We start from the raw sequence: 67,626 nt of genomic DNA, 5'->3' as shown, positions 1-67,626 counted from the left end.
GCCAAAGCACTCATGTAATGTCACTACTAAGTTCTTGATATCAATTCCACCTTCCTCGCTGTTGTATTTTCTTCCCAAGATGATTCTGCACATGATATCGTTGGTAAGAGTCATAAGCAGTTTCCTTAGATTTACTGATGAAGAAGATGAACATGCTTCTTCTAGCTTCTTTGTTATTACTTTTATCTCTTCTTCTCTTAGCTTCTCAAAGGACCGAACCATTTTGTTGTTGAACAGATGCATCATGCACAAACTCTGCAAGTATCGCAAGTTTATATAGTACCATATATATATATCCATTGTAAAGATGAAACTAGACGTCTAACGTACTAAGCACTTCTTTTATCGAAAAAAGAAAAAAAAAATAAACATAAATAATTAGAACTTTTCTGTAAAGTTTACATATTCGCAATATGTCTAACCCGCTATTCAATAAATCTTATATGAACCATTAACTTACTGAAAATTATCACAATAAACTCATATACAGTATGTCCATAAAATATACACAAAATAAATAATATCCCCTCTGTTTTACTTCAAATATCAAATTTATATTAGTTTTCAAATGTTGTGAAAAAAAAAAAAATAGAGTAATAGAGAGTTATTTTGCAATGGATGGAGTAGTAGTTCCCAAAAATACATCAAATTAAAGCTCATATAAACTTATCACAAAACCTAATAGTATAAATTATGGTTGGCACTTGGCAAGCTAGTCTAATAAAGAAGTCTATACGGAATAATTTATTCAAGAAAAAGGTACCTTCATGTTCTTCCAATCTTCTCCGGACGGGGCAAAGATTATATCACGCCCACCTTTCATATATATGCCAATAGCTTTTAAATCCTGGCGGTTTGCAAATTTGAGGTCGTGTGTTTTCACGATGTCATGAGTAACTTCTGGACAAGAGACAACGAGAACAGGGACACGTCCTAAATGAAGGAGCATGAGTGGTCCATACCGGAGGCTGAGAGAATGAAGAGACCGGTGAGTGTTGGGACCGAGCTGGTGGAGGTTTCCGATCACCGGAAGCGACCACCATGGAGATGGTGGTAACTTACGCTTAGTGGGGGTGATTCGTTCAAGGAGTGGTTTTAAGAAGAGAAGGGACAAGAAGGTGGCTAAGCACAAAGAGACTAATATCATTTCCATTATTTATGTTTTGTTAGCACATAGCAGTTGTGTGATTTGAGCATCTCTCTACTTTGTGTTTAATAAGGGACACAACCCTTTCTTTGTATTTTTTTATTTTTTTGACTCATTAATAATAATTCAAGACATAAATGGATCAATGTGTCTCCACCGGTAAAGAGAGTGACGGTGTCTCTCATCGACTTCAGTCAACCCTCATCGTTCTCTGGTGTAGATTTCACGATTGATAATATATCTGTATTTTGTCTATCTTTAGTATTTGTCAAGTGTCCACTGTGCTTTTGTGAAACGTGTGGATGTTTTGATCTCACCCTTTTTCTCTCTAAAAGGCAGTATGTATACAGAGTCAACAAACTTTTATATTTTTTTGGCAAGAAGCTTACAAAGTCAATAATGCGGTTATAGCGCACGTCATCAACCTTCTCATTCAGATGACCCGCTACATAAAGTTCACGCTATACCTTGACTATTTACAATGGTTCACCGTTCACGTTCGCTCAACATTTTTCTCCAATCACAGTTTGCCATGTGACAACATTGATCTTATTTGTTTCCTATCCACACGTTGAATCAATCTAATTGATATCACAGTTGTCGTAGTATAAGTATTTATGTAGAATTAGTGTTATTTAATGTTTATATTCATATCCAAACAACAAGTTTAGTTGATTTTTTCTATTATTCTTATAACCAAATACAATTAAAATATTTTTAATATCCATATAAATAATGTTCTATAATTAATATAGATATTTAGAAGATTTATTTCAGATTAAAAAAATATTATTCTCCTATCATCTCTTTTTGATTTTAAATTTTAAATGTAGTGAATCATCATATAATACATAAAATGAATAAAAGTTGTATTTTTCCTGCATAGGTTGTGATTTGAATTTTTGAAAACAAACATATATTACTCAATTAATATAAAAAGTGTTTGTTCAACATACATATATAGTAAATTTACTATATATAGTAAATTATAAAATTTTATAAAGTTTATAATCTATAACTGATATATCTAAACTTAATAAAAAGTTTAAAATTATAAATATTTAAACATATTAAATCACCAAAATTACAGAACAAGTTATATTACATGACAGGTTATATGGCATTACAAGATTGAATTAATAATACTAAAAAATAAACTATTAGTAATATGATATTTCAATACGGGTTAAACCTTCATTTAAATGTTTTGGCAACACCAATATAAAATATGTAGAATCAAACTAATTTAATTAAGATTGTAGTAAACAATAGATTCTATATAATATTTAAAATTTTTAAAACTTTATTCAAATCTCAAACCAATAGCCCCTACTAATAAATGGAGAAAGACATTTAAAAAAAACCATGATAGATGATGATTCTCACTTCTATCCTTTTATGATTGGTCTATTGGTGGAGTATATGCATGGATATTGTGGACACATTTTTCAAAAATTTCGGCAAAGCTCTAAATATGTTTGGAAAATGATAATTAAAATCATGAAACTAGTCAATTTTGGCAACAACAAATAAAAAAGGTAACTGAAAATGGAAAAATACCTTGAACGTTTTATCACCTTTACGCTTTGGCTGTTGAAGAAATATAAATACTATGAGTCCAACGACATTGGTCACACAAATTTGGAGTGTCTAAATCATGTGATCTAAAATCAGATGACAGTGAGAACATAAAAATCTATATCATTCAAGAATTGGTAGACAGAAAGAACCAGTGGCGAATTTAGGAGAAATTTTTACACGGGGGCACAGATTAATACATAATTTAAGAAATTTTTTTTAGCAATATTAATACGAAGCCAAAACATAAAAATGATAGACAGTTGTAGATGGGAGGCATCAAACCCTTCTCCTTCGACATCGTATGTGGCACTTTTGACCAAAAGTGCTAAGATATGTTATACAAAATAGGTCAAACTGAACAATTATTAAGAATGAGTGTGGGGCATTTACCCCACCTCTTTTACATCTAGATCAGCTCCTCAAAAGAACTAACACTAATTCTATATAGTTATACTACAAAAAGTAATATTTGAATTAGATTTGAGAGTAAGAACTAAACACTAGTCCTACATGTTTGGATTTGAATCAGATTCGGGTTTGGATTTTTAAGTTTTAAGATTTAAAAATCTTTTGGATATTTTAAAATTTTGGATTCGAATTCGAATTGGGTCCGATTTTGTGGGAGGCTTGGCTGAATTAGAGAGAATACATGATGATGTTATAAACTTATAACTACTAATATATTAATTTTTTAATCTTAGTTAGTAAGCAATTTAATAAGGATTAATCAAAATGATGAAAAAAAAAGATTAATCCAAATAAATACAATTATACAAACCACAACTTGTTAAATCATATATATTTTTATTGCATAGCTGACTTTGTAAACTTGTTTGGGCTTTAAGAAAGGCCCAGATCCTTCCAGATACTTTATTTGACTAAAAACGGCCTTATATAAAAAACATCACTCTGGCTTTTTCTTGAAGAAACAAGAGAAATCACAAAGTTCCTTTTTTTTTTTTTTTTTTTTTTTTTTTGTTGTTGTTTCTTCTTCTACCTTGAGATTTCGAATCCTCAGAAGAAGAAAGAAAAAATGGATTTCGAGCTTCGATCGGCGAAGGAGAAGCTTGAAAGAGAGCAGAGAGAGAGGAAGCAAAGGGCGAAACTGAAACTCGATCGAGAGAAGAAAGCTAAGGAAGCTGCGATTAGGCAACGCGAAGCTATTGAAGCTTCTCAGAGAGCTAAAAGGCTTGACGCCATCGAAGCCCAGATTAAGGTCTCTATCTCTAGTCTTACTACGACTTTTCAATTTCTCGATTTGGGAATTTTAGTTTCTCCCTACGTTTTTTTGGATTCCTTGTAAAAAAAAAGTTGGGATTTTTGTAGGGTTTGTTTCTTGTTCGATCCCGTGGTGATAATCTTAGAACAGTGTGATTCTAATCTACTTCACCTGATTCGTATTTGTTAGCAAATGGGTTTTGGTTCATTTCTGTAATTATTGTAGATTTTGATGCATACAACATTGGGTTGGCTCTCTTTGATCATTTGCTTTTCTTGTACTGTGTTTAGGCTGATCAACATATGCAAGAGAGTTTAATCTCTGGAGATGGGATAGTGTTTGAACGAGTCTTTCAAGCTGTGCCTTTTCAAGGAAATGGAGATAAGATTAAGCTGCCACCATCGTGTTTTACAGAGCTATCTGATCAAGGAGCTTTCGATAAAGGTCCTTTGTACTTTGAGCTCTCTGTAGCTGACCACTCGGATAATAAAAAGACAACACACTCTGGTGTTCTTGAGTTTACTGCTGAAGATGGTACTGTTGGGCTTCCTCCACATTTGTGGAGCAACTTGTTCTCGTCACATGATTCAGTAGATGTTCCTTTGGTGGATATACGTTATATCCGGCTTCCTAAAGGCAGTTACGCTAAGCTTCAACCGGACAACCTTGGTTTCTCGGATTTGCCTAACCATAAAGCTATCCTTGAAACCATTCTTCGCCAACATGCTACACTTTCTATTGATGATGTTCTCTCGGTGAACTATGGACAGGTCTCGTACAAGCTTCAGGTTCTCGAGTTAAAACCAGCATCAAGCATCTCTGTTCTGGAGACTGATATTGAGGTTGATATAGTTAGTCCAGATATAGTTTCAGATCAACCGAATCAGCGTGTGTTAAGGCCGCTTCAGTTTGGGAAATCTGAATCAGGAACAGTGGAAGAAGGAGAATATGATTACTATAAGTTTGCGATTGATGAGGGTACTGTAGAAAAATTATTGGCAGGAAACATCAAAGTTATTGTAAAGCTTGATGTGGAAAAAGATGGAGCCGATACTGATCTATATGTATCAAAACACCCAGTTTTATTCCCTTCTCTTCATCAACACGAGTGGTCTTCACATGATGTGGGTTCAAAGACCTTGATCCTGGGATCAAAGGAGAGAGCGCTGAGCTCAGGGACTTACAGTATAGGTGTTTATGGCTTCAAAGGAATAGTCAAGTACCAGGTTTCTGTACTAACCCAAGAAAGCATCGATGGAGCTAAGGTTGGGGAACGGGCTGTATCATTTTCGTCAGATGTCGATACAGTAGAGTGCAGGAACTGTAAGCATTCAATTCCAAGCAGGAGTATAGCGTTGCACGAGGCATACTGTAGCAGAAACAACGTTGTTTGTAACTATAATGGATGCGGAATCGTTCTCAGAGTTGAAGAGGCGAAAAACCATTTGCACTGTGAAAAATGTGGACAAGCACTGCAGCCAACAGAGATGGAGAAACACGTGAAAGTCTTTCATGAACCACTCACTTGTGGCTGTGGGGTAGTGCTTGAGAAAGAACAGATGGTGCGTTTTTGAAAAAAACAGTTGCAATCGTTGTTCTCATTACCTTGCTGTGCTCGAAAATGGTTAAAATTAACATGCGATTGTGATTTTGTTGCAGGTTCAACATCAAGCAAGAGATTGTCCTCTACGTTTAATCGCGTGTAGGTTCTGCGGAGATATGGTGGAAGCGGGAAACTCTGCAGCTGATACTAGAGACAGGATGAGAGGAATGTCAGAACATGAGAGTACCTGTGGTTCAAGAACAGCACCATGTGATTCTTGCGGTCGATCTGTGATGCTGAAAGACATGGACATTCACCAGATTGCTGTTCATGGCAAGAGTAGCTAATTCGGTCCTCCTATTGATATGGATAAGAACTGACTGTAAGTGATGTTGAAAGTATCAAAAGCATCAAACCCATTTGTATTTATGGATATAACAATTTAATTCTTGAAAGTCACTATCCGAAACAAAAGATTTATATTTCGCGTATGGATTTTGTAGAGCCCCCGGTGAGACCTCAAATGTCCAACTTTTGACTTACTATAATCGTCGAAAATTTATACAACGACCCCAAAAAAAAAAAAAACAATGATGCTTAATGTGCAAGTATTATTACAATGGGGTCATGAGTGTAGTCACGACAATGATTGAGAGTGATTGTTTAATAGTAGAAAGTTTTCTGAATACACAAAATTATCATAGGGGAGACCAAGTTGCTTGGGTGAGAGAGAGAGTTTGTTTAGAGCATGTGCAACGGCGTGCACTTGGGCCGTCCTTCGTGTATTTGTGATTTTAAATAAATCAAAAAAGGCCCATATTCGAAGAAACGATTCTTATTTTGGGACGTTTTACGTCCGTCGACTTGGCCACGTGGTTGTTTGTGATTGGAAGAATCGAGAGAGGAGAGGAGTACTGGTGAGAGAGAGGAAATTATAAGCTACGATTCAATGCGAGTCAAAATTTTGTCTACGAATCTGCCGCAGCTTCTTCTTCCTGATTTCTCGAATCATCTCTCAGATTAAGAAGGTATTGTAATTGTTCATCCTTCTTCTTCAGATTTCTGTTTCCTTGCCCTAAATTCTCTGCTTGATTTCGTGATTTTTGCCTTTTTGAGTTCTTAATGTCTACTTTGGGCTTTTACATGTGTAGATTTCAGTTGGTATACACTTCTGTGGATTTTTATTTTTGTCGATGATAGAAACGAAACGAGCTAGTGTATATTTTGGTTAAGTATAACTTCGCAATTGTCCTGTGAATTTTGTTTGAACTTCGTGTTTTTGGAATTTTTGAGCTTGAGTTATTTGAATTACAAGCTTCAGTTTTAAGGAGCTGCAGGTTTTCTGAAAGTTTCAGAAGACATTAAGTAAACAGAGATGAAGTCATTACAGTTGTTCAGTGAGTTCTCTGAAGAAGAAACTGAAAGAGACAAGTGCAAGTTCTCCATAATTTGTCTCAAGGCTGTTCATTTAAAACTGTGGAAGCGTTGTATATCAAGCTTGATAAATAACTCATCTCAAGACTGGTGTTGGTAACTGAAAAGGAGTCCAAAAGAGGATGAAAAAAAATGCAGAGATTTAAGCTGCATTTAGAAGACAACTATTGTGGATTGGTTAGTTGTCTTGGTTGCATTATGAGAAGTCTACATAAGTGTCTACTCATGGAAGTCATTTGCAGGTCAGTCAGTGAATGATCTTAAAGATTAATAAGGTCTTGACTCAAGACTGCAAATCGAATGATGCAATGGCCAAATTCGTTTTGGTGGGTGCTGCATACAAGAAGAGTACTGCAGATTGTTATTACAGCTTGAAAGAGACATCATGGGTTCTAGATTTGATGTGAGAGCTGTTGCAAAGATGTGTCTCAGGGATATCGCAAGGTTTGTTGATAAGAGACATGTTAATGGTTGCTAGTAGTGAGTTTTCAAGCTGCTAGTGTGTTCTGTTTTTAACAAGATGGTTGAGCAGGGGTTTTGTTCTAGTTACAGTTGTTTAAACAGGTTAAACAAGAGTGTTTTTTCTCATTAGAACATAGGTTGATACAAAGAGTGTTTATGAGTGAGTGATGAGTGAGTGATGAGTGAGACACTTGTAATTTGTATCTATGTTTCTTCTTCTAGTGGATTCCGAGCAAGAGTCTCAGCGAGATGTAGGTGGTGTCACATTGACACTACTGAACTCGTTAAATGTGTGTGTGCTCCCATCTTCTTCTCTACTCTCTTCTCTAATCTCTCTATGCTCTGTTTTTGCTGCAACAAACAATACAAATAGACACCAATGCTCATACTAAAAATAAGAACCTTTCAAAATAATACTATTAAATTTGAAGGACCAAAAATTGTCCTACACCAATGCCCATGCTCTTATGATTTCTATTTTCTTCTTCTTAAGTCAACAACAACTTCTGTGGCTGAAAATAAGAGTAAGGGAGGAAGAGATTTTGTACTTTGCAAGTTACCAAAATAAGTTTGAAACAAAAAAAATAACATCAAAAGCAATTCACATACCACACCTCAAAAAGAATATTACAATAATATACTATAAAATGTCCCTTCAATTCTTGGGTTATCTTCCCACCACGTATTAATTATTTAATAGTACTAGCTAATGCAAATTATATATGATATTTTCTGGATTAGTGTAAGTGGATTCAGATATTTCTTCTGGAAAGCAGTAAACAAATAATTATTATGGCTGGGAAGCATATTTAAAAGAGTTGTGAGAGCTGAAAATATATTCCATTGTTAACCTTTAACACCAATATGGCAATATACAGTACAAAACAGAAAACATTCTTTGACATTAGTTTCAAGTTTATTCTCTTCGACCCAACTTTTACACAACAACGTGTGAAACGACGAAGGACGCAAAAGATTGGGTTTTTTTACAAACATCCAACTCTTTTAACCTGTGTCTACTCTATGTATCAAATTACTAGATCTCATCATTATTTTTTATTTTATTATGGTTACGTGGAAATAACAAACGCGGTTTTGGACAACTATACAACACACCAAAGAAGTTTACGAAGACGAATCTAAAATATAAACGGCTCTATTTACATTATCTTGAACATATCATGTAAGTTTGTTTTCTATCTAAAGTTTACATCAGAATAAGTATTATTATCCTAATTCAATAAGTTCATAAAGCACAATAACATCAAATGTTGGTTGGTTAAGGAAGCTTTGCCCATCTAATGATAGATCCGTCGATTCAACACCATTTTTTAATGGTTTAATTTGATGAAATCGACTATACAACTATTGTTAAACTGGCCTATTTCAACTACTAGCATAAAGAACAATCAAATATAGAAAAATTTAACATAAATCCATGAAGAAAATAATTCTGAATAAACATTCTTTTGATGGATCACTACTCTCTCATACTAGTTTTGAGATCTCTGTAGTTTAGAGATATATGAGATTATATTGGGATCCTCAAAAGTTCTTGATAAGTTTAGAACAAAACTATATAGGAAAAAAAGAATATGTGAATAAACCTTTTAAACCAGAAAATCATACTAAACTACTCTATATGTTTTTGTGTCATGAAGGCATTGTATTTTACAGTTTAAGAGGGGTGGTGTCAAAGGAACAACATTTATCGGCATCAGCCATTTATAATTCTATCTCTTTATTTTTATTTTTGTCAAAGATCTAGCTATCGTTTGTAATACTAATCATATTAACAATATTTATAGAAGAGCATGCAAAGTAAAGAAACTGCGGACATAAAGTTTAAGGTCATCTAAACTAAACGTTTGAGATTATCTAAAAGAATATTCTGGACATATGGTAATAATATATATATATATATATATATAAGAAATATATGACCTTTTTTAGGATTAATACGCATGAAAACACCAGTCATAAAAAAGTTTTAATTTATGTAAATTCGTAACATATGATTTCCCATGACTCCATGACAATAGCGTAAAGCGAATGTGTGAGTTTGTTTGTTTGTTTTTTTCCCTTTAACTTTTTACTAATATTTTTTTGTCGAAATCAAAGTGGTGGTTTCAGGTTGGCTGTAAAAATTTTGTGCAATTTTAACTAAAAACATTTTGTTTGGCTGTAAACTGTAATTTGACAAAAAAACAATTTTGTTTCTTCCATTAACTATAATGGATTAAGATCGTAATATATTATGGAGAAAAGATAAAATATAAAAAGATAAAATTTAAAACATGAATATACGTTATTACTAACATTTCAATTATTCTTTAAATAAAAGTTTTTTAAGTTTTAATTCACGCTATTGCGTGGCACTTATCTAGTATTACATCTGTATATATATATATATAATGTTAAATATTCTATCAGTATAAATTCTTAAGCTCAAATATAATCATTCAAATTTTTGAGTATAAATCTATATAGACATTAAACTTATTTTAGTAAGTGATATATAAAATATTTAGTATATAGTTTATCCAATATACAATGCGTGTTAAAGTTTAAAATAAAATATAAGTATTTTATTTATAAGTGAAAACTTTTAAAAAAAGAAAATATAAGTCCTTTATTATGATAGTATAGATATTAAAATAGAATATGAGATTCAAATTCAATATAAAAATAATTAAAAAGGATAAAATTTGAAAATATAAAAATAATTTTTAAAAATAATACATTTTTAAATTTGATAATTTTTTAATCTAAAAATAAATTTCAACGTTAAACATTCTGTTTGAAAATCACGTTAACTATATGTGTCATCGTAAAACCATTTTAATTTACTTCTACATCGATGAGAGTGAAAATTTTAATAACAAAAACAATATGTGCATCATATAAGATAATATGTATTTTGGTTAGTTGTTGAAATTTCAGAAAAAATAATATGTAAAAAAATCAAATAACATATTTCTGAAAAGAAAAAAATATTATTCTTCTATATTTCACAATCTTATAAGTAATGATTATGTCATAGTCTCATAAATAATAAAATATACTAATATTTTCATCAGTTTTCATCAAGTAATCAAAAATTCATTCCTACAGACTCATTTTTTCTATTTTTTTTTCTGGTTTCTCGTGTTACTACATGCATTAAAATCTTTAAAATAGAATATGTAGAACTATACTAATAAATATTCTCATCTCATATTCAAAAATGTATTCTTTTAAGTTCATTTTTTCTTAGATATATATATCTTATTATATACATGAATTTTTTTTATTATAATTAGGTTACTAGTTAGAAATTAGTTTTAATATTTTTTATATATAAATAATAATTTGTTATATAGGTTTAGAATTTTTACATTTTATAATTTTAAAATATTTTAGTTAATTTAGAATTTACACATGTCAACATCTTATCAATACAATTGACACATGTCAATTGAGTAACTTTAAGCCAATTTTTATAGAATAAGATATAATAATATATTTTTAACACAAAATTACTATAAACTGCTCTACTTACATTTTCTTGACTCTTGAGCATAATATATTCAGTTCAGATTTGGATATCTGGAATAGAAGGGTTTATGACTCTATGGATCCATTCAAGAATTTTAGAATTTTGGTTTGGTTTGAGATATTTTCAGTTCAGTTCTAGGTAGTACCTGAATATTAATTTAAAGAAAATGGTTAAATTTAAATAAAATTTGGTGCAATTTTGACATATATAACTAAGAACTTGGGAGTATTTTTTATTGACATTTTTTATTTAAATTGTAATTTTGGATAATTGCTTTATATTAATTCTCAATATAATTAATATTTTAGATATATAATTCTAGTTCAGTTCAATTCCTTTTTCTTTATTGATTTTGGTTTGATTTTTCGGTTTCCAGTAATTTGTCGAGTCCTACATGATATTATATTATGTAAGTTTTTTTTTTTTTACCTATGTAAGTTGGTTTTATATTACAAAATACCTAAAAATCCATATATTGACAAGAAAACCACCATATTAAATACGGATAATGCATACTTAAATCCAAATTTATATGTTGGCAAAAAGTAGATTCGGACCCACTTCTACAATTTAAACTAGAATAAAAAACTTCGTCACCTTCACAAATTTTCAATTATCCACCCAAAAAAACAATTTAAAATTAGCAAAAAAAAATCAAATATAGTGGTTGTGATATATCACGAACATGTTCACACTAGCATGTATGAAAAAAAGAAAAGGAAATAACCGTTTTATTTTATTTGGAGGGTCCATTAACTTTACATTATACACGTATTTAACACATATTACCTTTATTCAAAATCAAGAAACCAAATGTAATCATAGCCACTAGTTTTACGCACCGGACCGGACTATGGACAAATCAAATGAAAACGTTCCTTACCAGACCAATTCCAAAAAAGAAAGAAAAAAAAAAACTCACTCCCCCATCTACTATTGTTTTTCTTGTCATCATCTTCTTTCTTTTGGCCTTTGGGGTCACGGTTTTGATTTACTCTTTAGTCACTGTCATAGCCAAAGAAGAGCATCTTCATAAATACACTGAAGGCTCACGTTTTGCCATGTCCTCCTTAACAAGTTTTTTTTCTTCTTCTCTCTTTACACCTTCACCGTCACGGATCCATTTAAACAATAAATTCGCAGTAATCTTTTTTAGTCGAATGAATCTTTGAACATATTTCCTAAAAACCCGGCAAAGAAAAAAACTGCTTTTTCTTCTTCTTCTTCTTCGTCCTCTGTCACTGTTCTGTCTTCGACGGTTTGGTCTGAAATCATTTACTTACAAGAACAAGAAAGCTTTGTCTTTTAGCTCTTTTAGAAGGTAACTGAAGTGTGAATCTGGTCTTTTTCTTTAATTTACCAAAAGCTAGATTCTTGTTTCTGTTTTGGGATGCTCTCTGTGTGACTGTGACAGATTGGTTCGTGTTTCTGTTTTGGGATGCTCTCTCTGTAAAAACAAAAAACAGAGCAAGTTGCGATTGATTTGTGTTTTTTTTTTTTGGATATTTCTGACCTCAACTTGCAAAGTCTGAATCTGTGTCGTTCTTTTGATTTACAGGAGAAGAAAATAGTATCTTCTTTCACAGTCGCATGGCTACAATAAACGATATTGGAGTAGCAGCAGCAATCAATATAGTGACAGCATTCGCTTTTCTCTTAGCTTTTGCTATATTCAGGATTCAACCAGTAAATGACAGAGTCTATTTCCCTAAATGGTATCTCAAGGGCTTAAGAAGTAGCTCTATACAAACAGGTGGCTTTGGAAGCAAATTTATCAACTTGGACTTCAGGTCCTATATCCGATTCCTTAACTGGATGCCTGAAGCTTTAAAAATGCCAGAACCTGAGCTCGTTGATCACGCTGGACTTGATTCTGTTGTCTACTTGAGGATCTACTTACTCGGGTATATATACATACTATATGTATCTCCCCAAGCCCTCTTGTTTTTTTCTTCTGGTTTTAAAGACTTCTGAGCCATGTGGAAAAATTTTGCAGGCTCAAGATCTTTTTCCCAATAGCTTGTGTTGCTTTTACAACAATGGTGCCTGTTAATTGGACAAACAAGGGACTGGATCGGTTAAGGCATTCTAATATAAGTTTCAGTGATATTGATAAACTCTCTCTATCAAATATACCGAATGGGTCACCTAGGTAAGAGATGCTACTCCAAGTTTGGTGGCTTTTTTTTTTTTCCTTCGTTCTATATGTTTTACTCATTGGATCCTCATCTTCTGTAGATTTTGGATGCATTTGTGTGTAGCTTACGCCATCACCTTTTGGACATGCTTTATCCTGAAAAGAGAGTACCAGAATATAGCATTAATGAGGCTACAGTTTCTTGCAAATGACCAAAGGAGACCTAACCAGTTCACTGTAATGAAACTTTGAATCTTTCGATGCTCTTTTGAGTTTTATTTGTGATTAAATAAGCTGAAAACCTGTTTTTTTTTCTTACTGATGTTAGGTGCTTGTAAGAAACATTCCTACAGATCCTCATGAATCAATCTGTGAACTTGTTGAACATTTCTTCAAGGTCAATCATCCAGACCACTACCTCACTTTCCAGGTAAAGTCATCTTCAGGTTTTCTGATATGTCCATCCTTGACTCGATTTTTCAGTTGATCATTCTTGATCTGCTTTAACTCAGGCAGTCCATGATGCAACCAAACTCTCAGAACTGGTTCTGACGAGGAAACAAATGCAGAATCTGCTCGATTACAATATAAACAAACACATGAGAAATTTAAATAACAGGCCAGTTATTAAGGTAAACTCACATTTGCAAATCACATACGCTTACGTTTCTCTTCTGTTGTTATCTTAAGACTCATCTCCATGTCTGCAAGTAGATGGGATTTCTTGGCTGTTTTGGTGAAGAAGTTGATGGAATCAAGTTCTACACATCTGCCGTTGAGGGTCTAACCAGAGAAGTAAAGCGTTGAACTTAACTACTCTGTGCTATTGTTTTTTATTCCCCAACCTCATTAGCAACATTTAATTAAACTTTCTTTGGATGTTTCAGATCTCTGAGGAGAAACAGAGATTAAGGACCGGCACAAATTCCATAGTTCCAGCAGCTTTTGTATCTTTCAAGAGCCGTTGGGGAGCAGCGGTTTGTGCTCAAACTCAACAGACAAGAAACCCAACAGAGTGGCTAACCGAGTGGGCTGCAGAGCCACGTGACATCTACTATGACAATCTGGCATTGCCATATGTTGACCTTAAGATAAGGAGGCTCATAGTCGGCGTAGCATACTTCTTCCTAACCTTCTTCTTCATGATACCAATAGCATTTGTACAGTCACTCGCCAACATTGAAGGCATAGAGAAGGCTTTTCCTTTCTTGAAGCCCCTTATAGAAGTGTATGTCTCTGTCTATCTCCCTGAATATATCAACCTGATAACCCCACTGCCCGGTTGATTGAATTTTTTTACGTTGCTTGGTCTTTGTGTACAGGAAATTGTTAAAGTCAATCATCCAAGGTTTCCTTCCTGGAATAGCTTTGAAGATCTTCCTCCTTTTCCTCCCAAGAATACTGATGCAAATGTCCAAATTCGAAGGTTTTGTTAGCACATCCTCATTAGAAAGAAGAGCCGCATCTAGATTCTACATGTTCCAGTTCATTAATGTTTTCCTTGGAAGCATAGTCACCGGGACTGCGTTTCAACAGCTCAACAGCTTCCTTAACCAATCTGCAAACGAGTACGTTCTTTTAGACCTCCCCTTGCCTGGATTCACCGGGAAATCTCATATCATTCTGACTTATTATTTTCTGCAGTATTCCAAAGACAATTGGCGTCTCGATTCCAATGAAAGCGACCTTCTTTATAACATACATAATGGTGGATGGGTGGGCAGGTGTTGCTGGGGAGATACTGAGGTTGAAGCCGCTCATAATCTATCATCTAAAGAACTCCTTCCTCGTCCGAACTGAGAAAGATAGGGAAGAAGCAACTGATCCTGGAACTATAGGATTCAACACCGGTGAGCCTCAAATACAGCTCTACTTTCTTCTCGGTCTCGTTTATGCAACAGTTAGCCCCATCCTTCTTCCCTTTATCCTCGTCTTCTTCGGCCTGGCTTACGTAGTGTACCGTCATCAGGTGAGATAACTGAATCTTCTGCATCCATTTCCTCCAACGTTCGAGCATCGTTTAGTAACAATGAAGGCTTCGTTGCAGGTAATAAATGTGTATAACCAAAAGTATGAGAGTGCAGGGAAGTTCTGGCCTGATGTTCACAGGCGTGTTGTGACCGCACTGATCGTGTCACAGCTTCTCTTGATGGGTCTTCTAAGCACTAAACACGCTTCTAAGTCCACTCCTTTGCTTCTTGTGCTTCCGTTGCTGACCATTGGGTTCCACATACACTGCAAATGTCGTTACCAACCTGCTTTTGTCACATATCCATTGCAGGTTAGTTAAAACTTAAGAGACAAAAATAACTGGGTATGTCTAGTAGCTTTTGAGTAAAATGTTTAAGCTTACCTTTTCGATGTTCCGAGCAAAAGCAGGAAGCTATGATCAAAGATACACTGGAACGCACACGTGAGCCAAATCTAAACCTCAAGGAATTTCTTCGAGATGCCTATGCCCACCCGGAGTTCAGGGTTGGAGAAAATTATGACCAAGAGATGGGCTTGGAGAAGGCGAGGTCTGATAAGTCACCAGATTTAGTGGCTACCAAGCGTGGCTCATGGAGGAACACTTCTTTGCCTAGCAAACATAGCTACACAAATTCACCCTGATAGTTGCTTTGTTATACCTTCAATGGTGATTCTTTGATGTCTTAAAGAAGTTTTCCCTTCATTGGAAAAATGTATATAAAATCTTCAGGTCAATACCATCTACGATTACATTGATTTCACTCGAATATGTTCTACATTGGAGGTGGGATGATAGCTATAAATCCTCAGGTCAGTGCCATCTATGATTACATTGATTTCACTCGAAAATGTTCTTCCCGTAAGTGTCTAGAAGTGGCTGAAGTGTTTTACGTCCATCAGCACGAGCAAGAAGTCGACGCAGCCTGCCTTTAACACCATCGTTTGGGGTAAATTTCCTATCGAGCATGCTCTGAAGAAGCAGAACTGCATCTTTAACCTTGTTCTCTTCAAGGAAGCCAGATATAATAGTGTTGAACGAAACAGAATCAGGTGAGCAACCCTTTGGCTCTAATTCAAAGAACAATGCTCTGGCTTCTGATAGCATCTTATGTTTGCAGAGGGCATCAATAATTATGGTGTACGTTACGACATCTGCCACCAATCTTATGTTTGGGATTTCACCAAAGAGTCTCTTTGCGTCCTCCAGTTTCCCATGTTTTATCAGACCACTGATTAGAGCATTGAACTGATATATGTCAGGAGAATGACCAGACTTCCATATTGCATTGAAGATTCCTTGCGCGGCATCTACATCCCCAGCTAGGCAAGAAGCATGTATAAATGAAGTGTATGTATAATTATCTGGTTTCAGCCCCTCACATGTCATTCGTCTGAAAATGTCAATGGCTTCTTCTAGTTTCCCATACTTGCAATAGCCACCAATCATAATATTGTACGTAATGACATCAGGCACCAAACCCTTGTCTGGGATCTCATCAAAAAGTCTCTTTGCGTCAGCCACTTTTCCATTTTTCATCATACCATCGATGAGAGCACCGAAATGGTTTATGTTTGGAGTATGACCAGTTGCATAAAAGATTTCTTGAGCGAAGTCCCAGTTTCCTGCCTGGCTTAAACCATGTATTAGTGTCGTGTATGAAGCATCGCACAGTCTCTTCCCCTCACGTTCCATTCGTCTTAACAGTCTTCTTGCTCCTTCTAAATATTCTTTTTTAACCAAACAGTCAATGAGAACACCGTACTGTTGTATGCTTGGAGAGCAATCAGACTTGCATATTGCATCGACGACTTCTTTAGCGACTTCTGAATCTCCAGCTTGGTTAACAACGTGGATTAATGCTGCGTATGTATAAGTATCTGCTTTCAATCCTTTACAATCCATTTCTCTTATAAGCTGGACAGCTTCCTCAATTTTTCCATTCTTGCAATAGCCACTGATCATTATATTGTAAGTAACAACATCAAGCCTAACGACGCGATGCCTCATCAATTTGAACAATTCAGTTGCGTCCGTAAGCTTACACCCTTTAAACAGACCATCCAACAGAGAGTGATATGTTTCTACGATGGGCTCCGGACCTCGATTGATCATTAAGTCATATATATCAATCGCTTCATTCACCTTACTGACTTTGCAAAGGCGATGTATCAAAATATTGTAAGTGTAAACATCAGGTGATACACCTTTGCTCACCATTTCCTTGATCATCTCTGTAGCATCGTCCCACAAACCCGCTTTGCATAAACCAGAGATGAAAGAGTTGTAAATGAACAGATCAGGAGAGATCCCTTGAGCAATCATCTCATCGAAATATTTAAGCGCCTCGTTAAACCTCCCGGAGCTACTCAGTGCAATAATGATCATCCTAAAAGCCAAAATATCAGGAGAAACTCCACTCGCAGTCATCTCTTCAAACACTTCCATAGCTTCGTCGAGTGACCTGTTCCTAATGAAAGAGCCGATTACGAAACTGTAGATAACCACATCACTCTTACAACCGGAAGCAATCATCCTTCTATGCAAACCTAGAGCAACACCAGTCTCGCCAATCTCACAGAGCTTAACAATAAGACTAGCGTAGAGAGAAGCATCAACCTTAACACCTCTCTGAGACATTTTATCAAACACTTGAAGTGCATCAATCACTCTCCCTTGAGAACACAAACAAAGCACCAAACTGTCAGCTGTTACCAAATCAGGCTCAAACCCTCTTTTAATTCACTCAGAACACAAAACCCAGAATCAAATTGCTTCAGATGGCGAAACACGTTAATCAAAATATTCAAAGTACACAAATCAGGCTCGATGACAACACCCTCCTCGTGTCTCAACATCCTCTTATACATCGAAACCACTTCTTTAGATCCTTGAAGCTTCATCATTGAACCGAACAAGTGATTGAAAGTATCAATCAAAGGAATGGGTTTTGTCTGTAGAAGCTTGTCGAAGTAAAGCAGAGCATCTTCAAGGTTTAGTTTACCAGTCTTGCATTGATGGTACACCAGAAGTTCAAGTTTGCTTCTTTTGGTGTTCGATTGAAAAATGGAAGATAGTGACGAGACTAAGCGACGGCAAGGTTTGGCTCCTCCTCCGACGTTCGTCGGATGATATAAGCGGAAGAGCATTTTGGCACTTGTTTGAAGTGATTTGTTGTGTGATTTTATTATGTTCGGTTCCTTCCTGTTTTGTCCTTCCAATTGTACGTAATCAGAGTCGCCGTTGTCGTAATTTCCGACAAAACTTGAAGAAGATAACAAAGCTTTAGGTTTTGAAGTAAACTAGGTTAGACCCGCTCGCCACGTATGTTTTTCTATCCATTTTTAAATGTATTTGATGTTAAAAAATATATATTTTTTCTTATAACTTGTTGTGGAAGATATATTGGTTTAGTTTAATTTTGAGATGTTTTTTTTGTAGTTTAAAATTTAATCATCTATAATTATATAGTTTTGTTTGGTTGTAAACTCGTCACATCATGTTCACAGTAATCAATATTGACTTTGAAAATTTGTCACGGTAATAAGTCTCTTTTCATTTTTTTTTGGTTTTAAGTGGAGCTGTCCATTTAAACACATTTTTGTGGACGGTAATAATTTGTTCTATTACATCCTCTTATTTCCTATATTACACACTGGAACTAATTTGTCTTTTCTAATTTTTACCGTCAAATGTGTTCTTTAAATATTTGAAGAGAACTACATTTGGGAAAACCTACGAAGGCTAAGAAATACATATTTATCTAAATAAAAACCTAAAGGTGGGATAAATGGTTCAGCCGAATTGGTTTAGCTCCTTTCTTAAAATCCTTGATTTCTACCGAAAGCAAAACTATGTTAGAGTGCACATTCTTACATAAAACATGTCCTCCATAAGTGAGAGGGAAGTTATCTTCAATTATATTTAGATAGGTCCACGTTTAGTTGAACTAATCAAATAAATAAACAAATTAAAATCCTCGAAGCTACGGTCAGTATATTGATGAATAGAAGCACGTGCTACTAATTCAGTAGAAGATCTTAAACTCACATGTATATAGAGAATTCTGCAAGTTAGTATTACAGTTACAAGACCTTAGCTACATACAGTATTATATATCTTCTTTGTTTCTCTTATCTCTTAACAAGATGAGAAGAGATGAATTGATCATGGCTTATACAAATAGATTCCAAGAAGAAAAGTAAACATATGTATAATGTTCCACACAATTGACATTTATCAAGAGTTTTCCATCTCCTATCATAAAAGCAGTTCAATTGTAGAAGATGTGACTGACTCATGAAATAACCTGTAAGCGAGAAAGTGGAATTTGTCATCAAAAAACTTGCCTTATATTGTTAGTAAATTGTCTTTGCTTCTGCCATGGCCCACATGAGGGAATAATCAGGTCCAATATAAGTGCAATGAACCTGGAAAACCCCATGAGGTTGAAGAATGAAGAAGCAAGCATAGTAAGTATAGAAGAATCAATTCATTTGGAAATATAAGAGATGTAGAAGTTTAACCTTGACAAGACGTTAACGAAGGATGCATCGCGAATCTTGCCTGGATAATTCTGCTGTGGAAAAGGCACTGATACAAAATAGAAGTGTTAGAATATTGAGAAGAGAAAGAACAAAACAGAGTAAGAGACGTCGTATCTTCTCTTTAGGGAGAAACAAAAAGTAAAATAGAAACTCTTTTATATATCTGAAACTTGTTACATTATTACAACATCACACACGCTTATATACATATGTTGCGGTCGTAACCGTTCACAACTTATGAAAACTGACAAATTAAAACAACACAACTCACTAACTTTTACATATGTTAAACACACTAATGTGTCTGCATTTTATAGGATTTTAACAATAATTTTTGTATATGTTTTGAGTCTTTTGTTAAGTCCAAGTGTGCTTTTCGAGTCTTTTTAGTCTTATGTGAGTCTTTATAGGTTCTAGGTGACTTTGGAAGGAATCTGAGAGCTTTTGGGAAGAAAACATGCATCTGGAGCTAAATTGGTTGAAGACTGATCGGGCTAGCAAGCAGATGAAGTGAGAGCAGAAAAACATTCCGGATTGACTGATCCTCGTCGAGATCGACCAGTCCCGTCCCCGAAGCAACTTTTCCTTTTATGTTTCAAACCGACTTTTAGGGTTTTATTTTTACTATTTAAGCACGAGGCTCGACCTCTAGGAAAAAAACTTTTATTCTACGCAGCTTTTGAGTACTTGTAAGCTTTGGGGAGAAGATCTCTTGTCCTTTCTAACCCTTTGGAGAAGAATTCCGAACCCTTTTATTTCTCTTTGCAATTCAAACATGTTTTCTTGATCTTTGATTTGTTGTTCTTTGATTTCCATGTCTGAGTAGTTTTACTATTGGGTTTCGGGTTTCAAAAGAGGTTTTATGATTCTCTAAACTTAGGTTGTTAGATTTGGGATTGATCTTTTGTTTTCTTCATCTATAGTTGTGCTTAATGCTTAAACTAGATTAGCTACCTAGTTTATCATTGTAGGTTCAATTCATCTAGGCATCAAAAGTGTGGTTGAATGGCTTGAAAATAACATAGGTGAGCAAGGTGATCATTAGCCAACGAAAGCTGAAGTCAAGGCACCTTGTGAACAAAAATCAAATTTGAACTTATTGCTTGCTAGGATTGCTAGATTCAAACGACGATTTAGAATTTAATCAATTCCTTGCATAGATAATTAACGCTGCGACAGTAGGTTAGTTTTACATTCGAGATTTGAGTTCAAGAACGGTATCTAATGCTTTCCCAACCTATCATCTGAATTAGTGATCATAACTCCTAATAGATGATACGACCCGACATGAGCATATTGGATCCTCGTGGGCTTTTACCTTCGGTCTATTGTATAAGCCCAATTAGCTATGTGCTGCTTTGTTTTTAACTTAGCTTCCTTCCTCTGTAAACGATCGAAAAAGATCAACAAAGACATTACCTTCTTCTTCTTCTCTTCATTGTTAGTCACGTTACTGACATTTCTTGTTAAGTCACATGCTTAACACTTTATCTTCTCATCTAAGCTCTAATTCTTCTATTTCTCATCTAATTTTTTTATAGAACCAAACCGGGTTCTATCAATTGGTGCTTTCGTTGAGAGATTTTACGAACTCAAGGTTACTTGGAAAATGAATTTCACTCATGAGCGTTACGTTCTTATGCAACAAATGCTCGATCGTTTGGATCATTTGATGTCAACAATCAAGCGTCCAGACATCCAGAGCTCAAAATTTGAGCACAACACTTTGAAGAACACAGAAAACTCTCTTGGGAATTCTGTCGAACAGGTGGTGTGCGTCTCAACCCATAAGGTTTCTTATGATTCTGGGTTTCCAAGTTTCGGCGTATAAGGTTCCCTGTCCAACGGAGTTACCACAAGGTTTGAAAAAGAATAATGAAGAAGGATCATCGTTCTCAATCATTAAACCTAGCTTTCCGAGTTTGTTCTCCAAGAAACCAATTGTATCTCGGAGATGATAGGTTCAACTCGATGGCAGTACTTAGAGCAAAGGAAAAGCAACAAAGAGGATCTCGACGAGCTCTTTTCAAGCATCGATTCCGTGAGTTTCAGAAAAGAAGGTGGAGATACAGGTATCGAATGGTGATTGCCTCATTCAAATCGAAGCATTACTCTTGGGTGGGTGCAATGAAAAAAGAGAAAAACAATTCTCATATATTCTCGTTTGACGATGAGGAGCCTTTTGATGTAAGAGTTGATGCTAGATGGAGATCACAGGAAAATATTGGAGTTAGCGAGAAAAATGTTGGTTATATTCGCTGGGTTAAACCAGTTTGTGAGCAATCAAGATTCCTTCCGGCACAGAGGGGTCTAAGAACTGATTTCCCACAGAACTCATTTCATCACAATTTGGGAAATGGCATGTGTCGTGAATCAGTTATGATGGCTAGCAATGTTAGACACGGGAATGGTTCAAGGTTCTGGACCAAGTCTGTTGAAGCATGGGAGAATGTTGGGCTGAATCTTCAAGAAATTAGTGATGGAGCTGAAGCTGCAAGAGTAATCTACATTCGATTTCAGAGAGGTACTCCAAATCGCTTTGGTATGGGTTTCAGAGTTGCAAATAGTGAGTTTCAGTGCACAAAGCAACACAATTTTGAGAAAATGGGAGCAGACATCTCATGGGATAATAAGGCTTATCAAGAAGTTAGGTTGTCAAGATGCTCTAAGGAGGTGTTGATAACATGGATCAACAACGTGGAGGCTAATTTTTGTGCAAGTCAAACTCCTCACAATGATTGGTTGAGCATTGTGTATTCACTCTTAGAAGGAGAAACATGTCTTTGGATCAAGAGCACCTACATTCCTAAATTTTCTCTTGCTGACCAAGTGTGGGATCCTGGAGAATTTTTTGCTGAAAAAGTTCTACATGACTGCATCAAACAGCCCACTGATTCTAAATGAGCTCCTTGTATATGGGAAAATGGCGGTCAAGAGTTTAGACACTCTTGGTGGCATTGGCTAGAGAAGGTGGAAATTGGTTGTGGTGTGTTAAGATTAAGACTGAAGCTTCATAAGATTGGAAAAAGGCCTTTTGAAATATCTGTGGTGAGCCGAGTGTGGGATCCGGGAGAGATCATAGCTGAACAAGCTTGGTTACAAAACCATGCTGGCATGATAACTTCATCAGAAATGGTGCTTCTTATCCCGAGTAAAGATGCTTATGAAGAGCAACGCTCCGCTTCTCTATCATTTATTGCACGTGAGTGGGAGCCTGGTGGGATCTGGCTGAATAGTGCATATATGAATCCTAGGTTGCAGATTATCAAAGGTAGGGACAGAAGATGGGTTAGCGACACAGTAGGGAAGTAACTAAGAACAAACAAAGAGGGTATTAAGAATGTTAGGAACTGTCTTTCAAGAGTTGATTGTGCCAAACTGCTGCACAATTGCTTTTGTGAGTGCAAGATAGAATCAAGCATATACAGATTAAAAACGTATGGCTGTGAATGGAAAGAGAAGAGGACGCTGCTCATATATCAAGGTTTAGAGGTGCATAAGATTTCAAGATTTAGAGAGTTTTGGAAGTGACATTCTTCTAATTTGCAGGTTTGGCGAAAAACACTTGGTGAGGAGAACACACAGCGTTTGTCCCTACATCTTGAGGACAAGATAGAGTTTTCAGGGACGAGTGCTTTCGGAGTTAAAGAAAAGTTTCCTGCAGGGTGCAGAAAATATAGGTGCTCAAATGCAGTTTAAAAAGAGGTGTATGACTGTGATCTTTGTTGAAGTGGGAGTGAGCAAGTTTGACTTTGGAAAAGGAAAAGTGCAGGCTGACCGTTTAATATACCGGTTGATGCTTCCTCCCTATAATGATTTTAAATCATGCTGGCATATCTTTGAGGGGGCAGTCTATAGGATCAGTTATGGATTGCTAGCTATTGGTAAAGATATGGAGGAACACTTGGTTGTGGGAATATACTGGTTAGACTTCTGCTGTTTGTTTCGGAAAATTGAGATGGAATATCAATGTTTGATTTGTTTCATGAGAATTCAAGATGCTGTCCAAGGAGTTAGGGTTGGCAAGTTCTCGATGCAGTATTTTGAGAATCAATTTTCTAATTTTCTCATATGTGACGTGTTTAACTTGCTAAGGCCACCAGAGCTACCAACATGTGAAACAGTTCCTTGGTTGTGGTATCTGATTAGGTTGTCGAGGGAGTAATGGAACAGATAAGAGAAAGAATGCTATGGCGGGTTTGTTGAAACTAAGGAGGGTCACGCTTGTTCAGGATAAATGGGGAATTAAATCTAGGATTACACATATCCAATGCAAGAGACAAGACTGTGCAGCGTGGACTGGCATGTTCGCTATGAGCTTTCAACTTGAGGACAAGTTGATTCTTCGAGAGGGGAGTATTGATATGACCCGACATGAGCCTATTGGATCCTCATGGGATTTTACCTTCGGTCTATTGTATAAGCCCAATTAGCTATATGTTGCTTTGTATTTAACTTAGCTTCCTTCCTCTGTAAACGATCGAAAAAGATCAACAAAGAACATTACCTTCTTCTTCTTCTCTTCATTGTTAGTCATGTTGCTAACATTTCTTGTTAAGTCACAGGCTTAACACTTTCTCTTCTCATCTAAGCTCTAATTCTTCTATTTCTCGGGTTCTATCAATAGACTCCCAATGCCCAATACTTTTCTTTGAATTTAAACACTCTTTTATTTTTCCTGTTTTGATAATTACTTGTCACACAAATTTCCTTTTGCCTTAGCTAGACTTGATCTTCACAAATTTTACAGTGCAAAGTTTGGTCTCTGTGGATTCGATCCTGAAGTGCTACAACGACACCACTAGATCGTGGTTGAGTGCACCCTGGGTTTTAATTGACCTTTTGATCACACACCTCTTCACATAATTACGAAGACACTAATTTATTTAACTATGTGAAATAATACGACCGAACTCAATTATAAAACTAACAAAGAGAAGGAGTTATGGGTGACCCAAACGCCTTGAATGCCATTTTTCAGAAGCAATGCAATGTGAATTAGAACTCTCATCTCGCACTCTACATGAAAAAGTCTTTTGGCTCTCGCAATTCTAACTTCAAATAATCCATAACAAACTTAATCACACTCCTAACTGATGCAGATCACCTCTAACTTCACCAGCTATCTCCATAGGCAAAACAACTCCCCTCTTCTTTTTTGACCACTGTATAATAACATGCCCCAAACAAAATTAGAAACCAGTCACCTTGTCCATATTCCCCATCAATGATTTTACTTGGGAACTTTTAAGAAATTTGGAGGTAAACTGAAAAAATATAAAGGTGGTTACATGAAAAGAGGCAAACGACGTACCATGGATGTGATCAAACATGGGAGTGAACCCATTCGTTGTAAAATCAAGGGTTTTGGGTTGAGAGAAGCTAAGGTTCAACGACAGATTTAGAGACCGAGGTCAAGGCGGTGGCTCAAAGGTGGCTGGAAAAATTAGAGAGTTAAGATAAAATTTGGGTTAAACTAGACCAACCTTCAACTTCCACACAGCCTACACATCCTTTGCTCCGCACAGTTAGGTCATGGTATAAACAGCAACAAAGAAGAAGAAATAATCCATCGATTGATTAAACGCATAGTTGGACCATCGTACAAACGACGAGGAAGAAGGGAAAGAAATCGACCATTGCTCCTCTTTTTAGTTTTGTCCACCAAGGACTAAAAAATCTTATGTAGGACAAAAAAATGTGATGTGTATTAATTGTTTTAATTTGATTGGATATTCATTTTAAATGATGTGCCAGTCTCTGCTTCAATACAAAAGCTGATGTGTCATGCCATGGCGAAAAACAAAAAAGTTTTATTGTATTCATTTTGTTTTGTTGTAGGCAGGCCTTGAATGTTTTGACTTTTGGTTAGTTAGTAAAAACTTTAATTGCTAAAATCTGGTTGTAAACCAAGTTGTACCTGTTTTTTTCTTATTATTATATAAATAAATATAGATTAGGTCAGAATTTAATTTATATAGCAATTTCATAACAAGAATAAATTTTATTAATGATAAATTAAAATTTTTAAAAATGTAAGTCAATCAAATATGTGATTTTGTTTGAAAATTCTGTTTTTCTTTTGTTTTTGGTGAATGGTTTTTGATTCATTTTTAATTGTTTTGTATGTTTTTTTAATTGAGTAGTTATATCAGTAGTCAAAAATTCATTAAACACTAATCAATGCATTGTTTTGAATGTTAATCTCTTACTAATGATGAAGTTCATAAACTCTTTTACATTACTATTAATGATGATGATGAAAAAATAAAAATTATTATTGAAATTGATCTTAAAAGAAAGAGAAAAAAAATGAGAATTATTAATTTGTAAAAATATAATATGTAAATTAATATATTATTGGGCATAATTGTAATCATATAAATTATAATAGATAAATTTTATTATAATTATGATATATTCTATAAATGATAGAGAATTATGCATTCTCAAGAACATTGATTCAATATCGGCCGTAACGGTAATCATTGAGTCAATACCAGTCATAACGGTAAACAATGAGTAAATACGAGCCATAACGGTAAACATCGAGCCAATACGGGCCGTAATGGCAAACATCATGCCGATACGGGCCGACACAATAATTAACAAGCCAATACAGGCTGTAACGACAAACAACGAGTCAATACGGGTTATAACTAGACTTTGTGACTGACTTTGATTTGCTAAGACATTATCAGGAAAATATTTGACTCAATCTCGGGGAGATAATATTCGGAACGACCTTATCTCATGAAGAGGCGGTTACTCAAACCCAAATCCCATGAGGATTAGGGTAAAGAGACTCCCCTATAAATAGGAAGCAATTTCGACATGATAGTAGACAAAATCGAGAGCAAAACAAGAGACCTAAAGCATAGCCACACGACTCAATTCCAAAGCATTGCTAGGGTTCTTAAATTGACTTGTTGTGCCTTAAACTCTTGTATCTGAGATCGATACTTTGATCAATAAAAACGACTATTCAACATCTATTTCTTGTTTCTATAATCTCTAAACGAATTAATTTTTTTTGCCCAAACAAATATATATATATATATATTTTTGGAGAGCTTTTAAATATAATGAGGAGAAAAAAAATATTTTTTATAATTGTGTAGTTTTAAAACATGGTTTTGACGTTTTAAAAAATGAGAAAATAAGAAAGGAAAAAAAAAGTAAATGATTTTTAAAGCTTTAGAAAAAAATAAAAGCAAAAATGTCTGATTGGCAAAAAAATGAAGAAATAAATCATTTCATACTCCAACACTCTTCCAAGTTGCATGTGTCACTCACGATTATCCCTCACTTGTCTTTTTACACTAGCCAATGGTTACTCTCTTCATTTGTATAGTTAGTTGGCTATATTCTTTATTGATTTTTTTGTTTTGGCTATGGTGAAATTGGTCCAATCCAAAACCCATTTAGAAACAAAAAAAAAATGAAAAACAAACAGCTAAGGCCTAAAGAAAAACAAACATTCAAGTTTGTAACATGCTTTAATTTTTGCATTGGATTTTTAAACTTTCAAGAAAAAAAAAACATAAAATCAATAAACTCTACCTACAATTCATCTACCATTCTTCAACCCCCAAAAAAAAAAAATCATCTACCGATAACACCCCTTACCCCCTCGGTCCCTCCCAATACATGTGTAGATCGTGTGTTTACTTGTAACAGAAAAGAAGAAGAATAAATAAAAGAATAGTTACGTGAACGAAAATACGTGAAAAACAAAAACCAAAACCAAAATGAAAAACTATTTTTACCACAATCTAAAAATACGTGACAATGGGTTTATGAAACAATCAAAACTCAAACCAAAGACTATTCTAAAAACTACAACATTCATTATAAGCTTTTCAGCTTTCATTGAAAATTTGAAATATACCAATATGACTATATGAGTCTGGTTAGAGAGTTCAGAGTAGTTTCGTGAGGTGAGGGCAGGATTATAAGGATTGTTCATTATTTCGGTAGATTATTGACAACGATTGGTTTTCTAGGGCTTAATTTGGGCTTTTGGTAAAGAGCTAGTACTTGAAAGTTTAACCAAGTCTCTCTGGTTTAGTCTATTCTTTTTGTACTGTCATACATTGACCACTCCACCACTCCAAGGCTTGAACTGTTGGACAATTTAGTATCACCGTTCGTACATTTGGTGAATTATTACTCTTGTAGACTGTAGATATTTAAAGATTCCTTTCTAGTCGTCTATCATAGGGTGTGGCTTCTGTCCATTCAAAGACTTCAAAGATTAATCTCTTTTTAATGGATATTTAGTATAATGCATTGGCAAATTAAATCTGATTACCCCTGAATCAAGTCTTATCCTGAGCAATGCTATATAGAATAGGATTTTCTCGTCTCTGGTTGTAATAAGTTGCCAACTCGAAATAATTCAATATATCATTTACTCCTCCTGTTGTGAATTCAATAATGTGAAGTCCCTTTAAAAGCTGTTACCAATTGACATGATGGTGCTTAATTTTAAACTATATCATAAGGTATGGTGTCTCGGGACCAATTATAACGTGAGTACAAAAATGTAGGTGAAGAATCTATCACTTACTTGGGACCATATGTTAATGTTTTTGTTTTTGGGGTTTTTGTAGGTGCGAGAACCTTCCCTAGTTATTAGCTTATTATTAGCATATGGTTGGTTATACCGGTTAACTCTGGTTAATTTGGTTTAATGTGGTTTAATGAATATGTATAAATACATCTGATATGATGTATTTTGTGACTTAAGCTTTGTAATATACATTTGTCAGTTAGATAAATAAAGTTCCGTTATCTCTCTCCGATCATCTCTCTTAGTTCCGATTGTATAGTTCGTCGGACTTTATCATAGTATCATAGCATTGCTCTTTGAGTTTAGTATAGCTACCGCATTATCTTCTTCTTCTTCTTGATCGGAGATGAGTTTTCCAGTCTTCTCTTGGATGCAGTTTCTGCAATCTCCCTTTTTTGTGATTTGCGATTTGTTCATCGATCGACACCATCGGCTTGTTCTTCGTTGACGACAATCTCAGCAATCACATTCCCCTCAGCATCAAGCTTTTGGTCCTGCTCATTGTGCAAGTGGCCCTCTTGATCTCTCAACACACCAGTTTCATCAACTCTCAGAATGACCGGATTGACCATCTTCGCTGATTTAGCTGCTTTTCGGTTTTCACGCTCAAGTCTTCCTAGCTCTTGGTTCGAAAGCGTCACAACTGGAGCAGTCTTATTCTTCCAAGTGTTAGTCTTAGGAGGTATGCACCTGAAACACCAAAGAGAAGAAAAAAAACAAAAACGTGTAAGTAGAAAATAAAAATAAAAATTTAGACGAAATTAAAAACTCAAATCTAAAGGTAGATCAAAGAATCCCCGGTAACATCGCCAAAATTTGATATGCTCAAATTAAACCCTAGAGCTACTCTCTCAAATTAAGAGGTCACTGTAATACTTAGGGGTCGAATTCCATAAGGACTCAAGTCTACACAATAAATTATAGAGTTTTATAATTAAGCTAAAAATATTAATTGAAATTAAGAAAAACAGTGCAAAATATTAAATAAAAGTGTTGTATAATCAGAAAATCAAAACGCTAGTTCCAGTGAATTTCTCAGGAAATTACAATAGATTAAATCAATAATTAAATAGGATTCAAACAATTAAAAATCAGATCTAGAACTCTAAACTCTTCTGTAAAATAAATTAGTTCTCACTGTAAATATTATCTAAATTTAAAACCAGAAAATCCAAATATCTTTTTAAAATTCTAAGTTAAAAATCAGCTTTAAAAACAGGTTTAGATAAGTTCACAAAATTACTAAATCAAATATGGAAAACTTCGGGCAACTTTTGTAAAACTTCCAATTTTGAAGTCTTGTGTCGGATCAGCTTGGTGTCGACCGATGCTCCTTTGGTGTCGTTTGACGCTCTTCGTAGGATCAGACTCCAAATTGATTTCCTCCGGTGAAATGCTCCAAAACGATCCAAATTGCTTTATTTCGCTCCATCCATGCCAAAATAATAGAAAACCTGTAAAGACTCAAAAACATCCTAGAAAACAAATCAAAATACTCAAAAAACACATTTATATCATGGTTAAAAACCGTAAAAACCATGATATATCAGTTAGCATATGTTATTCATAACAATTTGTCATAAAATCATTTTGATCTTATCCATATGGATGTTTGGGGTCCTTTTAGTGTTGAATCTATAGAAGGTTTTAAATATTTTCTTACTTTGGTTAATGCTTGTACTAGAACAACTTGGGTATACATGTTAAGGAATAAATCAGATTTTGCAATTGCTTTTCCAGCTTTTATGAAATTAGGAATGACACAATTTAATAAGCAAATAAAAGCCATTAGATCGGACAATGCACCTGAATTAGCCTTTTCAGACTTAACCGAAGAACATGGCATGCTACATTATTTTTCATGTGCTTATACTCCACAACAAAATTATGTAGTAGAGAGAAAGCATCAACATCTTTTGAATGTAGCTAGGTCTTTAATTTTTCAGTCTAATATTCCTTTGCAATTTTGGAGTGATTGTATATTTACTGTAGTTTTCTTAATCAATAGATTACCTTCTCCTCTTTTGGCAAATAAATCTCCTTTTGAACTTCTCTTGCAAAAACTGCCTGATTACTCTCTTTTAAAGAATTTTGGATGTCTTTGTTATGTTTCTACTAATGTTCAGCATAGAACAAAATTTGATCCTAGAGCTAAACTTTGTGTTTTCTTGGGTTATCCAACTGGTTATATAGGTTATAAAGTCTTAGATTTAGAATCTCATATTGTTTCAATATCTAGAAATGTGATTTTTCATGAGAATACTTTTCCTTTTAAGACTAGTGATTTAGTTACAAAAGCTGTAGACACGTTTCCAAACTCTATTTTACCATTGCATGTACATTTACATTTTGTGGAATCTATGTCTTTGATTGATGAAAATAGCTTGATTTTTAACCCAAATAGAGCTCATGCATCATTATCATCTGCATCACATTAGTTTCTGCACCATATGGTACTATAGAGGCACATTGTACGAATGATAGTACTCAAATCATTGTTAGGCCTAAGCGAATTACTAAAGCTCCTAGTTACTTGTCTGGGTATCATTGTTCTATTGTCCCTTTTTCATCTTCTTTACCATATATTACTCCTATTACTTCCTCTTCTACAGATAAGGTCATTTCTCCTAAAAGAACAACACCTTATCCTATTTCTTCAGTCCTTTCTTATGATAGATATACTCCTATTTTTCAATCATATATCTTTACTTATGATATAGAAACCGAACCTAAAACGTTCCATCAGACTACGAAATCTGAAAAATGGACAAATGCAGCAGATGCAGAGCTTCAGGCTCTTGAACTTGCTCATACATGGGATGTCCAATCTTTGCCACCATATAAGAATGTCGTCGGTTGTAAATGGGTGTTTACCATCAAATACAAACCAGATGGTACAATGGAACGTTATAAAGCTCGGTTGGTAGCTCAGGGTTTTACACAACAAGATGGGATCGATTACTTGGATACTTTTTCTCCTGTTGCAAAATTGACTATTGTAAAACTTATGCTTGGTTTAGCTGCAGCAACTGGATGGACTTTGACACAGATGGATGTCTCCAATGCTTTTCTTCATGGAGACCTTGATGAAGAAATTTACATGTGTTTGCCTCAATGATATACTCCTCCACCGAATGTTACCTTGCCTCCAAACCCTGTTTGCAGGTTACGAAAGTCAATGGTACAAGAGGCTTTCTTTTCTTCTTTTGGGTGCAAACTTCATTCAATCGCCTGCAGATAATACTCTTTTCGTTAAGTTTGAGGGTGATATAATGGTTGATGTGCTAGTATACGTTGATGATATCATGAACGCCAGCAACAATGACAATGCAGTCACTACTTTAAAGGATTTACTGAAGTCAGAGTTTAAGATTAAATACCTCGGTCCTGCTAGATTTTTCCTTGGATTGGAAATTTCGAGATCCTCAGCAGGTATTTCAGTGTGTCAGAGAAAATATGCTCAAAACTTATTGGAAGATGCAGGATTACTTGGTTGTAAACCTAGCTCTATTCCTATGGATCCTAACTTGCATCTTACCACGGATATGGGCAAAAAACTGGATAATCCTCGGTCATATCGGGAACTCATTGGCAGGTCACTCTACCTTACGATTACCAGACCTGATATTACGTTTGCAGTTCATCAGTTGAGTCAATTTATTTCAGCTCCTTCTGATGTTCATCTTCAATCAGCGTATAAGGTGCTATGGTATATTAAAAATAATCCAGGACATGGATTAATGTATTCGGTTGACTCTGAGCTTTGCTTAAATGCCTCTTCTGATGTTGATTGGGCGAATTGCAAGGATACTAGGAGATCTGTTATAGGTTCTGCATTTATCTGGGCACTTCTCTCATTTCTTGGAAGTCAAAGAAGCAAGGAGTGACTAGCTGAAGCAGCACAGATTCTGAATAGTGAAGCATGGCACAAGCAACTTGTGAGATCATCTCGCTTCAACAATTGCTGAGAGATCTTCACATTCAGGTTACATGTCCCACTAAGTTGTTCTGTGATAACAAATCAGCTTTATATATCGCTATGAATCCAGTCTTTCATGAACGAACAAAGCACATAGAGATTGATTGCCACACTGTTAGAGATCAGATGAAGGCTAGGAATCTAAAGGCATTGCATGTTGTTTCAGAGAATCAACATATTGATATCCTTACAAAACCATTTCATCGAGGGCCTTTCTATCATTTGCTTCAGAGAATGTCACTGTCAAGTCTTTATCTTCCACCAGACACTTCTAGGATAAAGACTTGAGAGGGAGATATTAGCATATGGTTGGTTATACCGGTTAACTCTGGTTAACTTGGTTAGTTGTGGTTTAATGAAGATGTATAAATACATGATGTATTTTGTGACTTAAACTTTGTAATATACATTTGTCAGTTAGATAAATAATGTTTCGTTATCTCTCCGATCATCTCTCAGCTTCGATTGTGTAGTTCGTCGGACTTTATCACTTATTGAAATTAGATCTCCATTTGCTCATACTCTAGAAACGTATAGATTCTCATGCATGTCTTTCGAGTCGTGAAAGCAAAGTTCTCATCGAGAGAAGTAGACATTGTTTTCACTAGTCAATCATTCATATTACGTTGTTTTACATTTCAAAGAACGGGGTTTTTTAAAATCGAAAATAAATCAAAGGATTAACTTCACATCTCACATCTGAAACAATATAATCATATAATGTAACCAATATTGATATTTCTTCATCATGCGGTGGTAAACATGGCGTTTGTTTGTTTCTTTTTTGGACAGAAGCGGTGGTTATAAGTTAGACAGACACGTGTTTTATTGATCTTTTGATTCTCGTCCACACACTGATCTTTTAAGAAAGATCTTGATACTTTAACTTCAGGGCATCACCGTGACATTTTGAAATTGGGATCTTACATTTATTTTATTAATATTTTAATTTAATTAGCTATTTTTGTTTAAATTGAATCAATCGTGACACATAAGTGATTGTGTCTCACTTTCCTCAGTCTTTTATTTTTTCTAAATTTTTTTTAATTAAAAAACACTTATCCCCAAATGACCGATGGAAATGGTCTTAATCAAACCAAACAAGATAGAGATCTTCATGGTAACGTACGTAGCATGGCCACAAATTTCAATCACGTGGTACCTAGAAAAGATTCGACACAGAGTTTAAACAACGCGCCGACTAATTAAACAAAGACATATATGGCTTTGGCCTCTATAAATTTTTCCATTAGTTAGTCTTAACTTTCTTTTTTTCTGTTAGATCACCTCTATTGGTGATTAATAAGAGGTTGGATGTCCTAAAAATAATCATAAATTAAGATTTAAGGTATCTTAGTTTTTTTTTATTGTCTTCGTACAGACATTAGCATTCCTTCTTTTAGACATTCTTATTAAAATAACAATAAAATCAATTATAAAAAAAAAATTAAACACTCATATTAAGTATCATCAATAATGATGTCTCGGCTTTTTTTTTTGGGGTCCCAACTTTTTATCTTGAGTATGGAAAGTTGGACATTGAATAAAATAAGAATTTAATACAAAAGTTGTTCCCTCTAACAAAAAAAATTGGTCAATTTTGATCGTTATCATAGAAGTTATTTTTCCCATTTGATTTTTCTTATAATCTACTACCATATAGTGATTTTTAAAGGTTACAAAAATTTTAAATCATTTATTTTTAGTCCCAAAAAATTTAACCATAACTCTGAATCGTGAGTTTTATGAATTATACACATATATGATTGCTAGTTTCCACTGACTCAGGCCTCTGCCTAACAAAAAAAAAAACGTAATCACAGTTTGGAGTTTGAATTTTCTTCATCCAGCAGTCTAGCTCATATTTCAAGGTTTTTATTTGTTTTTTATAAAAAAAATTATAATTACACTTCAGAGTTTGGTAAGTAGTACCCATGCCAAATACATCACTCTCTCGGTTGATAATATAAAATGTTTTAGAATTTTCTAAATGAACTCATGACATAAAAGTCTTTTAAAAGTAGCTCATTAATTATATAATACAAACATATATGTCCTATTATCATGCGCTAGGCGCTATAGTACCGTCTATACAACCGTTTTGACTGCCGAAAATTGTAGTATTATTATTTTAATGTATTTATAAAATTTTAATTACACAAATTTAAAATTTATAAGGTTTATTTCTATAAACATAACTATAAATGTTTAATATATTATTTAAAATGAATTGAAATAATATTTTTATCTATTTTTTTGTTTTTGATTTAATATTTTTATTATTCTTATGCATATTTTGTATAATTATATTCTTATGCATATTTTGTATAATTATATTCTTTTGCATATATTGTATAATTATATATAATATCAGATATATATTAATTTATAGTAAAAATACCTAAACTGCCTAAAATCGCCCAAATTCCGATTAGGCGTTGTAGATACTATGTGTTGGATCACACCCTAGTTAATGCCTATCACTTTCTTGAACATTGGTCATGCGCAAGAAAAAGTAACAACTTTTCATTTTGTCTGCGCGATCGTGCTTTAAGAAATATTTTATGAAAAATACACTTTCAAAACGTTTTGTCCTAGAAATGAAGACTATCTTAATGTTAACACACCACTTAGAGCATTTCCATTGCATATACTTATAGTGACTTTTGTTTTTTTTTAATATAAATGTAAGACATGTTTGAGGAGAGAGAAGAAGAGAATGTCTTCATATTTAAAGACATCATTTTAGACCTTTCAAGTTATCTGTCACCTTCTGATTGGTTTCAGTTATATTATAAGTTTTTTTAAAATTTTTTAAGTCTGACTTAGACACTACCATCACTATAACCGATACAAATGCCCTTAATGTATATGCATGCATAAACTTGTTTTGAAACAACGGAGGCCCTTGTCATCGCGTTGGTATCAAACCATCAATGGTTACGCGATTGTTCCGGTTCATTACTTGCTATGTTTGCATTTGCTTTGAATTAATGAAATAATTCACATTTTTTAAAGACTAAGATTTTTTTTTTTGATCAAGTATATTACAAAATTTAAATACAAACGCCGATTAACATTTAAATGTTACTGAAATATTTAAAATAACATTTATTTCGGAATAAACACACATATAAATATATATATATATATATATTATATATAAAATACTTTTTTGTGTAAACGTAGACGTAAATGAAACCAAGAATAAAAGACAACTTTGTATGTACTAACACATGAACGTCACTCTCTAGCCTATCACAATGTGACACATGACGTTTATTACATAACTAAAATAAAACGAAAGAAAACTTTAATTTCCATCTACTTTTTCACATTCACATAATGTATATAGCTCACATCCAAATTCAGTTTACTTCTTTGAGTAATAGTGTGATTATACTCTTAACTAAAAAAACCACTAAAATTTGAAATAGCATAGTAAAAAACTTTATAATAATTTATCATATATATATATATATGATATATTAATTTATTGTTTGGATTAAGCCATTTGGCTGTAAACTTGACTAAATTTCCATTTGAATCTCCAAATATAATTTAGGTTTATTTTTGGCTGTAAGCCATACATACTATGGTTTCCGTTTTGGAAATAGAGTCCATATTTTATACGGAAATATAATGATGTTTAATAGTAATGAAATTCAAATATACAATGACAAAAAGAGTCAAATATTATACACAACAGAAAGTCAGAAACAATATATAATACAGATCAAAATAAATAAACAAAAGTTATTTACGTAAATCTAGAAGAAAACATTGTATGGGGCACTATTCAAAATATTGAGAAGAAAATAATGAAATGAAAACAAAAACTACACATATGTGGCATCTGCTCTCAAGGTTTAGCATGGGGCACATTTCACCAATTGTGCCAAGTAATAAATTAGTAAAGAGCTGACAACTGAACAATTATTAGTAAAGAGCACCTGCCCCACCTCCCAACACTCTAGATCCGCCCTCCACAAATAATGCACGTAATCCATCTGGTGATGGTATACAGAAATATAACTACATGTTATCTTTTTATTTATTTATATCTCCCAAGATATACATCTACAACCGCATAGAAATAGAACGCGAAGTGATAATTTCTAAAAAAAAATCTAAGCTCAAATTAAAGATGTTGTTGAGAACGATGGCGGCTGCTTCCCCACGGCCACCACCGTCAACATCCCTAACATCACAGCAACCGTCAGCATCGTCCCCGTCGCAGCTTCCCCTCCGTACAATACCGGGATCGTACGGCTGGCCGTTGGTTGGACCATTATCGGACCGTTTAGATTACTTCTGGTTCCAAGGGCCCGACAAGTTTTTCCGGACAAGGGCAGAGAAGTACAAGAGCACAGTGTTCCGTACAAACATCCCTCCGACGTTTCCTTTCTTCGGTAACGTTAACCCTAACATCGTTGCCGTCCTCGACGTCAAGTCTTTTAGCCATCTCTTTGATATGGATCTAGTTGATAAAAGAGATGTTCTCATCGGAGACTTCCGGCCTAGCCTCGATTTCTACGGTGGCCTTCGAGTTGGAGTTTATCTCGACACCACCGAGCCAAAGCACGCCAAGGTTCGTACATACGTTGCTTTACTACTATTATACATATGACTAATTAATAAGCTTTTACCAAAAAAAAATAATAATAATAATAATAATAAGGTAGCAAACAAAGTAACGATCTATATAGATAATTTGGTCTAATGGTTTATTGTGGGAGCTTTTAAATAATACCAAATTGGATTTAAGAAGTATCGACAGAGGAGAAGAGATTAAATTATTTATTCTAGCTAGATCTCATCTCTAATTAATTAACCCCAAGACTCTTTTCCAAAAAAAACACAAGACTATTTGACAAATATTAGATTACACGTAAGAGATGTAATTTAATATCCGCCGTTGTTAATTGAAGAGATGTAATTTTTTTAGAAACCATTTTTTAAAAAGTTTCCAAAACTAATTGAACCTAACCTAACTAGTTTTTTTTTATTTATCAAAACCTAACCTAACTAGTTATCATTAATAAATCCTGAACAAAAATAGAAAAGGTTGAAATGATTTTTTAATAAAATTTATCATTTTTATCTATAAATATATATATTTTTAGTGTTTTAAAAAAAATTAATATAGTGACTGGATTTGATGTCTGACGATTTTTTAATTTTTACTATTAATTAATGAAGAATTCAAGCCAATTAATGGATTTTTTCCAGACAATTAGAGGATTCATTTTTGCATTTTTCTAAAGAAAATATGAATAAAAGACTTGGTAAAAAAATTATAATTTTCCAAAAAAGAAATTGTCAGTCATCCTTTCTTAATCATGTGAGCCTTTATTATACGTCATACTGGAAAGAAAGAAAAAAGGTATGCACATGTACGATGTTAAAGCTTAGTAAAAACAAAAGTACTATGGTGTCTTTGTTAAGATAAAGAGAGGAAAAACAACTAAAATGTGCGCTGTTAAAGAAAAACAACTGTAATGTGTAAATAACAGAAAGACAAAAACAAGAAACAGCTTTTTTTTTTGTAAAACACATACGTATTTTTTTGTGTATTTACATACAAAAGAAACGTTTTAAGTTTGGCGTTTTCCACCATTCCTTAAAACCACTTAAATTGTGTAATCGATGAACAGTATAAATGTTGTCTTTCTTATTCAAAAATCACAGGTGAACAATTTAATATACATATATAAAATATTTTCTCGTTTTTACATGTATTTTATATGTTAATGGTTTTAACGTTTTACATGTATTTTTTAAACTCAGTTAAAAAATTTCGCGATGGAAACACTAAAACGAAGCTCAAAGGTATGGTTACGAGAGCTTCGTTCAAACCTAAACATTTTCTGGGGAACAATCGAATCAGAGATATCCAAAAACGGCGCCGCTTCATATGTCTTTCCACTTCAACGTTGCATGTTCGGTTTCCTCTGCGCCTCCCTCGCCGGCGTCGACGTTTCCGTTTCGCCGGACATAGCTGAGAACGGTTGGAAAACACTCAACACTTGGCTTGCGTTGCAAGTCATCCCCACTACTAAACTCGGCGTTCTTCCTCAGCCGCTCGAGGAGATTCTTCTCCATACTTGGGCTTACCCTTCTCAAATAGTCGCCGGAAACTACAAGAAACTCTATGATTTCATCGACGAGAACGCCGGAGATTGTATCCGGTGCGGTCAAGAAGACTTCGGGTTGACCCGAGAGGAGGCTATTCATAATCTTTTATTCGTGATGGGGTTTAACGCTTACGGGGGCTTTTCAGTCTTTTTACCTTCTTTGATCGGGAGGATCACCGGCGACTCCGGTTTACAGGAGAGGATTAGATCCGAAGTCAGGAGAGTTTGCGGATCCGGGTCGGATCTTGATTACAAGACGGTTAACGAAATGGAGCTGGTTAAATCCGTGGTCTACGAGACGCTGCGTTTTAGTCCTCCGGTTCCGTTGCAGTTCGCACGTGCGAGGAAAGATTTTCAGATAAGCTCACACGATTCGGTTTTTGAGGTTAAGAAAGGTGAGCTTCTCTGTGGCTATCAGCCAATGGTGATGAGAGACGGTAATGTTTTTGACGAACCGGATGAGTTTAAACCGGACCGGTATATTGGTCAGACCGGGTCTGAGTTGCTTGATTATCTTTACTGGTCTAACGGTCCACAAACCGGTACGCCTAGCGCCGCGAATAAACAGTGTGCAGCTAAGGACATGGTCACTCTCACGGCCAGCTTGATCGTTGCCGATTTATTTCTCCGGTACGATTCGATTACCGGTGATTCCGGTTCAATTAAATCTGTTGTGAAAGCTACGTAAGTGGAGATTCATTTGTGGCTGTTATGTCAATTAATCTTCAAATGTTTTATTTTTTTGGAGTGTAGACATCAAAATAATCCTTGGAGTGTAGACATCAAAATAATCCGAACATATTTTATTTTTACAAATTTATTTATTGATGTATCATTCCATTTTTATAAATGTTTTGTGATTTTGTAGACTTTTAATTGAATGAAAAAAATAATTTGTAACATAGCGCGTGATTTGATTGGTTTTGGAAACAAAGTTTGATTCGTTAAAATTTAATTAATCCGATCCAACAAAATCATTAGAAAATAAAAGAGAACATTTTATTATTTATAGAGAAGCACAAGATAAGCTATCGATGAGCTTCTTTGAATGGTTTAACCATTTCTCAAGAATGTATTGCTTCACCTTCCCCTCGTCATCTTCGAATACATTGCACAATGCCTTGACGTAGTATTGTCGGAACTTTCCATTCACTTTCACGTAGTACACAATGATGCGTCCTTCATCTCTACAGATATTGTCTTCCATAGGGTCGGATGGAGAAGTTTTGGGATTATTCATAGGGGAAGGAGGGAGTGATCGTGCTATATTTCTTCTTATGCAATCTTCTAGAGGGCTCTGCTTGGCTAATGAGATTGTTATAATCGAGAGGAAAGTTACAAAAAAAATGATGATGATGCTCATGGAAGTCTTCATTATATGCTTTTTTGGCTTCGCTTTGATGTTCTAAGAGAAAAATGAGCATTAAATATATATGATAGAGATTAGCTGAGAGGCTGAAACTGTAAATTGTTAATTAAGACTTGAAACTTGTTTTACGTTAACTTCATGTTTCACATTAACTTCATGTTTCATCCGTTTTAACTTGTACTTTTCTTGTTTTACATTAACTTCAATGTAGTATGTTTCAGTTGTTCCTGTTAAATGGTTTGCTGCACGAGTCCATTAAACTTAGCAATCACATTTTAGAAACAGATTTGTACACACACGATCATGTACCTGCATTGTAAAAACGTTTATTTTTCTTGAATTTAATTTAACATTATATTCAAAAAAAAAAAGTTGTTCCTGTTGAAGTAATTATCTTTTCACCTGATTTATGAAATAGGTAAGTCACATACGACCCATTAAAATATTCAAGACCTAGAAATAACACAAAGAAAATTGTTCATAATTTGAAAAAAGATAAAATGATCAATTAAAATAAACTATAAAAATAAAACAAACTCAAAATAGACATGAAAAAAAAAAAATTACCTAGAATATTACAAAAAAGTAGTCTTATTACAATAATAATATGTTTGAAAACCCGATTACTAAAACAATACAGAAATGTTTGATTTATTACTTCTAAACCAGGATTTTGTGTTTTTTTTTTGGGTAGTACATTGCAATTCTAATTAGATTTAATAAACCAATTAAAAAAATTATGGATTTGTATACTTTAATGAGAGTTTTTAACGTCAATTTAAACCGATGTTGAGTTTAAGAAAAGTGACGTTATAATTCAAACGTTAGTTATCTAAGTGATGCCAGATATTTTGGTGTCAGCTGTTACGTCGCTTTTACAACCAGGCATCCAAATTAATGAAAATGGTCAAAAAATAGTAAAACAGTACACAAAATTAGGAAAAAATCTCATACCTAGCCAAAATAAACTCTATAATGAGCAAAAAGGTCTTCAAATTTTTTTAAAATTATGATGAGTTCATAATTGACAAAAAAATAGTACTTTTTACTTTTATATAAAACCCCAAAAAATAATTTGGTAATTTATAGGCCTCCGATATTACTGGACGACACTGTTTACAACTAAAGTTATTATATTAGCTTCAGTTTAGTCCCGAGTTTATCAATTGTACAAACCACCGACGGAAAGGGCTTGGTTTCGCGTTTGGGTTGTATTGTGGGAACATTCCATTCAATTTAACGTTGTCCACAATGATGCGTCCTTCATCTCTACATAAATTGTCTTCTATAGCCTCGGAAGGAGAAGTTTTGGGCTTATTCAAAGGGGAAAGAGGGAGCAATTGTGCTATATTTCTTCTTATACAATCTTCCAGAGGGCTGTTCCTGGCTAATGAGATTGTAGTAATCGAGAGAAAAGCTACAAAGAAGATGATAATACTCACGGAAGTCTTCATTCTTTGCTTTTTGGCTTCTCTTTGACGCTCTAAAAGACAAAATGTGCATGTACATATATATGATAAAGATTAGCTGAAACTGTGAAGTGTTCATTTAGACTTGAAACTTGTTTTTACATTAACTTCATGTTTCATCCGTTTTAACTTGTACTTTTACATTAACTTCATGAAGTTTTATAAACAAGTGACACAACACATATTAGTAATATGTGATATTGATTGTTCAAATGTTCATGAGGATAACAATAATATAGATAATATAGAAGTAGTAGATGATGTTCATGAAGTGCTTGAAAAAGTCGATGATGTTGGTGTTTTTAGTGCTTTTGATATCTATGATCCAAGAAATTGGGATATGCTTGATTCAAAAATGATTTCAACTTTAGCAATTAGTGGACCAAAAAGAGATTTATCTATTGTCCAAGGTCCTAAAAACAAGATTCATAGAAGATTTGTTTCATCTTGCTACACTAAAATATTATCAAATGGAGAAAAAGTGATAGAAAGTGGCTAGTCTATTCAAAAGAATTAGATAAACTTTTTTGCTTTTGTTGCAAGGTTTTTAAGAAAGGTAATTGGAAAAGTCTATTAGCAAAGGAAGTTTTTTCGGATTGGACTCATATATTTGTTAGATTATATGAGCATGAAAAAAGTAAAGAACATATACTTAATATGACATCTTGAGTTGAATTACGGTGTAGACTTGAAAAAAATGAGACAATTGACAAAGTTTCTCTAGAACAGTTTAAGAAAGAAAAAGAATATTGGAAAAATGTATAAATTAGAATTATTGAAATTGTAAAATATCTTGCAAAGTATAATTTGGCATTTATGGATCAAATGATAAATTATATCAACATAGTAATGGCAATTTTTTAGGATTAGTAGAGATGTTAGCAAAATTTGATTCTGTGATGAAAGAGCATGTTTTCCGAATTACTAGTGGAACTATTCGTAATCATTACCTTAGTCATAGTATTCAAAATGACTTGATTGTTTTGATTGCTTCAAGAATTAAAACAAAAATTATTATGAGAGTGAAAGAAGCAAAAAAATTTTCTATAATTTTGGATTGCACTCCCGATGCTAGCCATCAAGAGCAAATGTCAATAATTCTAAGGTGCGTACATTTTTCCTCCAATTCTTTTAAAGTAGAAGAGTATTTTGTTGGATTTTTTAAAGTAGATGACACTACTGGACATGGACTTTTTGAAGTGTTAAAAGATGTATTACAATCTTTAGGTCTAGATATAGATAATGTAAGAGGTCAAGGGTATGATAATGGATCTAATATGAAAGGAAGCAAACAAGGTGTACAAAAAAGGCTTTTGGATATAAATCCTAGAGCTTTTTATACACCATGTACTTGTCCAGGCTCGGCCCATAGGATAGGCGGGCTAAACCAAGGCTTAGGGCCACATTTTTTTGGTGATTTTAAGGCCACATTTTTGTTTATCTAATGGGCTTTAAACCAAAATATTTAAAGTCCACATCATAAGTATACCATAAATATGGGTCACATCAACTTTTTTTGTTTTCCTTTTTTGAGTTATTACATTTATTTTTTATATTTTTGTTATTTATATATAGTTATTGTATGTTTTCCTTTATTTTTTTGAAAGGATTTTAGTTTTTTTTTTTTTTTTGAAATGTAAGAAAATGCCACATTTTTTCTTGCTTTGGGTCACCGATATTATTGGACCGGCCATGTGCTTGTCATAGTCTTAATTTGGTTTTGTGTAATATTGGAAATAATTCTGTGAAGGTAAAAGATTTTTTTGGAGTAGTGCAACGCTTATATTCTTTGTTTGCTAATTCAGTAAAGAGGTGGGATATTTTGAAAAAGAATGTGAAAGGGTTAACGCTTAAGCAATTATCAACAACACGATGGGAAAGTCCTGTTGAAAGTATTAAAGCAATAAGATTTCAAATTGTAGATGTAAGAGAAGCTTTACTTGAAGTGGCAGAAAGTGATAATGACCCAATGATTCAAAGTGAATCTAAATCTTTAGCAATGAATGAGCTTAGTAGTTTTGAATTTTTGTTATCAACTATCATTTGGTTTGACATATTGCATGTGGTGAATATTGTTAGTAAAAAGTTACAAACAAAAGATATGCAAATTGATGTTGCAATGAAAGAGGTAAGTGAATTAATTTCTTATTTTAAAAAATATAGAGAAAGTGGATTTGTTGATGCTATGACAAAAGCTAAGGAAATTGCTAATGAAGTTGGTATTGAACCTATATTTATTCAAAGAAAAGTTAACCGTAGAAAAAGACAATATGATAAATTTATTGGTAATGAGACAATATTATCTGTAGAAGAAACATTTAGAATTGAGTATTTTTTGTATATCATAGATCATGCTATTAGTTCATTTGATAAGAGGTTTGAGCAATATCAGTCATATGAAAATATATTTGGTTTTTTGTTTGATTCTACTAGATTGAAATTGTGTGATGATATGAATCTGAAGTCTCATTGTAGTTTTTTAGAAAATAGTTTGAAAAGTGGTGATTTACTAGACATTAATGGAGATGAACTTTTTCTTGAGCTAAAATTTCTTAAGGAGTTGTTGCCAAATGAAAATATGGGAGCAAATGATGTATTGAATTATATTATACCATTTGATAGTTTTCCATATACTACAATTGCATATAGGATTCTACTAACCGTTCTAGTTACTGTTGCTTCTGTAGAAAGGAGTTTTTCTAAACTCAAGCTATTGAAGTTATCTTTGAGGACATCCATGTTGCAAAAGAGATTGAATGGACCAGCTTTGATTGCAATCCAGAATGATTTTTTGGATGAATTAGATGTAGAAAGTTTAATTGATGAGTTTACTTCGGATCATATAAACAGGATGTCATTATTCACTTAATGTATTTTATTTCTTTTTTTGGTTTTGGCGCTGCATATTACATGTCAGCAACAATATTATTATTTATAAGTAAGACAAATGTGAACATGGTTGGGTCCTAGAAAAAAGTAGTGTACCTCGATTAACACCGAAAGCAAAACACACTGTCTAATACATAACTCTTTTTGTTTTTTACTTAATCGATAAGATTCTTTTTATAAAATTCAGAAGAAGAAAAAACACACAATTCAATCTTGAGACTGTATCAAGAAACTTCAAGATAGGTAAAAAATGAGTTTTTTTAGATCAAAGACTTCAAGAAATGGAGCAAAACCATCTTCGTATAATGGACAAGAACAAGAAGACGCCATGTACTCATCGAACAGAACAGTGAGTGATGAAGTGTTACTAAAGATTGATGGATGCAGAGCTCATCTCATCGACGGATCCGAAGCGGTGGAGCTCGCCGCCGGAGACTTCGAGCTTGTTCAAGTTTTTGACAACGGCGTGGCTTTAGCTATGGTCGTGAGGATTGGAAATGACTTACAATGGCCTGTGATTAAAGACGAGCCAGTGGTGAAACTCGATTCACGTGACTACCTCTTCACGTTGCCGGTTAAAGACGGAGAGCCACTTAGCTACGGGGTCACCTTCTTCCCCATAGATGAAAACGACGTCGTTTTCTTGAACAGTGTCGAGTTGTTAGACGATTACTTGAGAGAGAACTCGTGTTTCTCTTCGTCTTCGTCTTCGTCTTCTTCTTCGGGTGTTAAGAATGGAATTGATTGGAAAGAGTTTGCGCCTAAGGTTGAAGATTATAATAATGTTGTGTCTAAAGCTATAGCAGGAGGTACAGGGCAAATCATTAAAGGGATGTTTAAATGCAGTAATGCTTACACTAATCAGGTTTGTAGTTATTAATCATTAAACCAAAAAAATGTTAATTTCAAATTCTGAATCTTGGGTTTTGTTTTTTTTTATGTGAGAACAGGTTCATAAAGGAGGTGAGGTTATGATTACAAAGGCTGAGAAGAAGAGTGGTAAGTCGTCACAAAGACAAGCAACCACAAACAAGAATCAAATCAATAAGAATCTTCATCGGTATGATATAATTCACTTAAGAATGATTATTTTTTAAGGGTGTTTCAATTTAAATTTCACTTCCAATCATAGTTTTAGAAAAATAGTTACCATATTGTTATGGTATTAATCGCTTTGGTACGGTTTTAAATTGGGTATATTTCTAGTTCTTTGTATCTTATCTCTTTGTGGTGGTAATACATATATAGAGTGAGGAGGTTGTCGAGAGCGACCGAGAAATTGAGCAAGACGATGTTGAATGGTGTGGGAGTGGTGAGTGGCTCGGTGATGGGTCCAGTTGTAAAGTCTAAGCCAGGGAAAGCTTTTTTCTCAATGGTACCAGGGGAGGTTCTTTTGGCTTCACTTGATGCTCTTAGTAAGTTAGACTAATTGGTATTGGTTTCTCAGTGACACTTTATGGTCTTTATAATGATAATACTAAAAATAGTTTGATTTGATTTTTGAAAATTAGATAAACTACTAGACGCTGCTGAAGCTGCAGAGAGACAAACTCTTTCTGCTACGTCCAAGGCTACTACCAAAATGGTTAGCGAGAGGTAAGTTTCAGTTTCAAAGTCTTCAATTTGCGTCTACGTTTATAACTAACAAAAAGATATAGAGTTAAAGTTGTGAGTTCACTTAAAGTTGTGAGTTCATTTAGTCTCGATGGTTTGTTTGCGTTTATGTGCACCTACGTTTTACATTTAGTATGAATGTCTCATATAAATGATGTTTATAACATGGACAGGTTGGGTGAGAGCGCAGGGGATGCCACGAGAGATGTGCTAGGCACGGTGGGACACGCAGCCGGGACTGCTTGGAATGTCTTCAATATCCGCAAAGCTTTCTCTCCTTCCTCGTCAGTCACATCCGGGATCCTAAAAAATGCTTCACGAAAGTGATCTTTGTTCAATTTTTATCATTGATCAGCGTTATGTATGTTGTCGGGTATGGAATAGTTTTGAAGGTAAAGATAAGAGATTATAATGATAAAATTCAAAAATGTGCGAATGTGTAATCTATGTTTTATCAAATGTCCGTCATGTGTTTTAGATACAAATCAAATCTTCTTGAAACTTATGATCAAACAACTTATTACTTTAATTTGCCAATATTATAAATTCATATTTCTTATTAGTATTAATGACAACTTTAAGCTCTTATTACTTTATTAGTATCAGTGACAAACTTATTAGTGTGTTAAGAGTAGTGTGTCTCCGTTCCTCGTCACCGAACCTCTTCCCAGGCCAAACCATCCTTCTTCTTCTCTACACATGCGACCCTCCTCACCACCCAAACCTCCTCCTCCCTTTTTGTCTTCTTTAGAGTTTAATTTGTGAGTTCATTTAAGTCTCGATTTGTTTTTGTTTGTGTGCATCTACGTTGATACTTGAGTACATGTCTCACATTAAGTGAGGATTATAACATGGACAGGTTGGGTGAGAGCGTGGGGAAGCCACAAGAACTGGCTTAATCCTCAAACATCAGAGGCGTTATGTATGCTTTTTTGTTTGGATTGATTTGTGGGTGGAGATTATAAAAACCTAAATGTGCAAGAATGTAATCTTGAACCTCAAACAAAGAAAACCCTTTCCTTTACCAAAGTGTGCATCTGTGTGGCTAAACAACACAAAGACTCAAAACATATTTTTTTTGAAAGTTGAAACTGAATGACTAAACAGTAAAAAAACAAACTTAACCCACCAAACTCTTTGACCCAAAATCAAATCCTGAAATTTCAATATATCAAAGAAAATATAATTGAGCTCGAATCTAGTTAAAGAAAAAAAACGATGATCAAGAAAGCAGTTGCAAATCTATCGGCAAAGGGAGTCACTAGTGCAGAGCCTCCGTTCCTCTTCGCTGGTCGATGAACCATACCGACGCCTCTTCCGATCCCATGTCCACCTTCTTCTTCTCCATGACCGCCACCGCCTCCAACAGCATGGCCTCCCTCTTCAGTAGCATGACCACCCCCTACACTAGCATGGCCTCCTCCTCCTTCAATAGCATGACCACCTCCTACACTAGCATGGCCTCCTCCTCCTGCACTAACATGGCCTCCTCCTCCTGCACTAACATGACCACCTCCCACACTAGCATGGCCTCCTCCTACACTGAGAGCGCCTCCTAAATGAGCATGGCCTCCACTTCCAACGTGAGCGCCGCCTCCGGAAACCACAGTGGTACACTTGAATAGAAGTAACGTGATGATTAGGAGGACGGCGTGTTTCCCGGCATAATTGGTAACAAAGGGTGCTCCAGTCTTCGTGATTCTCATGGTGGTAATATCAAACATACACCTTTTCATCAAAAAAGAAAAAAAAAACGTTATCAAAACATTAAACATACATGCGTGTTCTACCTTATAGCTTTGATTCTTAAATTGTGTTACCTTAAAACGAAATAAAAGAATTTGTTATGGTGGGGTGAGATGCTTTTGGAAAACCTCTACTATATATATATACGCAAGATTCCTGAAATTATTGTTAATTTTTTTTTTATTGTCTTAGGATAAGTTGTGAATAATTCTAAAATATACTCTTTTGTTTTATCTTTCCTTTTAAATATGGATAAAATTATCATTACCGTAATGAATGTAAAGTTAATTTTTCACAAAACCTCACATGTTGTTGTTCTTGTACGAGTATTACATAATTTCATATGTTTTTGTAAGTAAACAAAAGGCGAATTTCACATGAAGCATAGCATGCGAAAATTGCATATAAAATCCATTAAGTAGGTGAAAAAAAATGCACGAAATGATTGTAGCTAGCATGTATATTTAAAAACCCACACTTTCATCAATTTATTCTTAACTTCCTAAGTGAGATTAGCATAATTGAGATTAGGCAATACGATTAGTAATATTATTATTATACAATTTCTGTTTTGGTCTTTTAATTGAAAGACTTAACACTAAACACCGCTGTTGATTGGGTATTATGAATAACACAACGCGTTATTATAAAAACATCTTAACCGAAGATTTTGCCACGTGTATATCATCTCACTAGATTTAGAAGCAAATGACTCGTCTCCTTCGTCAACAGAGAAAGATATAAATCGTATCTTTTTTTTTGTTCCCCACAAAAAAAAATTAACCAGATCTGCTTCGAAGAGACTCGTTCGTTTACCCCCAAAAATCTTAGCCATGGAGAAACCGTACGGATACGCGAGCGTGAGCATGACCGGCATAGATCGAGATCGGAAAGATATTGATCTTGAGATGGGAGTCGGAGAAGCGACGCTTTACCCAGGGCTAAGCTACGGCGAGAATCAGCTCCGTTGGGGTTTTATCCGTAAAGTCTATGGGATTCTCTCTGCTCAGCTTCTCCTCACCACGCTTATCTCCGCCGTCGTTGTTCTTAATCCTCCTGTTAACGATCTCTTGACCGGATCTCCTGGGATTCTTCTCTTCCTTTGCATCGTCCCCTTCATCTGTACGTAGTAGATCTCATTCAAAAATTCTTGTTATATATTTAGAATTTTTTCTTAAGGTTTGTTCTGAGATTTCTGATTTTGGTTAGGCGGATTCGTGTAGTTTGTTTGTGGTGTTGAGATTATAGAATTGCAATTCTTGGATTGTATGATTCATTTCTTAGTTTCTGCTGCCTAATTTTAGGATTTATATGATGGTTTCGAGATGATTTGATCGTCCTCTATGAGGTTTGCTTTGTTTGCTTGCTTCAATAGTCACAACAGTTATTAGTTTTTGTCTGGGAAGGTTCTCTTGGTGGCATCATGTGCAATTTGTGTTATTTTATACTTTTTGAGATGATTTATTGCTCATGTGATTGATTACTGGGAGATAAATTTTGCAGTAATCTGGCCTCTTCACATTTACCATCAGAAACATCCTGTTAACCTGATCCTCCTTGCCCTGTTCACTGTCTCTTTGAGTTTCACTGTTGGTGTCAGTTGTGCTATGACAGAAGGTTAATATCTATTTCCCTTTAATATCATCTGTTTGTTTTCAATCAATCTGTGTTTCTGTCGCAGTTTCAGCCGCTTCTTTACTAATAGTCTAGTAACAATCTCTATGTTTGTCTACGTATTTTATCAGGAAGAATCGTCCTTCAAGCTTTGATATTGACATTGTCTGTGGTCGGGTCTCTAACCGCATACACTTTCTGGGCTGCGAAGAAAGGAAAAGACTTCAGCTTCCTTGGACCCATTCTCTTCACCAGCCTCATCATTCTTGTAGTGACAAGCTTCATCCAGGTCCGTCTCCCAAAATACTCCCTCCTCACCAATAAAACCAAAACACACATACATACATATATAGAGCCTTGAAAATTTTGTTTGTTTTAATAACTTTGCAGATGTTCTTCCCTCTTGGCCCGACATCTATTGCCGTATATGGAGGAATCAGCGCATTGGTATTCTGCGGATACATAGTCTACGACACCGACAACCTCATCAAGCGTTTCACATATGACGAATACATCCTCGCATCAGTGGCTCTCTACTTGGACATCCTCAACCTCTTCTTGACCATATTGCGTGTGCTGAGGCAAGGTGACAACTGAAAAGGAAAGCATAAGATGATGTTTTCAGTGATCTGAGTTATATAACTATAAAGCAGAACCCAATGCCTTTATGTGATTTACATTTTGTGTGTGTATCTTACTTCTGTTTTTGAGAATTTAGTATATGATGACGCTATGTGTCTAAACGATTGTGTAAACAAAATCAAGATGAAATTAATATGGTAATTTTGGCGGAATTTAGATCCCTTGCTCTTGTCTTATCAATTTTGATACTAAACGTAAAAAGATTTACTTTTACCATATCTAGAAATGATTTTACTGTGCACTTTCTCATTTTTTACGACCTCATTGAACTCTGAAAAATAAACTCTTACCCACGGATCCGCCATCACAGACGAAGAAGATCATACAACCAAAACTACAATCTCTCTCTCTCTCTCTGTAAACCATGAGAGGTGAGGATCGGATAAACAATACCTTACCGGAGGAACTAATCCTCGAGATATTCCGACGACTTGAATCGAAACCCAGCCGCGACGCTTGCTCTCTCGTCTGCAAACGATGGCTATCCCTCGAGCGCTTTAGCCGCACCACGCTTCGTATCGGTGCTTCCATTTCTCCCGAAGAATTCTTCTCTCTCTCTCGCCGTTTCCTCCATATTACCTCTATCCATGTCGACGAGCGTCTCTCCGTCACCCTCCCTTCCCTCTCTCCTTCCCCCGTAATGTTTTTATTTTCCCTCATCGAATTTGGGATCGGAATCCGCCTTTGTTTTAGGATTGTTAGTGGATTGAGTTGTGTTCAATTGATCTCTGAATCTACGATTCAAGATTGAATTTGGTTTGAATCTGGATTTGAATTTGGTTTTGTTTCTGTACATTGATCTCATTTCTGGAGAAACATAGAGTAATTTGTGATGCTTACAATTTAAGAAACTGGTCCTCAATTAATTTGCAGACGAGAAAACGTGGGAGGAACAGTTCGTCCCCTTCTTCGTCAAGTAAGCGTAAGAAATTGAATGGTAAGACACAGTCTGTTGCTGAGAACGTCGAGTCTTGCAGCTTGGCTGATGCAGGCTTGACTGCTCTTGCCAATGGATTTCCAAGATTAGAATACTTGAGCTTGATATGGTGCCCTAATGTTTCAAGTTTTGGTATGTGTTCCCTCGCTGAGAAGTGTGCTTCACTTAGATCTCTGGATTTACAGGTAATTTAACCCCTCATTTGTTTTAGGTTAAATAAAAATGATCTTATATGCTTAGGATGTGGTCTTCAGGGTTGCTTTGTTGGAGATCAAGGCTTAGCAGCTGTTGGAAAGTTTTGTAAGCAACTCGAAGATCTAAACCTGCGTTTTTGCGAAGGCGTAACTGATGTTGGATTTATTGATCTAGTTGTTGGCCGTGCCAATTCCTTGAAGTCTATACGTGTTGCTGCCTCAGCTAAAATAACAGATTTATCTATGGAAGCAGTTGGTTCTCACTGTAAATTACTTGAGGTTTTGTTTTTGGATTCTGAATGCATCCATGATAAAGGATTGATAGCAGTGGCTCAGGGATGTAACCGTTTGAAAGATCTGAGTCTTCAATGTGTTCTTCTGACGGATAAGGCGTTTAGCGCAGTGGGAGACCTGTGTACTTCATTGGAGCGATTGGCTTTGTATAGCTTTCAGCATTTTAGTGACAAGTTAGTAATGTTCCTTTTAAGTACCTTTGGCTTTTTTTTTATGAGTGCAATCCAATACTTCTGGTGCATAATTTAACTGTTAGAGAAGTCTGGGGATCAGGAAAACCTCAGGCTTTTTGCTCTTGTCTTTCATTATGTGCTTGTGTTATATGTTTTCTTGTCTTTCATATAAGACATGTAAAACGAAGATGTGCTCAATGTTGGGTGGACCATATGAAGGACATGGAAGGACACTTGTCTTTGTACTATGGCCTTGTGTAGTATAATGTTTTACTTGATGTTATTTTGTATTTCAGGGGCATGCGGGCCATCGGTAAAGGGTGTAAAATGTTGAAGAATCTCTCTCTAAGTGATTGCAGCTTTCTGAGTTGCAAAGGTTTAGAAGCTATTGCTAATGGTTGCAAAGAGCTTACGCGTGTAGAAATTAATGGATGCCACAACATTGGTACCCATGGACTAGAGGCAATTGGAAAATCTTGCTCGTACATTTCTTTCTCATTTTCTTTAGTTCTTGTTAACAGCATCTGAAATCACTATGGGCTGGATCATTGATCAAACCGTTATTTTCGGCTGTATGTAGGCGCCTCAATGAGTTAGCTTTATTGTATTGCCAAAGGATTGGTAATTCTGCTCTTCAAGAAATTGGAAAAGGCTGTAAATCCCTAGAAATACTTCACTTAGTAGACTGCTCAGGCATTGGAGACAATGCAATGTGCAGCATTGCTAAAGGCTGTCGCAACCTCAAGAAACTCCATATCCGCAGATGCTACGAGGCATAATCTCTCATCTCTTGAAATAAAGTATCCTCCTAATCTATAGACATAAGAACCTGTTATTTACGTTTTTTTTTCTTTTTGTAGATTGGAAACAAAGGAATTATAGCTGTTGGAAAGCACTGCAAATCACTAACCGAGCTTAGTGTCCGGTTTTGCGATAAGTAAATCCTGCAACTCTTTTGAATCTTGTTTCTTAAACAGCACCGGGACAAAAGCTAATCGTGTGTTTTTGGTGTTATCCAGAGTTGGAGATGAAGCATTAATCGCCATTGGAAAAGGTTGTTCCTTGCAACAACTAAACGTAAGTGGTTGCAATCACATCAGCGATGCTGGAATATTAGCAATCGCCAAAGGGTGTCCTCAACTTACTCACCTCGACATTAGTGTTCTTCAGGTAAATAGACCTAACCTTCTTTCTTAAAACATAAGTGTCTGTGTGTGCGTTTGTTGTTTTGAGATCTCAAGCTCGGGTTTGATCACAAAAATTCAGAACATTGGAGACATGGCATTGGCAGAGCTTGGAGAAGGATGTCCTATGCTGAAAGACTTGGTCTTGTCCCATTGCCACAATATAACAGACACTGGTCTGAATCATCTTGTACAGAACTGCACACTTTTGGAGAGTTGTCACATGGTTTACTGTCCTGGGATCACATCGGCTGGAGTGGCTACTGTCGTCTCGAGCTGTCCACACATCAAAAAGGTATTGATAGAGAAATGGAAAGTGAGCGATAGGACAACAAGGAGAGCTGGATCGGTTATCTCTTATCTCTGTATGGATCTGTAGATCGTCGTAATTTTCAAGGTCGGTTTAGGAAGGTTTGTGTTTTGTTAATAAAGGCATAACTTAGTTCAAACCTATGTTAAGACTTAAAAGACAACTGTTTTTTGTTGTAAACTTCATATTTATATGTTTTTGTGAATTGTTTGTACAAAAAGTCTTGTAGTATAAGATTTAATGCTCCTGAAATTGGTTGGTTTCAACATTTACTGGTTTTGGTTTGATCCATGGTTTCAACTTTAAACATTTGTCATTTGGATATCTACGAGACATTATTATCACTCGTCCTTTCCGTTGTCGTTTCTTGTCACATGTTTCGTAAAAACTTGTCCACAAACTCTCTAAAATTCTTATCAGATGATCCACCGTAGGCCACGGCGGTCTCCGCATCCTTCTTCCACCTTTGAGCGTTTTCTCTCAGCTCTGCCGCCTTTTCTCCAACAGTGGCCTCAAGCAGCTTCTCTGCCACAACCTCCCTCGGAACAACCTTCTCTTCAGCAGCTCCGCGGCCTAGTCTCACTCCTGTCTTGAAAACATCAACCAAGTACACGGCATCAGTCACTTGATCTCCCCACTGTGGAAAACAAACCACAGGGACTCCCGAAGTTAAAGCCTCCATTGTGGAGTTCCATCCACAGTGACTTAAGAAGCAAGCAATTGCAGGATGAGCTAACACTCTCTCTTGTGGACACCATTCCACGATTTTACCCTTTTCTTCGAGCTCTCGAGGCAAAACATGTGGAATATGAGGTGACCCTTCTCCGGGAGGCCGAACCACCCATAAGAAGGACAAGCCAGAGCTCAAAACGCCATGAGCAATCTCCTCCATCTGCTCTTGCTTTAAGCGGACTATAGTCCCAAAGGAGATGTAAACGATTGAGGATGGTTCTCTCGAGTCAAGCCACTCTATGCAGTCACCCGCTGGCTCAGAGATATCTCCCTTAACGTCAGAGCTTATGGTTTGAGCCATCTTGAAGAGTGGACCTACAGGGCTGATGATGGCTTGAGGACAAAGGTGTGACATGTGGTTGATGATATCTTTTTCTAGTTCGTAAAAAGTGTCGATGAAAAGATAGAAAAGCTTGTCGTTTTCGAGTCGCTTGAACTGGTCTAATATGACTTCTCCGTAAGCTGTATAGGGAGACGATGGGTGGAGAAAGCTTGGGATCTCGTCATGCTTGAACAATGGCAAGCAAGTGATTTCAACGTTTATGTCCGGCTCGGTTTCTGTCGGAAACTTAACTAACCGGTGGTGGTAATAGTAATAAGCCGTGAGACAAGCGCAAGACTGGACCCATAGAATAGCCAAAGGGATTTGAAGCTCCTGGGCCACGTCACATACCCACGGGACAAAAGCGTTGTTTATCAGACACGTCACCGGTTCCTTGTCATATCTCTTTACGAGATTCTTGATCTCTTGTTTTCCGACAGCTTCAAGGTGTGGTCGGAAGGTATTGAAGTTGGCTCTTTTTGCGTGGTCGTCAGCTAAGCCGTCAGAGAAGAACTCGAACCGGAGGAAACCTAGACCGACCGGTTTGATCACGCCGTCTTGAATCTTGTTGGCTTGACGCATCTTCTTCCCCAATGGTTCCTCTGTGGTGACAAAGGTGACGAGTAAGCCTTTCGAGGCTATGAGCTTTCCGAGACGAAGAAGAGGGTTTATGTGACCTTGGCCTGGAAAAGACACAAGCATCACATGAGTAAGACGACATGGTTCCATGGATCTCTATTTTATTTAAGAAAACTAGAAACTGGTTTTATTATCTTTACGCTGTTCGATTTATGTGAAAATGCACCTAATACAAAATAACAAGATAAAGTAGCAAAACGAGCGGCATGCAAAATCGTATACGTCTTCTTCCTTGTCTTTTATGATCTCTTCATAATATCTTGGACGATCTCTATGAGTACTAGTTTTATTAGAAATGTTTTTTTTTCGTATATGTGTATGTTAATGTAATGATGTTAAAATTACAACTTAAAATTGTATAATTTTGTATGACATAATTATTATACAATTGTGTCATAAAATTGCATAAGTTTGTATGACACAATTTGCTTACAACAGTTATATATACATACTCGTGTAAGCAAATTATTTGTTGTATGGTCAAAACACAGTAGCTAGAGGCTCTACTGTAGAGCCCAGTGTAGAAAACAGTTTCATATTTGGTATATTGTCTATATTTTTTCAATAATTATTCAATATTTTTTTTCTCAAATGTGACGACTAGGTGGACATTTAAACCGAACCGAACCAACCGAACTCAAACCGACCTAAATCAAACCCAATCCTACACTCCAACCATTCGGTTATGTTTCTTCTCAACCCAAATGGTTCGGTTCGGTTTCGACCGAACCAAACCATTAACCCAATGTGTTTTCTTAACTTAATTAATAATATTATTAATATTATAAACATGTGATCTTATCTATTACCACTTGCATTTTATTTCTATTTTACATTATCTGAATTTTCTAAAAAAAATAACTAAATATAAATATAAATTTAATTATATTTAATATTATGTATTAATTTTAATTTTCTATCTTTTCTAATTTATTTGATTAATTAACTATTATAAGACCATAACCAATTTTTATTTTGCTACATTAATTGATTCTTAAACCGAATTAAAATTGAACCAAACTAAATCAAATCAAACCGAACGGAACTGAACATAAACCGACCCGAACACAAACCAAACCAAACCAAAGCAAACCAAACTAACTTCGGTTGAGTTTGATTAGAATTTTAACAAAACCGAACAAACCGAACCAAACCGAACACAAACAAAACCCGAACTTAAACCGAAATGCCCACCCCTTGACTACTTCAAATTTTCAATCAAAAGATATAATTCTCTCCAAAAACATGATTCCACAACATTTCCGAGACAATACAATTTCCTCCGAGACAAAACAATTTCCTCAAAAAATCATGGTAAAATATATATAACCATGAACATATAAATTTGATTTTTTTTCTTTCCCGGCAGCGATATTCTATAGAATCTCACCATGAACATAATTCCAACAGTCCTCAAAACAAGACATAACAACTTACTTAGACTTTAACACTTGTAACAAATTTGAGGTAACTCCACTCCACCCTGTCAAAAGCTTTTGACATATCAGATTTGATAGCCATGAATTCCTTAGAGATAATCTTATCTGTCTTTAATCCATGAACTAGTTCATGAGCTATTAGTATGTTATCAGATATCAGTCTGTCTGGAACAAAGGCAGTCTGATTTGGTGAAACTATCTCATCCAAGAAAGGCTTAAGTCTTCTGATAATGATTTTAGAGATAATCTTGTAAAGAGCTGAGCAAAGGCTGATCGGCCTTAGGTCTGACATATGCTCTGGGTTTTCTTTCTTAGGCAGCAAGCAGAGCTGTGTATAATTCCATTCCTCTGGGAAAATACATGTGCAGAAGAACTCTTGAACCGCCGAAGTCACTTGAACACTGATTATGTTCCAGTATTTTTGAAAGAAGAAACCAGTAAAACCATCTGCTCCAGGAGCACTTGAAGGTTTTATAGCAAAACCGCTTCTTTGACTTCTTCAGCAAAAACCGATGCACACAACTGTTCATTCATTGATGCTGTTACTCTTGGTCGAAAACCTTGGAAAAAATCCTCAAAAGAATTCGGGTTGGGGGTCGAGCCTTTCAAGCCTGATTCTTCTTCTGTTCACCTTGACTGAAGAATGAAAATACTTAGTATTCCTATCTCCAGATTTTGACCATTTCTCTTGAGACTTTTGTTTCCAATAAATCTCTTCCTCTATGTAAGCTTGAGAGAGACTTTTCTTCAAACTTTGAAGTCTAAAGGTATTCGGATAGCCAGAAGACTGTTCTGCCTCTAAACTGGTTTGTAACTGAGAAATTTCTGTTAAGGCATTAATATTATTCTGCTTCTTCCACTTGCTTAGAGCTTTCCTGCAACTAATTAATCTCTCAGATACCACTCCATTACGGCGAAGATTTGTAGCATTTCACGCTGAGAAAATTGCTTGCTTGACCTTTGGTTTATTGAAGCATCTTTTATCAAACCGAAAGCTACCTCTATATGGTTCTTTGACTGAGGTAAGCTTAACCAGAACAGGCCTATGATCGGATCCCCTCTTTTCCATAAAGGTTTGGTTCGAAATAGGGGACCGCTTGAACCATTCTTTGTTGCCAAAACACCTATCGAGTTAGCTTTGAATCCAAGATGTACCTCTCTTTCCTCCCTAGGTGAAACCATTTCCGTAACTGGAGAGCTCAACCATGTCACAACTATCAAGCATGTTTTTGAAAGGGGTGAAAGGAGTCACCCCGCATTGGTCCTCCAAGTTTCTCACCGTTATGAAGAATATCGTTGAAATCTCCCAACATACACCAAGCTTCTTTCCGAATGATTCCAATTCTTGAGATTCTTTCCCAAACTTTGGCTCTTGCACTAGCCACCGGATGTCCATAAACACAAGAAACATAAAATTCTACTGATCCGAACTGAACTCTGAAATCAATCAGATTTTTATCAAAAAACTTCATATCCAAAAAAACTCCTTCCTTCGAGAAAAGAGCTAAGCCTCCACTTAAACCGACTGGATTTACGGTAAAAACTCTTGCATAACCCAACCAGCTTTGCAAATCTACTACTACATTACTATTATTTTTAGTCTCCATAAGAAAAAAGATCTCCGGGAAATGTTCTTTGCGCATTTCCTTGAGATGAGAAATCGTCATATCATGAGGCCGCTCCAAGCCCTGACAATTCCAACTGATCATGCTCATTACCACTTGGACTGCCCCTCATTTGGGGCTGCCTCTTTGCGCTTAGCGACTTTGGAAGTAGTATTTGCTTCAGACGGAGCTTTTCTCTTTGAAGAGGAATAAACTATCAAATCTTTAGCTACCATCAAACTTGGTTCTGCCTCTTTCTTCCTCTGAGCTCTGTATGGTCTTCTTCTTTGTTTCGGCTTTTTCAAGATTTTCCTGGGACAATCGGCTTCAGAGAGACCCGCATTGTTATCCGTTGGAAGATCCTATTGAAACAAAGAGGAACCATAGATACCAGTACCAAACCCACCATCAGATTGTGATTCTCTAATGTCTGTTATCTTACCAAACTCCTGAAGCAAAGAGCTGGTGCCCTCATTGCCACTCATGGTATAAGTACATTTGCCATTTGCCTCAGACTGAATGAGTTCATTTGACTAACCAAATACAATACCCTTCTGCTTGTTGACATCGGAGGATATCATGGGAGGCTTCTCTAACCTGAGAACTAGTCTTGCAGCCACAGGGTCATACTTCAGGGAATCAAGAGAGGATTTGATCTTATCGATCTTTTCCTATCTTTCAGCACCTACAGCTCCTCTCATGTACTTTCTCATTTCGTCAATGACTTCAGCTGCCATTCTAGGCCTTCCCGAAATAGGATCAATCCCCAATTGATCGTCTCTAAGGACACCAAAAAGGGGATCTGAGATTGGAATAATGCGCGATTGAGCCTCGAGTTCATCTTTCTTCTTCTTGATACGCAACTCTTTTTGTTCCGATAACTCTTTAAGCTTTATTGGACACTTCCCTTCTTCATGAGTGAGCCTTTGACATGTGAAGCATCTCTTCTAAATTCTTTCAAAGTCATAGAAGATATTGACCGGAGCTCCTTTAACAATTACTACTTTAGATCGACGAAGCGGCTTAGATACGTCAAATTTGATTTTGACTCTCACGTAATCATTTGATTTGAGGCTGAGACGGATCAAAGGCCACCTCCAGGACCTGACCTAGGATTTCTCCCAAAGCGGTAATAGCCTGCGTTGTAAAATGATTCACCGATATTCCGAATCTGAACCCAAACCGGTAGGAACTGAAGGTAATCAGGAGGAGGATTTTCTACCCATCTCTCAACTACAATCGTCCATTCATTGAAAGTGTGGACTCCCTTCTCAAGGACTCTCTCGAGATCATGCTCATACTGGAAGAAAAATTGAAAATTCTCCTTCGAGAAAGCGATCCCTCTTACTTTGTTGTAAAGCTGCCATTTCCTTGGAAGATCTCTAACCAAATTAGAAATTGATTGACAATCTGGATTTAAAGCTCTACCCATTAAACTTATACTGTTGTTTCCACTTGAGTTGTATTCTAGTAGATCCGGCATATTGAAGGGGATGTCTTCCTCCTCCTCCAGAAACATTCTTTTTAAGGCTGAATCTAGGTTAGACATCGTGAAAGAAGCTGAATCTGAAAACCACTGACGAAATTTCACCAAGCTAGCACTGATCTCTAAAAAACCTAGAAATGATTGAAGAACCCTAGAAATCCCGAAGAGAAAACTAGAACTGTTGGGATAATTAAGGTAAGATAAAACTCAAAGAGTACTAAACTGGTACGACTCTTGCTAAGAGGGAAAGGTTTCCCTAGTCTAAAGCTCAAATGTTCAATCAAGTAAGGACTCTAATTGAACGAGAGACACCTAAGCCCAAAAGAGGGATTCTGATTTTTTTTTTTTCTTTTTTTTGTTTCTACTACTTTATTAAATCTTGTAACACAACCACTTCTTTCGTCAAAGTCCTACTTCTTCCTTTTTTGACTTTGTTGCTCCTTGTTGTCGTTGATCATTCTCAAGACAACTTCTAGCTTATTCTTCCTTTGCCTTTAATTTCTCTGTGAGCACTTCTTCTTCTTCTTCTTCTAGCTTCTTCTTCTTTGCCTTTAATTCGGATTACATTTTTGGCTCAGAGTGGTCGGATTTACTAGAGTTGGCTAAGGTGAGGACCTGACGTGGTTTCGTGACGTCATTGAATTTTTATTATAATGTTTATATTACAATAATTCAGTGATCTCAGTTGGAGTCTAATTCGAGATGGGATGGCAGAAGTTTATGCATCCGAAAATACCGACAATCATTCTTAGCGTTCTTGGTTTCCGCATGTGTTTTCATTTGTGATTAACTGTGATATGTTGAGCTAGAATGTATATGGTTGAAAAGGCGTGAATATCAAGTAGCTTTTGACAAGCTTAATTAAATGTTAAAGGAAGTTATTGAAAATATTCAAAGAGTTAAGTTACTTTAACGAAAAAAAAGTTAAATGAGAAGATCTTGGGTCGTTGATCATTGGGATTGCTGGCCTACGGGATTACTTATATGATAAGGGTTTAACCATTTTTTTAATTCTTTCCCACATTGTCGAAAAAGGTGCAAACAAATACTGTTACAGCAGTAACCAACGGTGCCTTGGACTAATGGTTTGAGTGTAGGGGTTAGATCCATATATTCCTTAGTTCGATTTTTGGTGGAAGGAATGCTTTAGGCTATATGTTATAAGAGATTGATCAAGACTGGTCTTCGACTATAGGAGAGACTAGTAAAACCTTGTCCCGAACTCTTTCTAGTTAACTAATCAAAAATATACTACTATTACAGCATAATTTTGGATACAAAATAAATACACTATTTCTTTTATTTTAATATTTTTATTCATCTTCTATCAGCATTTGTGAATCGAGAGAGAACAAAATATAAGTATAATAATATTCCTTTCCTCAAAATCACTTTCATATCGTTTTAATCATTCATGCCGCTACCAAAAACATATACTCAAGTAAAGTTACTATCATACTTGACTTACAAGTAATCCCAAAATCTCCAAATTCAACTATTTTCAACTCAGCTTGTAGAAAACGTGGCTCTCTTAAGCTCAATAATTAATTATAGTCACAATGCCGACAAAAAATTGCAATAATTGTAGGAAATCTTATTGTCAGCTATATGGAATAAAATAAGATTCTAAAATGGTTTATTTCCATGGGATGCCAACTTTTCTATATCACTGCTTAAGGTCGTGCTCATCATCGTAGAAAACAAATGCGAGCTGCTTTAGACCATTTTGCGGCTCCACTTCTAAATCTTATATTCTTCTTCAATCTATTTGTCAATTATTTTTTTTTTGCATCTTTTCTCTTATGAATTTTTTAAACTATCATTTTCTTAATTCATGCTTTATTTTATAATTTCTACTTGTTTAATTACATAATTTACACAACATGCATGTACTTAGAGTAGAAGACATAAATTCCAACGATTAATATTTCATAATTTAACAGAAATTTCTAGTACGTCGAATGGTTCAGAATCGTCGTTGTTTTTAATTTACTACAGCTGGCTAAGGTGAGCACGTTATGTTGTTTTGCAATGTCACTGTCTCACTGAATTTCTATTATTATCTTAATTCAGTGGTCTCAGTTGAAGAAGGGATTTCACAAGTTTATGGGAAAATGGTTCTTTTTGCCAACGGTGTGGAAGAAATCTAATTAGTAATGATTTGGATATATATGCAAGTATTGGACGATCGTTCTTCACGTTCTTGGTATTATGCATGTTTTGATTATTGAGTGAATGTGTGACATGTTAAGGTATAATTTTTATGGTTGAAACGGCGTGAGTACTTTGGCGGGTCTCCGACGACCTATATTAAGTACGTAATTTGTAAATATTGTGCTCTTAAATTTGTTTATCATATCACCTCTTGAAAACACTTCTAAATTGTCTGTTTCTTTTGCAATCTCAAATTCTAAGTTCATCCACTTTGCTCATTAACATATTATGATCATGACTAGTTTCATGTTAGCTGAGCCTTAGATATATTAATTATTAATGTTTGGCATAATCTTTACATAACTACATCAACCAACTTGTCAACAAACTTTTGAAAGTTCCTCTCAGATGATCCTCCGTATGCCACGGCAGAATCCGCCGCCTCCTTCCACCTCCGAGCGTTTTCTCTCAACTCCACCGCCTTCTCTCCAACGGTGGCCTCAAGCAGTCGCTTAGTTACCTCTTCCCTTGAAACAATCCTCTTCTCAGCCTCTCCACGGCTGAGTCTCAATCCTGTCTTGAAAGCATCAATCATGTACACCGCGTTTGTCACCTGATCTCCCCACTGCGGGAAACAAATCACGGGAACTCCTGAAGTTAAAGCCTCCATGGTTGAGTTCCACCCGCAGTGACTTAAGAAGCAAGAAACCGCAGGATGAGCCAACACCTTCTCTTGTGGACACCATTCCACAATCTTCCCTTTCTCTTCAAGCTCTCGAGGCAAAACTTGTGGCTCTTGGGATAAGCCTTCTAAGGGAGGCCGCACGACCCACAAGCATGACAGCCCGGAGTGTAGAATGCCGTGCGCAATCTCCTCGATCTGTTCTTGCTTCAAGCGGACTATAGTCCCAAAGGAGATGTAAACGACGGAGGATGGTTCTCTCGAGTCAAGCCACTCTATGCAGTCACTGGCTGGCTCGGAAATGTCTCCTTTAATGTCAGAGCTTATGGATTTAGCCACCGTAAAAAGCGGACCTATGGGGTTGATGATGAGTTGAGGGCAGAGCTGGGACATGTGGTCAATAGTGTCTCTTTCCAGTTCTTGGAAAGTGTCGATGAGAACAGAGAAAGGCTTGTGAAGTCGCTTGATCTGTTCTAAAATGATACCACCCAAACTGGGAAGCGGAGAGGAAGGGTGAAGAAAGCTAGGGATCTCGTCATGCTTCAACACTAATGGCTTGAAAGGGATTTCAGTGGTGATCTCCGGCTCGGTTTCGGTCGGAAACCTAACTAACTGGTGGTGGTAGTAGTAATAAGCGGCGAGGCAAGCACAAGACTGGACCCATAGAATAGCCGAAGGGATTTGAAGCTCCTCGGCTACGTCACAAACCCATGGGACAAAAGCGTTATTAATAAGACATTTCACTGGTTGCTTCTCATATTTCTTGATCAGGTTCTTGATCTCTCTTTTCCCGGCAACTTCAAGTGATTTTAATAACAAATCCATGCCTTCGTATACAAATCCATCGTCGAAGAACTCGAACTGGAGGAAACCTAACCCGACCGGTTTGAGCACGCCGTCTTGAATCTTGTTGGCTTCACGCATCTTCTTCCCCAATGGCTCCTCTGTGGTGACAAAGGTGACTAGTAAACCTTTCGATGCTATGAGCTTTCCGAGACGAAGAAGAGGGTTTATGTGACCTTGGCCTGGGAATGATACGAGCATTACATGAGTAAGACTAGACGGTTCCATGGAAATATGGAATCAACAAGAAACTGGTTTTATTTTCTTTACACTAATCCAATTTATGTGAATAAATAACAAAAGAAAGTGGCAAAATCGTACACGATCGTCTTAGTGCTTTATATCTCTTCGTACTATCTTTAAAGATCTCTATTATGAGTCTATGACCATACATAATTTAGATATCCTTTTCCATTGGGTCCCTTCCTATGTATGTTTGTTTTTACCGACTTTAGTTGATTTCAAACGAAATCTCTGAACTTCTGAAGATAAGTTTATTTTTTTTTCTCTTTTTTTTTTTTTTTGCTTTTTAGTGATTTTAGTCATATTTGTTATATTGAGAGAGTTATATGTTATCATTTATGAAAGTTAACTCTTACTATTTCTTTATTTGCCCTCAACTTTTAATAATATTTACATTTACATACATGCAATTACATTTTTCTAAAAAAGTAAATAACACCCAAAATTAAACTCTTAAGTTTTATTCTTTTTTCTTAGTTAATTGTATTCCTCAATTAAACTTAATTAAATTTTCATAAAATCTTTAAAATGAATTTAAGAATCTACTGAACATTTAAAACCCCCCCCAAAGTTTATATCTACCACTAAATATAAAAGTTTCATAGTAAGAGTTAACTTTGACAACAGACAACTCTCTCAATATATAAAGTTTCATCGGAATAAAAGCCGACATGAATTTGAAGCCTTTTTCACACTCTCCAACTCCTCAACCATCTCAACTGTCTTTTTCGCTTGCAGGTCTTTATTGAAGGAAAAAATTGCTTTCTTCAAACAAATTGCGTTCTTTAGGATAAATTTCGTCACCTCTTTTTCATTCTCTTGCGATTCGTAGTAGTCTTCATACACAAATGTCTCGAGATGGAGTAACAAACATTCAGGAACATTCTTTGGCTGATTCCAGTTTCCCAGAGGACATTGTCGTGACTGACACAAACGAAGAGAAAATACAAAGTATAGATATGATCATAAAACCCCAAATTGAGTTGGAATTTGCTAAATTAATATGAATTTACTATATGCTTACACCGATAAGCTTGAGGACTTGTAAATTAGGAGAAGTATTGAGCATGAGCGTTAGTAGAGGAACAATTAATGTGATAGCAATTAACTCAATTAAAGAATTTAAAAAAAAAAAAAAACTTACTTCCAAGGCTGATAGCTCCAAGGAAAGATGTTTGAGTGAACTGAGTGATCCCAAGATGTTCGCATCATAGATGAAAATGGTTGCTTTAACCAACTCTGGTGTGTTCTCGATCAGACAAGACTCAAGTCCTTTAAACCCTTTCAACTTCAAGTATTTCAAAGAAGGGGCATTTATCACATAGTCACCACTAGGTTTATCAGTGTAATTATGAATTGATAATCTCTGTAAGGATGGCACCGCAATAGTGAAAGTCTTCACTTTGTTTAATGAATATCGATACACCACCAAGTTTTCAAGATTAGGACAGCCAGATAAAAGGTTAACAACTGATTCATTGTCTTTGAAGTCCACATCATGAAGCTGCAGAGTTCTAAGGGATTCCAGACAAAATGAAGAAGGGACATCCATAAAAATCGAATACTTGAGTTCCAAGGTCTCTAGTGTTTCACAGTTATACAAGCACTTGGGAAATCTTAACGGTTCAAGTTAAATTTGAACATCAAGTACCAACCTACGCAAATTGCGGGCGAATGCGATTCCAGTCAATTTTCTAACTTGTTTTGCATTCAATCTATTTAAAGAAATTGAGAGATGCAAACTCTGTAGAACCGGAGCCTTGTGTGAAAGCAAAGCCTTACGAACATTCTTTGAAAATGTCTCGGGTTCATGGCTGTGATAGTAATAACCGTAAGAATCAAACATGAGTATAGGCAGCTTTCTCCAATGAGACTGCCATTGTTTAGACAAAACACTCGTGGCTATGGCAACTTTTGTAGGAAGCAGAGACAATATCTGCAAAATCAAAGCTTCAGGCAACTCACTGTCCTCATTCACAACCAGACCCGACCCTATACACATTTCTATGATACATAGGTATCGAGCCTCAATTTTCTGAAGCCCATTCTGTAAGAATTTTTTGTTTTTTTCTTAATTATAAAGTCTTAATTTAAGAATTAGTTTTTTTTTAAATGCCTCATTTTTTAAATTTATTTTCAAATGAGGTCTCATTTTAAAAATTGCTTTGAGTTGAAGCCCAATTTAAAAAATTGCATTGGACTTATTGAGAAAAACAATTTAAAAAAAAATATTATCAGACCTCATTTTAAAAGTACAGTTTTTTGGTATCCGGCCTCCAATGTTGCTCGACCGGTATTGGGCCTCCAATGTTTGGTATTGGGCCTCCAACTTATTGGTATTGGGCCTCCAATGTTTGGTATTGGGCTTCCAACTGATTTTTTTGGTATTGGGCCTCCAATGTTTTTGGTATTGGGCCTCATTCTAATACTCTCACCATATTTTGCTGTCAAACAACATAACAAAAGACAATAGTTGGCTTTGATGTTTTGGAGATTATAATTACGGAATCCTAAAGCATCAAAAGAAACTAACCATCGTTTCATTGGTCAAGCTTGAATAGTGTCGGCTCTGTAACGCTTTTTTGAACTCCGACACACAGACGATGCTTGTCGAATTCGATTGCGGTAGATAACAGAGGTGAGAGAAGAAGAAACTAGACGGCAGAGGTGAGAAAAGAAGAAACTAGACGGCAGAGGTGATAGAGTTTATACGGCGTACGTTAGGGTTAGGGTTTTGGAGGCAGAGGTTGCTGTGGTCGGGGAGGGGGTTTTGTTTTCTTTTTACTACACTTTTTTCCGTATTAGCCAGTTTCTTTTTTTTTCTTTTTTTTTTCTTCTTTTATATGTTAACAATTGACTTTCGTAGAAGTGAAAATCTGTTTTTTTTTTTTTTTTTTTTTTTTTTTTTTTTTTTTTTTAAGGGGGAAAACGGAAATAAAAAGAATTATAGTAAAAGAAAATGATTCTAGTAATCAACAAACTGTATGGACTTTATTTTAACTTGGACTCAAACCCCACGAAGTTGCCAGAAAAATATTTTAGAAAAAAGTAAATAAATTTAAAAATTAAAATTATACATTATGAAATCATTTGAATGTAATAGAATAGTTTGAATACATAAACATTAAACATAAGCTGTTACTAAAAACACAACCATCAAAATAAAAACTTAGAAACAAAAAAATATTAAGTAGAATATACGTAACTTTGCAAAAAAACATTGTTTAAAGTATTTTAAATATACAAGATATTTTATGAAGAATTATGATAAAGAGCTACACTTAAAAAAATCATAATAACAAAGTAATCTTAACTAAGAATATTGACCTAACGGTTCTAATGAGTAAATATAATCTTTATTAAATAATTATAATTAAAAATGTATTTAATAATGAGTGAAACTATAAAAAAAAATGAAATTAAAATATACAACTTTTAACATAATAAAATACAAAACATGATAAAATAAAATTTAAATATTAAAATATTTTTTAACGAATTGTTATGATAAATAAACGCAACCGTAAATTCTATAGTAAGGTTTATTAAATTTTTATATTGCTATAATCATTTCTAAAATTTTAGTTAGATTATAGAATAAAATTGAATATTAGATATCAGATACTAATATTCAAATTATTTAAATTGAACATAAAAAGGAAAATTTGTTTCAAAGAACTAGGATTTGTTAGTTATTGATGAAGAGACAATTATATAGAAAGTTCAAAAGACATGACTATTTAAATAGACACACTTAGTAGAACGAAAAATTGTGATGAAAAAATATACATAAAATATAGTGAAAATACACAACTCCACAATGAAGAGATATAACCATTTGGATTTAAAAAAAAAAACAAAAAAAGAGACAAAATTTTTACGAATATGTACTACGAAAAATCGCAATTGTATGCACTTGATTATACCTAATAATCCATATAAACTGCTTTTGAACAGAAGAAATATTTATTACCATATTAAAAAGGTCAAATTCAAAAACTCACTATATAATCCATTTAACTGTTGAAAAAAAACTCTAGGCATTTTTATTAAATTTTTGTATTGAAAATTAACTAAAAATTGTAAATCAGATTTATCATTTCACAAATCCTTTGTTAAATCAAGAATTGGAGGAATTTCTTTACTTTTAAAAGAATGAATGATAGAGAATAATTTAGAAAGCTGTAAAAACTGTTGAGATTGAAAATTTATACTCCCTCCGTTTCAAAATATAAGATGTTTTAGAGAAGTTTTTTGTTTCATAATATAGGATGTTTTAAAGTTTCTACGCAACTTTTAGATTAGTTTAGTATTTTATATTATGCAGTATTATTTTTGATTTGTTGAACATGTTAAAAGTAAAGACTTCTTAATCTGCGTGTTCAAAAAAAATGAAAACAGTTCAAACAGACAAATATATATAGATTTCAAAAGATATGAATGTTCTAATAAACACAACTCTACAGTGAACAGTTGTAACTTTTCATAAATAACCGTTTTAATGAGCCATCACGACTTTTAGAAAATTATCCAAAAGGTATGACTGGAAAAACATAATTTTTGGTGGCATTTCTTCGAATTGCTATTATATATAGATTAAACAGGAAAATGATTATTTTGAAAAAAAAGGAAATCAAATTTTTGTTTTTCAAAGAGCGTTTTCTCTCAGCTGCACCGCCTTCTCTCCAACGGTGGTCTCAACTCTCAAGCAGTCGTTCAGCCACCTCTTCCCTTGGAACAATTCTCTTCTCAGCCTCTCCACCTGCAGTGACTTAAGAA

At 35.1% G+C, this 67,626-nt stretch overlaps 12 protein-coding genes, 1 long non-coding RNA gene and 3 pseudogenes across 30 annotated transcripts in view; 6 read left to right on the top strand and 10 right to left on the bottom strand.

Annotated features, from left to right (window-relative positions):
* Positions 1–1,355, bottom strand: part of LOC104720354 (cytochrome P450 71A27) — a 2,666-nt gene extending 1,311 nt beyond the window's left edge. The window contains exons 1-3 of one of the 3 annotated variants that reach the window (XM_087469557.1): positions 764–1,186; positions 181–255; positions 1–85 (exon numbers count right to left, since the gene is read on the bottom strand). The exon at positions 1–85 is cut by the window's left edge and continues 234 nt beyond it. Coding sequence is in view for 1 of the 3 variants with exons in the window: in XM_010438273.3 (XP_010436575.1) it covers positions 1–255; positions 764–1,153 (645 nt within the window). In the remaining 2 variants the exon portion in view is untranslated. Of the gene's footprint in view, positions 256–763 lie in introns of all 3 variants that reach the window. The other 2 variants (XM_010438273.3, XM_087469558.1) reach the window with 2 other exon arrangements.
* Positions 1,356–3,637: 2,282 nt separating this feature from the next.
* On the top strand, positions 3,638–5,964 carry LOC104718866 (uncharacterized). The gene is made up of 3 exons (XM_010436685.2): positions 3,638–3,944; positions 4,238–5,509; positions 5,607–5,964. Exons 1-3 carry the CDS (start codon positions 3,762–3,764, stop codon positions 5,835–5,837), a joined length of 1,686 nt encoding a protein of 561 aa, XP_010434987.2. The 5' UTR covers positions 3,638–3,761; the 3' UTR covers positions 5,838–5,964.
* Positions 5,965–11,721: 5,757 nt separating this feature from the next.
* Positions 11,722–16,549, top strand: LOC104718865 (hyperosmolality-gated Ca2+ permeable channel 1.6). Of its 15 annotated transcripts, none has more exons than XM_087468216.1 (15): positions 11,722–12,245; positions 12,483–12,828; positions 12,921–13,076; positions 13,163–13,298; positions 13,390–13,491; positions 13,574–13,693; positions 13,776–13,856; positions 13,949–14,289; positions 14,384–14,629; positions 14,706–15,030; positions 15,109–15,342; positions 15,441–15,842; positions 15,933–16,082; positions 16,293–16,380; positions 16,503–16,549. In XM_087468216.1, the coding sequence occupies exons 2-12, from the start codon at positions 12,515–12,517 to the stop codon at positions 15,672–15,674; spliced, it is 2,289 nt and encodes a 762-aa protein (XP_087324342.1). In that variant the 5' UTR covers positions 11,722–12,245; positions 12,483–12,514; the 3' UTR covers positions 15,675–15,842; positions 15,933–16,082; positions 16,293–16,380; positions 16,503–16,549. The 15 variants fall into 15 exon arrangements, with proteins under 15 accessions (XP_087324342.1, XP_087324341.1, XP_087324339.1 ...); XM_087468215.1 differs by having other exon boundaries at positions 16,151–16,380; XM_087468211.1 differs by having other exon boundaries at positions 11,778–12,245; positions 15,438–15,842.
* On the bottom strand, positions 12,451–13,211 carry LOC147936060 (uncharacterized). The gene is made up of 2 exons (XR_015568018.1): positions 13,073–13,211; positions 12,451–12,970 (listed from the first exon to the last, which is right to left on the bottom strand). It is a non-coding gene; the product is annotated as an uncharacterized LOC147936060 (long non-coding RNA).
* Positions 15,714–18,331, bottom strand: LOC104720353 (uncharacterized; annotated as a pseudogene). Its single transcript, XR_015568017.1, has one exon. The product of XR_015568017.1 is annotated as an uncharacterized LOC104720353 (transcript).
* Positions 18,332–35,928: 17,597 nt separating this feature from the next.
* On the top strand, positions 35,929–39,170 carry LOC104720352 (putative inactive linolenate hydroperoxide lyase). The gene is made up of 2 exons (XM_087468999.1): positions 35,929–36,722; positions 37,922–39,170. The coding sequence occupies exons 1-2, from the start codon at positions 36,171–36,173 to the stop codon at positions 38,954–38,956; spliced, it is 1,587 nt and encodes a 528-aa protein (XP_087325125.1). The 5' UTR covers positions 35,929–36,170; the 3' UTR covers positions 38,957–39,170.
* Positions 39,171–44,063: 4,893 nt separating this feature from the next.
* Positions 44,064–46,094, top strand: LOC104718861 (senescence/dehydration-associated protein At4g35985, chloroplastic). Its single transcript, XM_010436679.3, has 5 exons — positions 44,064–44,860; positions 44,946–45,055; positions 45,244–45,410; positions 45,507–45,591; positions 45,783–46,094. Exons 1-5 carry the CDS (start codon positions 44,246–44,248, stop codon positions 45,934–45,936), a joined length of 1,131 nt encoding a protein of 376 aa, XP_010434981.1. The 5' UTR covers positions 44,064–44,245; the 3' UTR covers positions 45,937–46,094.
* Positions 46,095–46,600: 506 nt separating this feature from the next.
* Positions 46,601–47,384, bottom strand: LOC104718860 (uncharacterized). Its single transcript, XM_010436678.2, has one exon. It carries the CDS (start codon positions 47,382–47,384, stop codon positions 46,812–46,814), a length of 573 nt encoding a protein of 190 aa, XP_010434980.2. The 3' UTR covers positions 46,601–46,811.
* Positions 47,385–47,965: 581 nt separating this feature from the next.
* LOC104718859 (BI1-like protein) lies at positions 47,966–49,763 on the top strand. The gene is made up of 4 exons (XM_010436677.2): positions 47,966–48,477; positions 48,859–48,972; positions 49,101–49,258; positions 49,360–49,763. Exons 1-4 carry the CDS (start codon positions 48,189–48,191, stop codon positions 49,564–49,566), a joined length of 768 nt encoding a protein of 255 aa, XP_010434979.1. The 5' UTR covers positions 47,966–48,188; the 3' UTR covers positions 49,567–49,763.
* A 32-nt stretch (positions 49,764–49,795) lies between these two features.
* Positions 49,796–52,971, top strand: LOC104718857 (F-box/LRR-repeat protein 4). The gene is made up of 8 exons (XM_087468206.1): positions 49,796–50,248; positions 50,485–50,733; positions 50,803–51,209; positions 51,506–51,691; positions 51,790–51,982; positions 52,070–52,146; positions 52,229–52,379; positions 52,476–52,971. The coding sequence occupies exons 1-8, from the start codon at positions 49,976–49,978 to the stop codon at positions 52,770–52,772; spliced, it is 1,833 nt and encodes a 610-aa protein (XP_087324332.1). The 5' UTR covers positions 49,796–49,975; the 3' UTR covers positions 52,773–52,971.
* Positions 52,972–53,021: 50 nt separating this feature from the next.
* LOC104718858 (UDP-glycosyltransferase 84A3) lies at positions 53,022–54,557 on the bottom strand. The gene is given in 2 exon segments (XM_010436676.3): positions 53,022–53,088; positions 53,091–54,557. Coding segments are annotated over 2 exon segments (1,440 nt in total). The 5' UTR covers positions 54,487–54,557; the 3' UTR covers positions 53,022–53,044.
* A 1,276-nt stretch (positions 54,558–55,833) lies between these two features.
* On the bottom strand, positions 55,834–57,550 carry LOC147936059 (uncharacterized). Its single transcript, XM_087468575.1, has 4 exons — positions 57,088–57,550; positions 56,737–57,025; positions 56,489–56,638; positions 55,834–56,332 (listed from the first exon to the last, which is right to left on the bottom strand). The coding sequence occupies exons 1-4, from the start codon at positions 57,548–57,550 to the stop codon at positions 55,834–55,836; spliced, it is 1,401 nt and encodes a 466-aa protein (XP_087324701.1).
* LOC147936058 (uncharacterized) lies at positions 57,550–58,988 on the bottom strand. The gene is made up of 4 exons (XM_087468574.1): positions 58,549–58,988; positions 58,129–58,363; positions 57,985–58,068; positions 57,550–57,801 (listed from the first exon to the last, which is right to left on the bottom strand). The coding sequence occupies exons 1-4, from the start codon at positions 58,986–58,988 to the stop codon at positions 57,550–57,552; spliced, it is 1,011 nt and encodes a 336-aa protein (XP_087324700.1).
* Positions 58,989–61,388: 2,400 nt separating this feature from the next.
* On the bottom strand, positions 61,389–63,203 carry LOC104718856 (UDP-glycosyltransferase 84A4). The gene has a single exon (XM_010436671.3). It carries the CDS (start codon positions 62,830–62,832, stop codon positions 61,435–61,437), a length of 1,398 nt encoding a protein of 465 aa, XP_010434973.2. The 5' UTR covers positions 62,833–63,203; the 3' UTR covers positions 61,389–61,434.
* A 177-nt stretch (positions 63,204–63,380) lies between these two features.
* LOC104720351 (putative F-box/FBD/LRR-repeat protein At4g13965 pseudogene) lies at positions 63,381–64,849 on the bottom strand (annotated as a pseudogene).
* A 2,549-nt stretch (positions 64,850–67,398) lies between these two features.
* Positions 67,399–67,626, bottom strand: part of LOC104720350 (UDP-glycosyltransferase 84A4 pseudogene) — a 1,264-nt pseudogene continuing 1,036 nt past the window's right edge.

Source organism: Camelina sativa, chromosome 10, assembly GCF_030686135.1.
Source record: "Camelina sativa cultivar CO46 ecotype springtype chromosome 10, ASM3068613v1".
NCBI lineage: Eukaryota > Viridiplantae > Streptophyta > Magnoliopsida > Brassicales > Brassicaceae > Camelina > Camelina sativa.
This window is presented reverse-complemented; position numbering and strand designations above follow the sequence as displayed.

Coding starts and splice junctions, on each gene's coding strand:
- LOC147936058 (XM_087468574.1), bottom strand. CDS start 58,988: ATGTCTAACCTAGATTCAGCCTTAAAAAGAATGTTTCTGGAGGAGGAG. Junction 58,069..58,128: donor GAAAGTACATGAGAGGAGCT/GTAGGTGCTGAA, acceptor GATTCCCTGAAG/TATGACCCTGTGGCTGCAAG. Junction 57,802..57,984: donor TCAACAAGCAGAAGGGTATT/GTATTTGGTTAG, acceptor TTGTTTCAATAG/GATCTTCCAACGGATAACAA.
- LOC104718865 (XM_087468211.1), top strand. CDS start 12,515: ATGGCTACAATAAACGATATTGGAGTAGCAGCAGCAATCAATATAGTG. Junction 13,299..13,389: donor GGAGACCTAACCAGTTCACT/GTAATGAAACTT, acceptor TACTGATGTTAG/GTGCTTGTAAGAAACATTCC. Junction 15,343..15,437: donor TTGTCACATATCCATTGCAG/GTTAGTTAAAAC, acceptor TCCGAGCAAAAG/CAGGAAGCTATGATCAAAGA.
- LOC104718859 (XM_010436677.2), top strand. CDS start 48,189: ATGGAGAAACCGTACGGATACGCGAGCGTGAGCATGACCGGCATAGAT. Junction 48,478..48,858: donor TTGCATCGTCCCCTTCATCT/GTACGTAGTAGA, acceptor TAAATTTTGCAG/TAATCTGGCCTCTTCACATT. Junction 48,973..49,100: donor CAGTTGTGCTATGACAGAAG/GTTAATATCTAT, acceptor GTATTTTATCAG/GAAGAATCGTCCTTCAAGCT.
- LOC104718857 (XM_087468206.1), top strand. CDS start 49,976: ATGAGAGGTGAGGATCGGATAAACAATACCTTACCGGAGGAACTAATC. Junction 51,983..52,069: donor ATATCCGCAGATGCTACGAG/GCATAATCTCTC, acceptor TTCTTTTTGTAG/ATTGGAAACAAAGGAATTAT. Junction 52,380..52,475: donor TCGACATTAGTGTTCTTCAG/GTAAATAGACCT, acceptor ACAAAAATTCAG/AACATTGGAGACATGGCATT.
- LOC104718866 (XM_010436685.2), top strand. CDS start 3,762: ATGGATTTCGAGCTTCGATCGGCGAAGGAGAAGCTTGAAAGAGAGCAG. Junction 3,945..4,237: donor CCATCGAAGCCCAGATTAAG/GTCTCTATCTCT, acceptor TACTGTGTTTAG/GCTGATCAACATATGCAAGA. Junction 5,510..5,606: donor TGCTTGAGAAAGAACAGATG/GTGCGTTTTTGA, acceptor ATTTTGTTGCAG/GTTCAACATCAAGCAAGAGA.
- LOC147936059 (XM_087468575.1), bottom strand. CDS start 57,550: ATGAGCATGATCAGTTGGAATTGTCAGGGCTTGGAGCGGCCTCATGAT. Junction 57,026..57,087: donor ACTTGGAGGACCAATGCGGG/GTGACTCCTTTC, acceptor TGAGCTCTCCAG/TTACGGAAATGGTTTCACCT. Junction 56,639..56,736: donor ATCTTCGCCGTAATGGAGTG/GTATCTGAGAGA, acceptor GTTACAAACCAG/TTTAGAGGCAGAACAGTCTT.
- LOC104718860 (XM_010436678.2), bottom strand. CDS start 47,384: ATGTTTAATGTTTTGATAACGTTTTTTTTTTCTTTTTTGATGAAAAGG.
- LOC104720352 (XM_087468999.1), top strand. CDS start 36,171: ATGTTATCTTTTTATTTATTTATATCTCCCAAGATATACATCTACAAC. Junction 36,723..37,921: donor CCGAGCCAAAGCACGCCAAG/GTTCGTACATAC, acceptor TTTTAAACTCAG/TTAAAAAATTTCGCGATGGA.
- LOC104718856 (XM_010436671.3), bottom strand. CDS start 62,832: ATGGAACCGTCTAGTCTTACTCATGTAATGCTCGTATCATTCCCAGGC.
- LOC104718861 (XM_010436679.3), top strand. CDS start 44,246: ATGAGTTTTTTTAGATCAAAGACTTCAAGAAATGGAGCAAAACCATCT. Junction 45,411..45,506: donor GGCTTCACTTGATGCTCTTA/GTAAGTTAGACT, acceptor TTTGAAAATTAG/ATAAACTACTAGACGCTGCT. Junction 45,592..45,782: donor ACCAAAATGGTTAGCGAGAG/GTAAGTTTCAGT, acceptor TAACATGGACAG/GTTGGGTGAGAGCGCAGGGG.